Source organism: Puntigrus tetrazona, chromosome 15 (genome assembly GCF_018831695.1).
Source record: "Puntigrus tetrazona isolate hp1 chromosome 15, ASM1883169v1, whole genome shotgun sequence".
In the NCBI taxonomy this organism is placed as follows: Eukaryota; Metazoa; Chordata; class Actinopteri; order Cypriniformes; family Cyprinidae; genus Puntigrus; species Puntigrus tetrazona.
The window spans coordinates 1,123-59,133 of record NC_056713.1 but is presented as its reverse complement, the minus strand read 5'-3'; the positions used below and the strand labels follow the sequence as shown (position 1 = coordinate 59,133).

At 36.2% G+C, this 58,011-nt stretch overlaps 2 protein-coding genes across 2 annotated transcripts; one reads left to right on the top strand and one right to left on the bottom strand.

Moving 5' to 3' along the window:
• Positions 1–6,486: 6,486 nt before the first annotated feature.
• Positions 6,487–16,233, bottom strand: LOC122359281 (ankyrin repeat domain-containing protein 6-like). Its single transcript, XM_043259590.1, is given in 17 exon segments — positions 6,487–6,743; positions 6,745–7,163; positions 8,047–8,359; positions 8,454–8,567; positions 9,566–9,718; positions 9,795–9,954; positions 10,715–10,830; positions 11,031–11,135; positions 11,903–11,980; positions 12,152–12,250; positions 12,587–12,685; positions 12,805–12,903; positions 13,591–13,636; positions 13,638–13,687; positions 13,905–14,003; positions 14,294–14,303; positions 16,196–16,233. Coding segments are annotated over 17 exon segments (2,145 nt in total). The 3' UTR covers positions 6,487–6,596.
• A 7,960-nt stretch (positions 16,234–24,193) lies between these two features.
• Positions 24,194–34,260, top strand: LOC122358934 (ras-related GTP-binding protein D-like). Its single transcript, XM_043258920.1, has 7 exons — positions 24,194–24,367; positions 27,255–27,550; positions 27,621–27,820; positions 27,903–28,017; positions 29,337–29,479; positions 32,095–32,243; positions 33,851–34,260. Exons 1-7 carry the CDS (start codon positions 24,238–24,240, stop codon positions 34,000–34,002), a joined length of 1,185 nt encoding a protein of 394 aa, XP_043114855.1. The 5' UTR covers positions 24,194–24,237; the 3' UTR covers positions 34,003–34,260.
• The last annotated feature ends 23,751 nt before the right edge of the window (positions 34,261–58,011 follow it).

Here is a 58,011-nt window from a genome sequence, read left to right as displayed (position 1 = left end):
TTCGAACAAAAAAGCTAATTCCAAGTTTAGAAAGTCATGCACAATTAATTCCCAAGTAATTCTGACACAAATTGTAGGTTATAAACAAACAAAAATGCCAATAAAATCTTTATCTACAAAATCAAACTAAAATCGACTTACATTTCAGTGGGATTTGCTGTCTAGTTTCCTTGGAATATAAACAAGCATGTTTTCCCCGATGAGGAAAATCATTCCTTCATTTTACAGCCATGGAGTTCACACATTAAAGCGCAGCCAGTCTCTCTGCATAATGTTGGGCTACAGTGAATGTTCCCCACAGTTGTTGCACGCAGCGAGTTCACAGGATGTAGAAATTGATCAGAAACTGACGGGACAATGCCCCATGGCAGATCTTATCAAGCAATTGCTGAAAACAGCACCCCCACACGCATAAAAAGTTGCCCACAATGCCAACCAACCAAATGTCCTCATGCAGTCAATACAATATTCTGCCACACAAAATTTCACGATATTGCTCTCCAGTAAGCTGTTTTTTTTAAAGCAAACACAGTACTACCATGTTGATTTGAACAAGAAAATGGGTTTCAGACTTTTGCAAGCAAGCATATCCATCCTATTGAACCGTTCATCTTTTGTGTAATCTTTGATTCTGGTAAATTCAAGCCCAGTTTCATAGCGAACCACATTGTCTGTTAGATGGAGTTTTTTAAAGCATGTGCACCTGGACCTAGAACAAAACGATGCATGTGGAATTTATCAACTCTATTTCACCGTTTTCCTTTGTGCTTCTCTTTGAGTTTGTGCCAAAGCTTTCCATGTTGTTTACGCTTAAGAGCACTCAATGTCAAATGAAAGACCTTGCACTCGATTGCATCAGGCCCCCCCTCCTAAACTCAATCCATCAATACTGCAGTGATTTGTTTAGCATGTTCTTTTTTCTAGTTTAATGTGGCACAAATCTCATTAAAAGCATATTTGCACAATATTGTGCATTTACCCTATAAATCCAATAGCAATTGATTTAAAAAAAAAAGATGCTTTTATATTAAAACAATGGGGGGAACGAGGCAAGCCGTGATCCACCAATCAGCACATGCACGTGATTTCATTATCCTGATTCGTCCCTGCACGAACCTTTCAGGCACTGCACAACTGGATCATCTCGCCGATCACACTACATGCTTCATAAAATGACCAGCCTTCCCTCAGGGCCTTTAATTAGCTTTCCATCACATGCTGACAGAGTCAATGGGAGATTGATTTGATTTTCCCTTGCAGAAGCTTGAACTGCAAATGCCAGAAGTCACATCAGGGACGTCGCATTACATAATGAGTTCATACGGTACCAAACGAATGGCAGAAAACCATCTATTGGTCTTCATTCTCTGGAATTTCATTGTATATAATAGCCTTGATTAGGGCCAAAATGTGCACATTTTGTAAGGTATTGCAACAAGGGAAAATTGAAAGTGCAAAAACAGTCATAACCTATTAAGTCATAAAATATCCCAAAATAAACCATGTCAGTTTTAGACCATTCTGAAGGGGATTGTTTTGCAGTAATAAGTGGCTTTACTGTATTATCACACTTATTATGTGCCTGCTCACCAAGTAAATACATGTACATTAAATACTGATTTTAATTTAAATTAATCACTGTAGTTATACAAGAGGCAAAGCTATTACAGTGTAAAATACTGACTGGCAGGCACAATGCTCTGAAGTATGCTAAGCTATTCTGTCAGGTGTGAGTATATAAATGTCACAGGACTTTCCTGAAAATATGGCTGCGAGTTCTCAAAATCTAGCAAAAAAAATCTAGTTACAAATCTATTTGTAACTCTAAAAAAAATTGTAGAGTTACAAATAGCACGAGGGAGGTTTATCTTCAATGCTAGAGGTTATTTAAAAATTTTTTTTTTTTACATTTTTGCTGTCACACCACAATACAGACAAAATCACATTTTTACAATATGTGTGTACACAGCATGTGTACATAGCATGGAGACCTTGTTTAAATATGAGTTTGGTTCATAGGTTCATCACATGGTCATATTCCATCCATCCATCCATCATGCTTATCCGGGACCGGGTTGCAGGGGCAGCAGTCTAAGACTTCCCTCTCTCCAGACACATCCTACAGCTCTTCCAGGGAAACACAGAGACTTTCCCAGGCCAGCTGAGAGACATAGTCTCTCCAGCATGTCCTAAGTCTTCCCCAGGGCCTCCTCCAGGTGGGACATGCCCGGAACACCTCCCCGGGGAGACGACTGGAAGGCATCCGGAACAGTTGCCCGACCTCAGCTGGCCTCTCTCGATGTGGAGGAGCAACAGGTCTATTTTGAGCTGGTCCCGAGTGACCAAGCTCCTCACCCTATCTCTAAGAGAGCGCCCAGCCACCCTGCAGAGGAAACTCATTTCTGATATCATTCTTTCGGTCATGATTTAAAGCTCATGACCATAGGTAAGAGTAGGAACGCATATCGACCGGTAAATCGAGAGCTTCGCCTTGCAGCTCATCTCCTTCTCCACCACGACAGACTGGTACATCGACCGCATTACTGCAGAGGCTGCACCGATCCATCTGTCAATCTCCCGGTCCATCCTTCCCTCATTCGTGAACAAGATCCCAACATACTTAAACTCCTCCACCTGAGGCAGAGACTCTCCACCAACCTGAAGGGGACAACCCACCCTTTTCCGACTGAGAACCGTGGCCTCAGACTTGGAGGTGCTGATTCTGGAGCCACTTCACAATGTTTTTTAAATCATTTCAGAATAATTTTATAATCATTACTTACATGTATGATTTATTATTACATCATTTTAAATTATTTACTATCTCCTGCTTCTGCTCTTCTCTGTCTTTTCTTGGTCAACGTCTTGAATGACATAAGACTGTAAAACACTCATTTTGGGCACCAACAGCTCTGCTGACTATTTTGTTACTGGACTAACTTATATTTTCTTACGGGATCTGGCATCGGGGGCTGGATCCTAAATATTATCTGGCATCATGTGTATCCATCCCCCTTTTTTTCATTGTAGAAGTATGGGTGAGGCTTCCGGTTCATTAGACGCTATAGGTAAATGAGGAAAATAACAACGTGCAGTACATGGTAAAATTGTTTGCACTACAAACCAGTGTGTTCATAATTAAGATATTACATTAAAATAACATAAGACACACCCATTGTAAATATATCAAGCAGCAAAACTAACTGTTTTGTACAGCTAAAAATAGCTGGACACGGATGAGCCCGGAACCTATAGAATTTACAAATTGCTTGTAAGTCAAGAAAAAGTTGTATAGCTGAGGGAAAAGGAGAAGCAGCCAGTGGACCAAACCACTATGAGGCAAGGGAGGGGGACTCAGACTAAACTTAAAACGTTTTTTATATATAGTTTTACTACTAACACAATTATTTCCAGTGATTTGTAGTGATATTTTTAGGGAGACAACCCTCATATAAGTGGGGATCCTGAACCCCACCCCACCCCTGCATGGTTCTTTTGACCAATCAAAGGTGTTCAGAATCTAGACGTCAGTTGTGCGCGATCTCTGACTTGCATACGGTAAGATATCAATTTCGTTAAACAAACAGCTTCATTTATTATAAGCTAATATTTTTGAGAGAGTAAACTCATTATATACATAAAAGACCAACGTTCTCTTACAAAGTATTGCTGCGTCCGATATCGAAAACTTCTCGAGTAGGTTCTACGCTTGAATTTGAACGCACTGCCCGACCGCTAAAACAGTACGTTCTATATAGTATGAATGGAATTCGACGTACTGCATCCGGTATGTTGATTTTGCTAAATGTCATGCATCGTCATAACAGCGCGAAAATTAAAAAAAAACTTGATGTGCTCAGTAATGATTAAACAACCTTTTATATCTGATTCGCGAAATCGTCTAATCGATTTACAATGTTTAAACTTTTTTTTATAAATCAGTCGTTTACTTAAACACAACGAAGAACGTTACTTACACGTCTCCGATTTCCGCCGCTCGTGGTATAGTAAAGTGTTCATCGTATGAGTACGGAAGCAGTATGTCATCCGGTACTTCTCGCCTACTGTTCGAATACTACGAACTCGGACATACTACTCGCCTCGCAGACTGTTTTTCGCATACTATATCGTAGGGAAGTATGCAACTATGTTTTTGTTCGCTTTTTGTATATTAGGCCAATTTAAATCACATTAAATACAAATGATTTCCTATCAAAAATATTTAATGGCACACATTCCTGTCATAGAAGGGTTTTATATACTCAATCAATGTGCATTTATTCTATGGAGCTAATATTTTATTTGTTGTCTTTATCCAGAGTTTTATTCTTACTGCCAATTTAAACACTATTCAAAAATCACAGCAAAAATAAATATTTAAATCTGTATTAATGTACAACAAACAACACAGCCTTTTGTTTTTGTTTTAGTACAGAAACATTTTGTTGTTTGGGGCGGAGTTCGAAAATGGATGGAGGCAGTGGGATGGACATCCACCATGCTGATAGATTACTTCACACTGATCCATTTCAATCAATACAGACTCGTGCAGCCCTGATCTGACTGTTTGGAGATAATGAGATTCCAGCACGCCTGCGGATATTTACCGAGAAGAGGTTTAGGTGTGAACGGGTAAAGAACAGAGCGCGAATAGAATTCCCTTGAAAACATACTAAAAATAATGCTACACTTTGAGGATTTGCATTTTAGTTTAATTATTTTAGCCTTGTGCTTGAGTCTCAAAGTATTTGATAGTTTTCGTTTTCAAATTTGCAGTGAACATGAACATGAATCATTTAGTGGAAAAGATATGAATTGTTTATGAAAAGATGAAATCTGACACTGTATACAGAATGATGGTGCAGCCGACCTGTTAGACCCCTGCAAAAACAGAAGTGCTGTGTGATCACGGTGGGTCATGAACTGAGTGTTATACAACATTTGACTCATCAAACTTTTAATAGATTTCACATGTATGGCACGAACGCTCATGTACCATCAATCACAACAAACACACTGCATTCCTACATTAATTTTTTACACAGTTTTATACGTTACGCAACTATAATTGCAATTTAATTAAAACATTTTAATTTAATTTTGTACAGGTACACAGACAATATGCATTTTTCTAAATGGCAAGAACAGAACTATGTAACTTAAAGTAGCTCCATTTAGGATTAAATGGAATTTAGAAAGGTCTTTTCTTGACTGACTGAAAGTAATAACATAAAACAATGACACATATGTATGAAATTAAGTAATTAAAAACATTAAATGTCAATACCATGAAATATTATGATTTAGATTTTTTTAATACTATATGTATGTGTATATATATATATATATATATATATACACACACATACATATATTCACACATACATATATATATATATACACGCACACATATATGTATATGTGTGTGTGTGTGTGTGTGTGTGTGTGTGTGTATTCCTGTGATTATTCAGTATTCATTCAGTATGTCATTGTTTTTATTTTATTATTTTTATTTTAATAGACCAGTCTTCATTAACCTTCACTTTACAATAGAAAACTAAATATTATTACAAAAACTAAATATCTCACTTCAATCTCACTGGTAACAAACCTTTAACTTTTGCCTCAATAAACTCAATAAAATGTGCTGCTTATTAGTTAGTAAGATAGTTGTTTAGGTATTTTGTAGGATTAAAGATGTAGACGTATGTATGTATGGTCATGCAGAATATGTGCTTTGTAAGTACTAATAAACAGCTAATATGTTAATAATAAGCATGTTAATAAGCAACCACTTAATAGTGATAACTGGTTCCTATACCAAAGTGTTAAGAAATCTTCTAAGTATTCTTTTGATACGTTTCACAAGAATCAGGACAGATCATGGGAACCAGACAAACACACATACACAAGTCCTTTACACAATCTTGCATAGCTGCTTAGATGAGGATATATCATTTCTAGTGACTTTTGATTACACAGATCGTCTCTGCATTTAATAAAAATTAAGTGTTTAATTTTGTCATTATTCATTACTATCACTCTATTTTCCTGTTTGATACCGTTTAGTGCTTTGACACAATCTGTATTGTTAAAAGCGCTATATAAATAAAGGTGATTGATTGATTGATTGATTGATTGGCTGATTTAAGAATGTGACAACACTTCATTTTTTAGAATGCATTACCTGTTTTGGGTTTCTTTGAATTACTATTCAGCAAATTAGTCTTCCTGTCATTTCAATTTCAATTTCCTGTAGGGTGTGGCCAATTCAATCCACGTTCCAGCTCAATGATAGGAAGCCAATTTTTCAATTCTGAATATGTTAAAATCCAGATGGTGAGTAAATCATGACAGTAATAATTTCTGGGTGAACTAGTCCATGAGCAAAGAAGTGCCATTAATATAATCACAGCCTACATACAGTAATTGCTATATGAAACTTCGACTCTTTTTGAAACTTTGATTTTTCACATCTGTGTTGCACTATATTACAATACATTTGCTGTAAGTTTACTGTGTTTACAAAGCTCCAATCTCATTTATATCGTCATGACTTTCATATTAGGTGGAATCTAGGTATAGTACCGTATGTGTCAAGAGTCTGTATTAGTGTTAGTGCGAAGCTTCTGTAGCTCTTCCTCCAGGCTGTTGATCTTCTCCAGCAGACTGGCTCTGTCCTGCAGAGCTTTCTGTTCTGCCATCTTCTGTGCTTCCTGGATCTTCCTCTCGTACTCAGCTGCCCAGTTGTGTGGAGACCGTCTCAAAGAAATGCTGCGTCACCTCCATGGCATGCAAGTTTGCCCGCTCTTGGGTGAAGGTGGCCTCCACAGGCCGCTGGGAAAACACCTCCAGGGTCTTCATGGTGTTGCTCTGCTGGGTTTGAGCGTGATGTGCTTTAATCCTGTCCTTCAGGTGTCTGCTGTGTTTCCAGGCCGGCCCGGGTGCTGGTTCTGTTTCGCTGTCGTTGAAACGTTTGCTGGATGTGGACAGGCTGCTGCTGGCACTGCTGTCAAAGAGTTCATCCCCTTTGTTTGACCTGGACTTCGAGACATCGACCTCCTGTACTTCTGCTCGGTGCCACTTGGGGTCAGCGGTCGCCAGCTTCCGTGATAGAGGTTTGTGTTTGACCATTGAAGGAGCTGTCAGGTTATGATATTCATCTGTATGAGTGTAGAAAGACATTTTAGAAAAGCTACATTTTCTTAATATTATTTAATTAAAATATTTAGTTTGGTCTTCAAGTGATTCTTCATTTTGAGTATTCCTGTTGCCTCAGAAATACAGTGCGTCACATTATGGCAGTAAAAAGGGTTGGGGAGGCCAGTTGATGTTTGCTTTAATATCAGTGGAAGAAATATAATTCAAATATTATAATTGTACAGTTTCTAAAAACACGTTTTAAAAGATTAACATATTTATCATTTACTTGTTCTGGTATTTACTGAACATTTTTAGATGTTTTTACTAAAATTGACAGGAATAAATGATGATATGATAAAAAAATTTCAGTATCCAGTTTTACATTGTAGTATTAAAATGGGTTGGGGAGGTCACATTCACTTTAACATGAGTAAAAATATTTATAAAATGATAAATATAATAAAAATACACTGTAGTTAAAATAAAACTAGTAAAACTAGAATTTTATTAATAAAAATGATTTTATTAAAATAACAATGTGCTTATTAATGTTAAATGTGCATCTTATTCTAGTAAATTTAATAAATAAAAAATATATTAATTTAATAAATTAAAAAATTCTAATCTGAAGAACTGATTCAGCTTTTTACTTGTTTTTAAATATTCAGTTTCACACAGAAACATGCTAAATTATGGCAGTCAAGTAATTTGGGAGAGGTCAGTTCAGTTCAGTAATATTAAAGATAATTTTCGCTTTGAAAAATAAGACTAATATTAATATCTTTCTATAAGTTTCTGTAGTAATATCTTGTATATATAATATGCTTTTTAGCTAAATGCACATCTTGTTTTAAGGATGTTTATATATTTTAGTGAGAAAAATTGGGTGCATTTTTTTCAAACCTGAAGAACCGCTCAGCTTCATCTCAAAGTATCTCCTGCCACGTGCATCCCCAAATTCAAGACTTTTCCTGCCATTGTTAGGACCTGCTCCTGGGCTGGGTAACACATTGACGTAGGTGGCCAGTGAGCTGGAGCTTTCCTCAGAGATGAGCGCGACAGCAGCGGAGACCCTCGGGTCTGAATCCACCAAAGACTGATCCACAGACGGAGAGCGCAGAAGTTTGTAGTACTGTGTCTCTGCAGGCATTCGCACTTCAAGATCCTGAATCTTAGACATGCACCAGCTTTTCACAGCATTGGTAGCAGCTACCTGCTTGAAAGATAAAAACAGAGCAGCATGAGTTTGATCAGTGATGTCTAGGCTGATTTGATGGTGGTCGTGACTCTCTTCTCTTAAGATGCTGTACCTGTTTTCTCTCACCCTCCAGGCGCTCCAGGGTGGCTCTCTGATTGATTCGATAATGACACTCCATCCTTTCAGCCGACATACGCTCCTGTGTGAGTTTCTCAAGAACTTTAATCTGAAAAGAAAGATATGAGTATCTAACATGCACATTTTTAGTGCCAATGATTTTGGAAGTGTTTTTCCAATATATTTTATCCATAGGGCTTATAAAGAGTCATGTTTGTCTTCATGTATTAATGGTACTACTTATATTCAATACTTTTTTCAAATACAGTTTTTCATTCAAAATCCGAGAAGGGTCAGTTTTTTTTTGTTTGTTTTTTTGAAAATACTACTTTCATTCAACAAGGATGCATGAGATTGATCAAACATGACAGTAAAGTTGTAATGATTTCAATACTCTTATTATGAATTAAAAAATTAAAATAATTTCAAGTAATCCTTATATAATATATTACAAGTGACACAGCTCTTATCAATACTGATAATATTAAGAATATTTCCTGATTACCAATTGAACACATTGGAATCATTTCAGAATGATCATGTGACACTAGACTAATCAGCTTTGCCATCACAGGAATACATTTATTTAAACATTTTAAAATATATTCAGAATAGCTATTTTAAACTTTAATAATATTTTACGTTATAATTATATTTTATAATTATATTTTATATATTTTTATTTTAAAAATGCAGCTCTTCTAAGCATAAGAGAAAAAAAGGTAACACTTTACAGTAAGGTTCATTAGCTAACATTAGTTAGTAAACATTAGTAAACTTGAACTATAATGAACAATACTTTAACTGCATTTATTAACCTTAGTTATGTTAATTTCAGCATTTACTAATGCCTTATTTAAATTACAAATTTAGTGTGTTAACATTAGTTAATGCACTGTGAACTAACATGAACAAACAATGAACAGCTGTATTTTCATTAACTAACATTAACAAAGATTAATACATAGTGTAATAAATGCTCAGTGTTCATTGTTTGTTCATGTTAGTTAATACATCAACTAATAATCAACTAAGGAATGTCACCTAGAATTCTGTTATGAAGGAAAATCTAAACAAAATGTTGCAGTATCACAGCGAATGACAAACCTGGTGCTTGTTTTTTTGCTCTATTCTGCCCATCCTGCAGTTGATCTCCTCTTGGACCGTGTGAATTTCTGACCTCATCTCCATCTTTGCGGCTTTCAGCTGATTTTCCAGAGTTTTAATGAGGGGCTTACAGTGACAGTCATTCGCAGGAGCCTGTTTGCAGACACTGGTTAAGAGGTTTAAAACAAACAAATGCATTGCACTAACTTTAATGTACTGCAGAGTTTACCTGCTTTATCTGTCCATCTTTATCCCTGTATAGTGTATAAAGCTGATAGGCTTTTCCAGGAGTTTCCTCTTCCTCCTGAGAGCTGGGGCTGCTGTGTTTTACTCTCTGGGATGGAGATCCTTTCTCATGTAGCTGATACTCCTTCGAACACATGTTCCAACTTTAATAACAGCAAAAACATATTTACAATTAATGAATAGAGTGCTTTTTTTAAATGTTCGTGCAAGAGCAGGAATTATTAAAGAGCGTAGACTACATTAGGAGAGAAAATTGTCTGGTAAAACGTGTCACCTAAAAATGTGATGACATCTAAATGAAGACCTGATTATAATTCAGATGATAAAAATATATGTATTTTCTGTTTCTAATGGTTCTAGTTTAATACATATAATGATCGCTAAACTGCTTTAACAGTTATATAATGAATAGTTTAAAGATATTGTAAAGATTTTATTAATCTTAAAATAACTTCAATTAACAAGTTTTTTTTTAGTTATTAATTGTTCCAATAAGCAGAATAATGCATTTTATTGAAATATAAACCCTCTTGGATCATTTAAAAACTGAACATGAAACTTAACATTAAAATGAGAAATTAATACGACTGAGACTAACTAATTGGTTTTACAAAGTTAAGATATAAGTTAAGATATTTTTGTAACAATTGTGTAAACTGTTTTAATATCAGTGGTCTTAAAATGTATTTTATTATTTATTTAATAATATTATTTTTTATTTATTTGCTAAAAATATTAAGCCATCAAATAAACAGAATAATGTACAGTCAGCATGTCATTATTGCAAGATAAACCCTCTAAATATCAACATATTTTAATTCTGCAGGTCTAGTGTATTGGTATATTGTATCATATATATATATAGTATGAATTTTAATAATGATATAAATGTGATATCACTACCTGTCTCCTTGGGCTCCTGACCTTCCTCTTCGTGCCGGGCTCAGAGTTGCTGTTTTTCGCTTAAGTTGATGTACTTGATCACTGTTGTTTGTGTCTTCTGCCACTTCAGTACAGTCCTGCACAATGATGGGAGTGCTTAGCACTGAGAGGGATATTTGGGCTAAAACAATCAAATGACCTCTGATCTCTTTTAGGTTATGGAGGCTTAAGTAGTCATGTGACATTTTCTTCTCTCACTGGCCCCTAGACCCCAATCATATTACAAATGATGAATCCGCGACTGCACAGATGGGTGAATCTTATCTGAATTTTCCACCTTTTCTCTGGAGGAATGAGCTCTGGGGAGGGACTGAGTTCTTCTTTGGGCTCGCACGACATCTCTTCGTTTTCTCACAGTTTTTCCACGAGCAAACCGAAGCACCTGAGCAGGGACATTCACGCTGAGTTATTATACTGATAAAAATAAGCATCAGACTTTAGCACCTGCTGGTAGTAGATGTTGTAACTAAATAAATAAATAGTTACTTAAAAAAGTGAAAAAATACAATGAAATATTTGAAACATTTTACTTGCCAAAGCAACATTTTTCATCTTCAGTACAAAACCGAAGTTTTGGATGTGCGATTAATAAATAAATTTATAAAACAGAATATAATTTTATTAATAATGTTACAATAAAAACGTTAACTAAAATAACAATTAAATAAAAAACTAAATATAAACACATTTTTAAAAAAATTATTAAATATTAATATTATTTATTGTAATATTTAAAAACAGCGTGTTTTCACATTTCACTGGGGCGTTTTTCATAGGGTTTTTTCGCTAACGTCTTGCATATTTTGCAGCGTATCGACTGCATTCTAATGAAGAAGTTCACCTTTCAGAGCTTGCGTTTTGTTCATTAAACTGAGCTTAGTTTTTTTTTTTTATGCAAAAACATGTGCGAATGGCCTCATACTGAATTTTGACGGACTCTGTCACTCTGTTCACGAATGAGTCACTTTTATAGACACGTTTATAAACCAATTAATTCAAAAACACTGAATCGTTTAGACATGAATGAGGGGATTGCCTTTATGAGTGAGTCATTGAGTCATTTGTTCAGTAGAGCTTATTCAATCGAAAGAGCAGGACGACGAACTGCTTCTAAATGGAAAACTTTTTGAATGTAATAATATTACTTACCTGATTGGATTGTGCTAGCAGGATAGCCAAATCTCGGTTGTTATTGTCCCGCGCTTTATCAAGTGCGGTGTGGCCTGTCTGTTGATAGATTTAGTGTATAAATAAATTGTCATTCTTTACAGTCCTATTCGTGAAGCCCACTGTAGGTTGAACCGTAGCATCATTCAACCCCAGCCCCCATTGCAAAATGCTTTCATAACTATACAATCATAAAGAGATTGAGGCATATCATGAGATTACACGACTTACATTGTTTTTGATGTTTGCGTCGGCTCCTGCTTCCAGTAACAGATTGACTGTTTTCTTGTGATTTAGGGCAGCAGCCACATGGAGCGCAGTGTCTCCTATCTGTAAAATATGTTGATTTTCTGCAAGATTATGATCACATAAAAGCTGTAATTGTAAGCAATTACCAGGATGAGATGCTGTAATCTAAACCACAATCTAGCAGTTTAAGACCATTTTAATTTCATTGGTGCGCACCACTTTATTATGGTTTGTTGAAGTATAAAATAATACATCTAGCTATAATGAATTATGTAGTTTTGTTTCCTTTTGACAGTTTAAAGCTTAATTGCCTATTAGACAAAACAATTTAGAAACTAGGACACAGCAGTGACACACACACACACACACACACACACACTGGTACTGGATTCAAAACAATCAGAATGAGGATCTGACCTGGTTTTTCTCAGTCACAGAGCAGAAAGAACCCAAGAGGATCTTAATCGTGGCCAAGTGATTGTAGCGTGCAGCAATGTGTAAACACGTGTCACCTGCCTGAAAGGAGAGACATGATTGCACTTCTTTTTCAGGATTTAGAATTCAACTTTTTACTTTCAGTTAGCAAATTATATCATCATTTAAAATGGTAATGATTTTAAGGCGAGTGCACATGCATTGTTTTTGCTGTCAGGCATCGCTCCACCTAGTAGAAGCACTTGAGCGGTCTGGGAATGTCCATTCTGACACGCTAGATGTAGAGCTGTGTTTCCTACCTTGAAAAAAAAAAAATAATTAATTAGATTTCAGCACCAGCTTCAGCTGATTTTTTTTATTTTCTCAACGACTTCTACTAATCTACTTTTTGCAGCGTATCAGCTGACTAAAACCATGGTGTTCCTAGGCTGTAGTCAATCAAACCCTAAAAGCCGATTGGTGGAAAAAAGCTCTTTTTGTCTATTTGAATGTGTGCTGTTTTAAGTTTGTCATCAAAAGTTCATTTTGTTGTCTAAATTAAAAGCCCTTTAAAAGTAACATAATATTAAAAAAAGCTTTTGAATCTCCCGTTTCAAAATGAAATACTCAAACACAGCAAATACTTTTTTGTTGATACTTCTTCATATTTACTTTTGTAAAATAATAATAAAAAATATTGTGTATATATATATATATATATATATATATATATATATATATATATATATATATATACATATAATTTTTTTTTTTTTTGACATAAAAATCTATTATAAAACAGTGAAAATAAACCTCTATTATGCTATTTGTAACTATAGGAATGAAGATAAATGATTCTCATGTTTTTATATATATATATATATATATATATATATATATATATATATATATATATATATATATATATATATATATATATATATATTTTTTGGGGTTTTTTGTTTAAACTCAGTGAATGGAAAATAATGCACATGAAAAAGACTTACTTTGTTTCTCACTTGGACACTGGCCCCAGCTTTGACCAGGAGCTTTACATGAACTGAATCCATGCCATGATGCCTCATGCAAAGCAGTGTTTCCTTCCTGCCAAAAGAAAATCTGATTCTACACTATATTGATTTCACCACAATTACATTTTTTTATTTTTTATTTTTTTTTACAAAATCAGCTCATTCCCTGTACAGTGAGATGAACAATAGTCTGGATTTGTTATGCAGTTTTACTTGCAGATTCCTGGATTTTGATTTGTATAAATTATTAGGAAACAATACAAAAGTTTCTGTAAGGCAAACGAACAGACCTTGTCTTGTAAATCAAGTGCACAGCCTCCATGGATGAGGGAAGAGATGGCGTCACGGTTTCCCACAACAGCTGCCCGGTGCAGGGCTGTCTGATGACCCTGTAAAAAAAAACAAAAAAAAACACTTGCATTAGCGCTGGTGCTTGGTCATATATTCTATCTAAGCCCAAAGGCCACCAGAGGTCACGCGTCGGCCACATTAAGAACTTTCCTAGAAGAATGCAAATTGTGGCCTTGGCAAAAATCTTGGCTTAAGCCGTATTATCATTCACTCTAATGGTCGAAAAGAGAAGTAAAAGAGATAGACCATGAGTTTACATCTTCCAGGATGCCGCTGTAACCGCCGTCCGCCCCCTACCTCTGTGTTTTATGAGACCAGGTGAACTCACAGCTACTGTCCTGCGCAAAACAAGACACGCATGCTCACATAAAAGAAATCACACGCAGATGCGCCACAATCCCGCACACAGGGACTTACAGACCGAAAGCGTATGACCAGCTGGCTTTACTGACATTAAAAGAGTCACGTGGGTAATCCCTCGCACAGGAACAGAGAGACATTCATTGTAGTCTTTCCTTTAGGTTTAGCACAAAAGGGAGTATTTCTGGATAAAAATGATACTCATCAGATTTCTGTTTTAAGCACTTGCTTTGATTTCTGGCCTTCAATATGTTTTTTCGTTTTATAAAGCCAAGTAATGAACTGAATGGTTAAATTAGGACAAGTGCTAGAACCGTTTTCATTAACGTATGTGTTTTTACTTTCTGTCATTTAGTGTCAGCAAAGTAGTGTTAGACTGTGTATGGTCATAAATATAATTGCAATTTTTTTTATTTGCCTTTAATTTAAAAAAAAGATTGTGACTACAGGATGGTAATAAACTGATTTTTAGCTCCATTGAATCTTTGCCTAAAGACTAATGATATAATCATCAAAAGGCTGACTGATATTACTATATTTTAAATAATTTTTATTTTTTATTATTATTATATTTATAATATTTTTATAAATATCAGACCATGATAATTACTTAATATTTCTTATTGTTATTTAAAATATTTTAATCTGCATTAATTAATGGGCTGAGTTTTTTTATTTGAATATTTTAAACAAATATGAAGAATATAAAAAAGGACTATTTTTCAAATTAAATAAAACTAAAAATGAACATAATTAAAACTAAAATAATTATGTTCACTGAAAAGTTAAAATGTTATATATATATTTTTTATTATTATTTATTTATTTTATTTTTTACGCAAAAATAATTTTAACTAAGTCACTAAAAGTAAACTTAAATAATAACAAATTTAAGCTAAATATACAAAACTACATTATAAAAACAAATAACAAACTTGCTACTAAATTAACAAAACATTCAAAAATAAAAGCAAATTTAAAATGCGAATAAATGCAATAGAGCATAATAACACTGAAACTAAGAAACTACATCTCAAGAATCAGGACTGATTCTCTGAACTGAATTGGCTTGCGTGATTTCTCAGAAAAGAGCACGTGACGATCTCATTCTCTCACTAAAGAGTTATTTTGATTGCATACAGCAACATTGAGGCATTAGAGAGATTGGTGAAAACAGCTTACAAATATGCATTAAACAAAGGACACATTAATAGCCTGGACCAAATGTGCTAGAGAGCAAGATTGAAGAGTTGCAGAGTTTGATCTCATGGGTTTAACAAGATGTCCCAGATGTGAGTCCTAAAAGCTACAGCTGGGACATAGCAGCGCAGATGGAAAAGAGCTCTGGTGTCTCCTTTACAAGTCAGATACAAAAAGCCATACTACTGTTGCATGCCGCTCAACAGTTCCTGAAATGCTTGGCGCTTGTAACCTCTTTTAACCAAGCTCATGAATTATTAATGTTATGCTGCACTGCAAAACCTTAATGCTTAAATATCTAAAAATGTAATTATGGGACTGTTCAGAAATTGCAAAAATATTGAAATAGCTCACAAATTATACATGATTACCGCAGAGGAATCATTGGTGAGCAAATGATGTAATGCAGATTTCAGTTTCTCTAAATCTCTTCCTTTATTGCATTCAAAGGGGACCCATAGTTTGGGAATACAAATCTTATAGGATGAAACAAACAGATTAAGTCTGGATGTCAAGAAGACAGAGATGTCAACGTCTTCAACTTCTCTCAGATCCTAGAATAAAGCAATCAACTTTCAGCGCATCTGCGTTAACGACCTTCTACTATCAACATGTCTCCTTTGAAGTCATCATGAAGAATGTAAAAGCAAGGGGGGGCGCTAGTGAGCACCACATGGAGTAGTCGTAGTTTGTCGAGCTCTCCTCCATTTCTTTAAATTAGTCGGTTATTTCCATAATTTTCAGGTTTCTTCAGCGCTATTATTTTGGACACTTCTTGGGGCAAGGTTACAAAATGTCTAAGCCGAAAACAGTCAAGGGGAAAAAGATGGATAAAGTTCTGAACGAGGCGCTTGCTCCGTCGCCTTCGGAGTCAGCCGAGCAGGCCGCGGCAATCTCGGGAATGAGTTGCGGAGTAGACGCGGAGTCTACCAGTATTCTGTTGGCAATACAGAATATGAGCAAAACGATGACAGACCGGTTTGATCTTTTGGAGGCATCTTTGGCATCTACACAAGCAACCTTAGTGTCTCTCGGAGATAGAATCACGGAGGTGGAAAATGCTGCAGCCGATTATGATCGCCGTCTTTCACTCGTCGAGCAGAAGTGGCTCAAAATACAGTCAGAAAATACATCCCTTCGTGAGAAATTAATTGATTTGGAGGCTCGCTCCAGGCGACAAAACATTAAAATCGTCGGCTTACCTGAGAAGATAGAAAACGGGAGGCCCACGGAATTTCTGACGGAGTTTATTCCCGATCTGCTGGGCGCTAGTAACTTTTCTAAACCACTTGAGGTGGACCGGGCTCATCGGCTGGGGAGGCAGTCACCTGGAGAAAACGCGCGGCCGCGTGTGATGATAGCCAAGATTCATCACTTTAAAATGAAGGAAAAAATACTTGAGCTGGCTCGTCAACAGTTCCCTCTGTGTTATAAGGAAAGGCCGATACACATTTTTCCGGATCTTCCCGCCGAAATAATGAAACAGCGCCAGGCATTTCAGGATGTCAGGAAACAACTTCGAGATGCCGGGGTGAGGAGCGGGTTCATTTACCCTGCAAGACTGCGCGTTTCGCACGGTACCACTGATGAGGTGTTTTCCTCTCCCGAGGAAGCGGTGACCTTTATTGGAACGCTGTCTCAAAACCGCTAAAGACATGTGTTGATATCCTTTGTTTGGGTATGTAGGTGACTTTTCTCGCAGCAGCGCTATTTAGACTGGAACATTTAGATGACCGCTTGTTTTGTTCTTGAGTTCTTTACATAAGCATGGAGTGGGAGCTACACGACCGAAGTTCCACTGTTCCGATGGTCCGGCAACCCCTTAGTGATTTTTTGGGATGTGTATTCTCACTTTGTTTGGGAAAGTGGGATGGGGGCTGGGGGGTAATGTTCTTTTTTGGTTATTATTTTTCTCTTAATTCTTTTTTTTACTTCAAATGTTTTAAAAGGGCGGCAGGCATATACACTGTTCAATTTTATTTGTGGTATGACTTCTAGGTTACCTTCTAAGGGCAACAGCATTACTTTTACCAGCTGGAACGTGCGAGGTATGGGTCATGTGGTTAAGCGTGCTAAGGTATTTTCACATCTGAAATCCTTGTCTGCAGATGTTATATATTTACAGGAAACACATATTAGGCCCACAAAGGAGAAGATGCTCAAATGCAGCTGGGCAGGCCATATTTTTCAGTCCGTGTTTTCCAGTAAGGCTAGAGGAGTTGCAATTTTAATTCGCAAGACAGTTCCATTCAGACATATTTCTACCCTGGAGTGACCCAAATGGTCGATATATTTTGGTAACGGGTTATATTTATTCATTTCATGTCACACTTCTAAATGTCTATGGGCCCAATTTTGACGATCCATCTTTCTTCACCAAAATATTTAACCTATTGTCTGATTTTACTGATTCGCATGTAATTATAGGTGGGGATTTTAATTGTGTGCTTGACAACATTTTGGACAGGTCAACCCAGGTAAGCCAGTTGCCTTCTGCCTCCATGGTTTTGAATGACCCAATGTCCTCCATGAACCTGGTCGATATATGGAGGCTGCTACATCCCTCAGGTAGAGACTACTCTTTTTTTTCACAAAGACACAAGACTTTTTCCAGAATCGATTATTTTTTATTAGACTCTAAACTTATATCAAATGTGGTCACCTCAGATTATCACAACATTTTAATCTCTGATCACGCACCAACTTCAGTTATTTTTGATTTTGGCCATAAGACTAAACCATATTGCTGGCGTTTTCGTCCTGCTTTACTCTCTGATGCGACATTTACCCAGTTTATATCTAACAAGATATCAGAATTTTTAGAGATTAATGATAATGCTGAGGTCACTGATTCCATCCTTTGGGAAACCCTTAAGGTGGTGATTAGGGGCCATATTATTTCTTTTGAGTCCTCAGCCAGGCGAGACAAACGTAGGCGTCTCCTAGAAATAGAAGTAGAACTATCTAATTTAGAGCCCTCTTATAGAAACTCTTCTAACCCTTCTACACTACAAGCCATTCTAAAATTGAAATATGAATATAATACTATTTTATCTGAGCAGGTATGGGATCAGCTGTTAAAGGTGAGACAAAAATACTTTGAGCTGGGAGATAAGCCTCATAAATTGCTGTCTCGACAACTGAGAGGTTTACAAGCCAATAAATCTATACACAAAATTAAATCAAAATCAGGTGATGTAATTGTTGATCCAAAAGGCATAAATGATTGTTTTAAACAATATTATGAAGAATTGTATTCATCAAAGGCAGGGGGAAATGTTTCTGATTGGCTGAGCTCTGTAAATCTTCCTAAGCTGAGTGACGCTGCCTCTGAGGCCCTGAATTCGGATGTTACGTCCCAAGAGATTGTTGATGCTATAAAGTCCTTCCCCAATGGCAAAGCAGCGGGACCTGATGGTTTCGGTATTGAATTATATAAAAAATATTCTGAGAAGCTGGCCCCCCTTCTATTGAGGATGTTCACGCATTCCCTAGAGACTCAAAAATTTCCTGTAACATTATATAATGCTAATATCTCATTAATACTGAAAGAGGGTAGGGATGGAACTGAGCCTTCATCTTATCGACCTATTGCGTTACTTAATTCTGATATCAAAATCTTTACCAAAATATTAGCTAATAGAGTAAATAAACATATTTCATCCATTATACATGCAGATCAAACAGGTTTTGTCCCCAATAGATTTTCATTTTTTAACGTTAGAAGATTAATGCACATAATGTATAGCAAATATCCAAAAGGTTCTAAAGTGGCTGCTCTGTGTTTAGATGCAGAAAAGGCCTTTGATCAATTAGAATGGCCCTACATGCTAAACGTTTTAGAGGATTTGGGTTTGGGAGTCGTTTTGTGTCATGGATTAAAACATTATATGCCCATCCATCCTCTTCTGTTCTTACAAATCAGGAAAAATCGAAGCCATTTTTACTACATCGTGTAGACTTGCGACAGGGGTGTCCCCTCAGCCCTTTACTTTTTGCAGTAGCAATTGAACCCCTAGCGATTAATATTAGAAATCATCCATCTATCAAACCTGTAAGACTGGGGAATGTGGACCACTACATCTCATTGTATGCTGATGATATTGCCCTCTTTTTGTCTGATCCTGAACAGTCAGTCCCAATATTATTGGACCTTATAAAATCTTTTGGTACAGTCTCAGGATACACAATTAATTGGCAAAAGAGTGAATTTATGTCTTTAAATGCTAATCTTGATACAGAATTTTTAGAAAATCTCCTTTCAAAATTACAGATAAACTTAAATATCTTGGTGTTACTCTGCCCAAAAATCCCAAATTAATCTTTTAAATTGAATTTCTTACAGAAATTGGAAAACTTAAAATCGGACATTAGTAAATGGAGGACTCTTCCTCTCTCTATGGTAGGTCGTATAAATGCTGTTAAAATGTTGTCTCTACCTAGATTCTTGTATCTATTTCAGAATTTACCTATTTTTTTGACAAAAGCCTTTTTCAAATCACTAGATTCAGTAATTTTACCCTTTATTTGGAGTTTCAAAGCTCACAGAATATCAAAAAAACATTTACAGAAGCCTAGAGAGATGGGTGGGCTGGGGCTACCTTGCTTTTTACACTATTACTGGGCAGCAAATGCAAGGGCTCTTGTTTACTGGCAGGAGGATTATAGTATGGAGATCTCAGTTGATACCCCCCCCTGGATTGCAATTGAGAGAAGTGGTGTTGGGAACAGTTCCTCCCAGCGCTTCTTTTCTCAGCCCCTGGACTTCCACCTGTAAAGGTGGATAATCTTATTGTCTCGAACTGCCTGAAAATATGGCACCAAATAAAGAAGAATTGTAAATTGCCTGATACTGCAGTCTTTTCCCCGGTGCATCGCAACCATGCATTTCCCCCCTCCTTATTGGATTCAACATTCGGCATATGGAGGCAGAATGGCATTGTTACTTTGGAGGACCTGTATATAAATAAACATTTTGCATCTTTTTCCCAATTAGCAGACAAATTTTCTCTCCCTAAAACACACTTCTTTCGGTACTTGCAGATTAGGAACTATGTACGCCATGCAGTGCCTAATTTTGAAACTCTCCCAGAGGAAAGAAGAATTTATAGGCTGATGTTAGTCCCGCCTGATTCCAAACATTTGGTTTCTGACTTTGTGAATGCACTTTCTAATGAAAGTAGTTGCTCCACACTCTCCCTTAAAAATGCTTGGGAGGAGGAATTGGGTATAGAAATAGGACCTGAGATCTGGGAGGAGAGCCTTAGCAGGATTCGCTCTTGTTCCATTAACTCTAGGCATCAGTTAATTCAATTTAAAGTGATGCACAGATTGCATTATTCAAAGTCTAAACTGCACAGAATTTTCCCCACTATTTCTTCTACATGTGATCGGTGTAAGTCTGCAGAAGGCTCTCTTACCCATCTTTTCTGGACTTGTCCTAAGCTCTATAATTTTTGGTGTGACATTTTCAAATGGTTTTCTGAAATGTATGGTTTTGTGTTGGAGCCTGACCCAGAGATTGCACTATTCGGACATTCTCTTTCTTTAATGGACCATAATGACTCTGTACAAAACACTGTTATTTATGGAATGATTATTGCTAAGAGTATAATTCTACGACTTTGGAAGTCCGAGGATATCCCTCAGTTCAAGACTTGGTTAAGCTCTCTTACAGGAATACTGCACATGGAGAGAGTTCGGTTTGGAATTGCAGGCAACATAGATAAATTTTATAACATATGGCAGCCATTTTTGGATCATCTTGCTCAATTTAATAGTGAAAATGACCAGTGATATTGAATTGCAGCATGCTGTTAGCTCTTGTGAAGTGTTTTGTGTTGGAATGTGTATAATACTACATCTGTCCCAATGCCCTAATTGTTATTGTAATTTTTTTTTTTTTTTTTTTTTTTTTTTTTTTAGGAGGGGGAGGGGGTTTCTTGTCTTTTTGTTTTTTTGTTTTTTTGTTTTTGTTTTTGTTGTAAAATTAAAAATTCGAATAAAAATACTATTTAAAAAAAAAAAGAATGTAAAAGCAACATCTGGGAGTTTAAAGTGGGTCGGAAATGCTGCACGCGGTCGCAAGAACACAGCGCTTTTCTGGATCTGCGCTGCTCTGCTCATGCAGTTTGTTATCAAGGCCATATTCATCATGTGGTTTCATGAATATTGCATTACTCATCCAGCGGGAAATTAAGACATGTACTAAGATAACACAAAAATGAAAAGTGTTAGAAGGCCAGATGTGGATCCATGTTCGGTATCGTGAAATAATGAATACGAAGATACAGTCTGTGCTCATCTAAGGAAAAACGCGAAATTGCTTTCTAGGCACGCCAATAAAAACAATAATAATCATTAATATCTAACTGAATGTTTTGTCATTTTTATATATTATGTTATTATTGTAATTCATGAAATCCATGCAAACCCTGTGCTGTTTCAGAATATAGTTTTTTAACAGTGTATATGGAAATTAGAATCAGTACAGATGTAAAGCTCCTGTTATTGCAGTCTTTCTGCTTATAACTCGACCCTCGTGGATCATTTCTAAGCTGATCTTTATTAAAATGATCAACTGACCTCAAAGCTTAAACTGAACCGCAATCTGCTAAGAACAAAACAAAACATAGCACATTCAAATCGCGCCGTTGAAATCCTTCAATATATAGATGTCACTTACGCAACAACTGCATATGGTCTACATAAAATATCTGTGTTGTAAATTATTTCTACATGTCCCATAATATACTGTACCAGTGCACCAGTGCAGTATGTTATTATATAGTTTCCTTTGTGTGGGCATTATGAAAATGTTTTAAATAATTAAAAAAAAAAAAAAAAAAAAAAATATATATATATATATATATATATATATATATATATATATATATATATATATATATATATATATATGTATTATGTACGTTTCAAATTTTGACATTTCAAATAATAAGGTGATTTAATTATAATAATAATGAGTTACCTTTTTTCTGTTACCGTTGTGTCGGAGCAGGGCTGATTTTCAGAGCATCATTGGCTGGAATGAGAGAGTAAGGGCAGAGTTCACACACGCTTACAGCAGTGCACACACTAAACATCTGTGCTACACCAGTTCACCACACTCACCGCCTGCTGTCCCAGAGGAAATATCAACATCAGCAGGCGGTCTGCTGGCTTTGTGGCTGCACAGAAGCAGAGGCATTGCAGTAGGTCAAATCCCATGAGACCACAATAAGATGGCTATCAAGAGAAGATGAGCTGGAGCCACTGCACAGTATGTTACAGCATTATGTACCTTTGCCTGTTCTTTCTCAAATTTCTCAAAATTCAAATCCTGCATACAAACTTTTTTGATGAGAAGATCTTACAACTTTTTTTCAGTATGTTAGCTGTAAAAAAAAGAGCCAGTTAATCCTTTGAAGTAAACAGACTGGTTATGACCCTGAGGAGTCAGTGAGAGCATGCAGCTCTCTGAAGCAATTGTCTTTATTTCCGTATTAGGCAATGCATTGAATGTTCCCTTATTTGGTTTTAAGGCCTATTGGAACATCAGGACAAAGTATGTGCAATAATAAAGGTTGAGACAGCAGGTTTGGTACCAACAGATTGAGAACTAATCTAGATAATCTTATTATATGTGTATATATATATATATATATATATATATATATATATATATATATATATATATATATATATATATATATATATATATATATATAATTTTTATTTTTTTGCACCGGTGAACATGAAGAGAAAATGAGACTCCTCTCTCATAAACGTGTTTTAATCTTCTCAATGAGTAGTTATGAGTGCTACATCACAGCACTTACAGCGCCATCCAGCGGCGAGGACAGATGTAGGTCTTCTTTGGGAGCAAAAAAATAAATATATGAAATAAAATATATATTTCAAAGTCATGGAAGGTCATAGAACATTTTTGATAATAATTATGTATAAGAATTTGAATATTACAATTTTTATGAATGAATACAAACATTGAAATAATGTCTTTATAAAATGTGTTTTATTTACTATTTATTAAAGTAAAAATATTGTGCATTACTATTATATATATATATATATATATATATATATATATATATATATATATATATATATATATATATATATATATATATATATAAGATTATAGTGGATTATATATCAGATTATAGAGATTGAGAGATTGGTTACTTAAGTATATGATCAAAGAAAAATAATGACATAAAAAAAAAAAAATATATATATATATATATATATATATATATATATATATATATATATATATATATATATATATATTTATTTTTTTTTTTTTTTTTATGTCATTATTTTTCTTTGATTTATACTTAAGTAACCAATCTCTCAATGTGGTCTCATGTAAACAAAAGACTACATCTCCCGAGATCCACTGCCATCGTCGGCGTCCATGCATAGCCTGTTTGTTTGGGAAAGGGAGGCGTCTTCTCCCCTCAGTTTTCTCTCGCAAAGTTCTTGTGCAGCGCAGCTCCTCGCTCTGTGATGATGGTGATGAATAGTCACAGTGTGCTGTGATTCCTCACGCAGGCGGCCTGCTATGCGTGTGTCACAGAGCTAGAGAGCTGAGAGCGAGGGGAGGTGAAAGTTCGCCATGGCTTGGCCATATCAGGTGACAATGTGGAAAGTTTGGCTGCCGCCTCAGATTAAATTTCTCAAACTCGGAGAATGACAAGCGAACGGAAATACAATGAAGCGGACGGAGAAGACGAAGCGCTGTCGTTCGATTATTATGACGATGAGGATGATTTCGACACGTTCACGGACGGAGACGGAGACTGCGGCTGTGATGAAGGAGGTTAGGGGGTCGTTTTAATTAATCGACCATAAATAAGGGCTTGTGTGTATTTTACGTGTTTCCGAAACAGAGCGAATCCGTAAATTAATTGCAAAAACAATTACCACGGTAACATTAGTTTCCTCTAAAATACAAGTTCATTTGTTACTACAAAAAAAAAAAAAAAAAAAAAACTTATGGTAACTTGATAGCCAAAAATCTCATAAATAAATAAATGTTCGGTAACACTTCATTTTAAAGAGTCCTTGTTACACATATACTTACTATTATAATAACTGAGCTATGCATAATTACATTATAATGTCCCTGAGACAATTCCTAATCATAAGTACATTTAGTTATACAAAATATTCAGTTAAATTATACACTGTTTGAGATATACATTTGTTTATGGTTTTGAAAGTAACCCCAATATTTTAACTTTTCGGGTGGTAACTCTAGCTGGTAAATATTTATGAGGGATTTATTAATAAACGGTTGTAACTACATACCCGCAGGTGTCATTAATAAGTAAATAAAAGTAAATCTTCAAAGCAATATTCTGAGAACCCATAAAACGTTTTGTAAGTAAGGCTGATAAATTTGGTAACTAAGGTGTTGTGGTGGAAACTGTGGTAAGTATTCATTTATTGATAGTGTTAGCGTAAAACTTTGCTACTTTAGCATTAGCCACCAATAGCATAAACATACAGCTAACTGAAAACAATTATGTTTTTTAAAGTGCCAAAGGAAAAAAAAAAGTGAGGTTTTTTTGGGGGGTAATACTGTAAATAAATAATTGCAAATGATTTATTAATAAGGGTTTCTCACTTTAACAATTATTATTTAAAAATGGCTAAAATAAATATTATGTAAGGATGTATGGATTTGTGGCTTTTACAGTGGATTGTAGTTTGGGTATTTTGACTTTCATAGCACCTTAAAGTAGATTTCTTAGAAAGCAGGTAGTCTTCACACCTTTAGATGCAATCTATGCTTGTCAACTCAGTCCAGTGAAGTTGTCCTTGACTCGTTTTTTTCTATTGTTTACCATTTCAACAAAAACACTAGTATCCCTTCACTCTTTGGTGCCGCGGCTGGACACTTCGATAAACACCGCAGGACTCGTAAGGCTGTATTTTGAGACTGGAAGTGTCCCTCGGTCTCACCAAATGCAGCTGACATTCCTCAGTTGAGAGCTAGCAAGGTCACAGTCATCAAATCAGCTGCAGCATGTGATACGAAGGAGTGGAATGCCAGTGTAGGCTTTGCCCACAACTTCACACTCACGCTCTCCAGCAGTCATTCTGGTAATATGATTCAAACTGATGAGATTAGTGTGCCATTTCTCTTTTCACTTAGCTATGCGTCTAATTGGAATTATATGAACTTGTCACATGGAAGTTTGTGGCCATGTTCTTACCTCCTTTTAGATGTTAAATGATGCAGAATACCACTGCTTTGGAATGAAATAAAAATGATTTATTCTAAAGCCTTCCTCGTGACGTTTCACGCCAAAATGTTCCGTCTCATATAAAAGAAGAAAGTTGTTTTTTTATTAAAATACGTTTTCAGGTTTGTGTAAACATTAGAGCCGGCTGCAATTATTTTCAGTAAACATTAGAGCTGTTCTCTTTAGAAGAGCCCTCATGCGTCTCATATTAAAAATGACGTGGACTAGTTATTATTCAGTTGAATACATGATTTTTCTTTTCAGTTTCGCATCTTACTGTTTTGTTCAGATTTGCAGCGCACTGACTAAAGTGGTTAACAGTTTTAGTTGGCTGATGACGGCATGTTAATCAGGTGTTATTGTGTACTTCTGTAGTCAGTACCTACAGGACATGCCGCTCTCAAGGACGTAATGTGTTGGTTACCAGTGGTTACTAACCACTTGACAAATATGACGTTCAAGATAACCAGAGAGACTGAAATGAAAGTCAAACAGCATAAATATAGGGGCCTAATCAAAATGTGAATTTTAGAAGAACATTTCAGAAGGCATATTTATTTATTTATTTATTTATATTAGTAAAGAAGTTTCTGTCTATAGTATATTACAGTAAACCTAAGTCATTCATTCAGAATGGCTACGTTCACAATAAGTAGCATATTTACTAACCAGTGTGAGTTTCTCATCATCCTATATATAGCAGACGGACGCAAATATTGTCTGTATGCACAAATGACCAAACTAATTTTTGGTAATTCAGCTGCTCTAGTATTTGTCATATTTGTGTCTGGTTCTGTAAGCACAAATTGTTCTTATATTAGTGATTGACGGCACAATCTAATGCTGCAGGTTACTTCAGCGATGTGACTAGACAATTAGTTGAGTGAGTCGGGTTATACCATAAACATAAACTCTCACGTTTCGTTTCTGACTTTTGTAAACGTAAGATTGTCATTCGGTCACTTTATTTTACAGGTCGATGCTTGCCTTTGCCTCAATAAACTGCTTATTACTAATCAGTGAGATGTTTGTTAAAATTTTAGGTATTGGGGAGAATTAGGGATGTAGAATACGGTCATGCGGAATATGTGATTTATAACTAACTAATAAACAAGCCAATATGTTAATAATGGGCATGCTCATAAATGACTACTTATTAGTCCCTATACTAAAATGTCACTTTTATTCATAACTGAAATGTGTATAAAAAGAAACTTTTATTTGGTAATAATAAATCGTCTTTACCGTTACTTTTCCTCAATTTACAGTATTTTTTTTTCTTATAAATAATAAATCGTATCGTCGCTCAACTTTTGAACAATGGCGTAAGTTCTTATTATAGCTGTCAATAGCAGTTTGTTTGAAAGCTCAGGTTGGTTTACCATTAACCAGAAATGGCTAATGCACTGTGATTTATGTTGCTCAAGCAGTGTCCTGTGTTTCTCTGTTGTACAGTGCTGGGCTTCAGTGATCCGTTCAGCGGTGAGGTGAAACCTCGGATCCTGCTCATGGGCCTGAGGCGAAGCGGAAAGTCTTCCATTCAGAAAGTTGTATTCCACAAGATGTCACCCAACGAGACACTCTTTCTGGAGAGCACTAATAAGATTTGTCGAGAGGACGTTTCAAACAGTTCCTTCGTCAGCTTCCAAATCTGGGACTTTCCTGGTCAGATTGATTTCTTCGACCCCACATTCGACTACGAGATGATATTTCGCGGCACAGGGGCTCTCATCTTCGTCATAGACTCTCAGGTGAAATATCGATCTTATCTGTCTGTCTATTTGTTTTCTAAAAACACACTGTAAATATGTTACTGTGTAGGATGATTATGTGGAAGCCTTGAGTAGACTTCACCTGACCGTGACGAGAGCCTACAAGGTCAATCCAGACATCAACTTCGAAGTGTTCATCCACAAGGTCGATGGGCTTTCAGATGACCACAAAATAGAGAAACAGAGGGACATACATAAACGCGCCAACGATGATCTAGCCGATGCTGGTTTAGAACGAATACACTTAAGGTAGGTGTCAAAGCAGATGTTGTGCGGTATTTTTGTAAACATCGGACGTTGGATTTGTTGTGAAATGTTTTATTTCTTTCAGCTTCTACTTGACAAGCATCTATGATCATTCAATATTTGAGGCCTTCAGTAAAGTTGTGCAGAAACTCATCCCTCAACTTCCCACCCTTGAGAATCTGCTCAACATTTTCATATCTGTGAGTAAATGTAATAGTAATAGTTCACTGAGGTACCTCTTTATATCTCAGTTTATCTTATTTTAAGTACGGATAAGCAAAGTAAATCTCTAATCGGTATTGTTGAATTAGTTATGTTCTTGCACAATGACTGGTCATTTAGAAAGTAGCAATTTCTTGCAATTTCTGAGACTATGATTAATTACGATGTCATGGGTCGCAGTCAATAGGTACCTTTAAAATTAAAGGCAGTTTAATAATGAATAACTTGTAAAGAGTTTTCGCTATCACGCAGAAACATGTTAAAAGAATGTTATATTTGATGTGTCATGTAAACGTTCAAAACCAGAAAACATAATTTTCAGCCCGCTAAGATTCATATCTGGTCACATTTAGCCATTAGCATGGGTACATTAGCACCGGCCTGTGGTTTGTGCTCGCAGTGTAATGGAAATAATATTCTTACAAAACATGATGATCGCAAAAATAGCCATTATTTATTATGATCTCTCTCAGACGTCATGCGCTTGTGTTTTATGTTGATCAAGGAAGTAATTACATTTAGCAAAACCATAAATACTTTAGAATGTTTTAACTGTAGCCAGCGGGTGGCAGCAGAGGGTAAATTGACATGGTAAAAAAAGATTGCTACAGACTACAATAACTGAGCAATTTATAGATTTGATATTATGAAGATTGAAATCTCTTAACCATCTGCCATTCGATGCATTGTGATTTTAATCAGTTTTTATGCATGTTGTGATTTCATAGATTGATTCAGATTTACTCTTGAAATGTGTCCTATAATTATATTCTCCTGTTAATGTATTTGCGTTAAACACAAGTAATTTCAATCTGTAATAATATATCACAATATCATTGTATTTTTCATCAAATGAAAGCAGCCTTGGTGAGCGTAAGAGAATTGTTTTCTACAACCATTAAAAACATTGGAACAGTACAGTAGTGTATAGTATAAATTCACAAATATTGTATTTTTTTATCGTTTAGCTTTTGCTAAATGAATAAATTTAATTGTAAAATAGTTTTTATGTAGTAAAAATATGATATAATATAAATGCAATTTAAGGTTTTAAAAATAGCAGTTAAAAATCCACATGGGAAGAGTCACATAACTTGGGAAGAGGCTTTCTAGTCTTTCAACAGCTTTTATAGAATTAGATGTATTTTCTAACAACAGTACTTGCAATGCAGTTGATTACTTGGTTGCGCAATTCATTTCCACTTCAAAGTGTTCTTAGATATGATGTCCCGTTCTGCTGCATTTCTTCTTAAGAATAACAGCTGACCCCTAACCCCGTCCTGTGCTCTCATTGCAGAATTCAGGGATTGAAAAGGCTTTTCTCTTTGATGTGGTCAGTAAGATTTACATAGCAACCGACAGCAGCCCAGTGGATATGCAGACCTATGAATTGTGTTGTGACATGATAGATGTGGTTATCGACATCTCGTGTATCTATGGGTGAGTGATACCGGGTATCCATCCATCCATCCATCCATCCATCCAGTCACATTACGCTACAGAACATGTTCTTATCCCGTAAACAAGAAGCAGCATGGCAAGTCTTGCATCTTATCCCAATAAAAATTCTTTTGTGCCATACATCCAAAAAAAATGTAACACTCCTCATTCAATCAACTTGTTTCCCTATAGCCGTTGTTGGCTGGGATTTAATCTTTTGTGGATTAGTAGCATATAACTTGGGGATATGTAAACTCTGGCTGTAAACATTGGAAGGGCAGAGAGTGGCACCTCCAGCGCCATTGACCCAGATTGTCCTGTAATTTGACGGGACACAGCAGTCTGGGTAAGGTACAGGAACACAGGCCTGACCTGGGGCCCTACATATGTCGGTTCGCGGTGGGCTGCAAGAGCAGATGTCTTTCTGATGAATAGGAGAGCAGGCAGGACAGTTAACCCTGCGAAAATGTAGCCTTAGTCTATAAGTGAATGGACTGTAATAGTTCACCCATAAATGAATATTTCCTGATTATTTACTCCCCTCCCAATCCATCCAAAATTCAAATTTTCTGCCAAAGAGAAGTGAAGGTTTTTGAGAGAAGCATCTTTCTACATCTAATACAAGTGAACGGGCTCAAAGGAGACCATTTTTGATGGTTAAAAATCCATATTTAGGCAGCTTCAAAGTTATCCACAAGACACACAAGGCTCTTCTGTAGTGAAGCGATCAGTCATTTTCAGATAAAATAAAAATGACATACTTTTTAACTATAAATGCTCGCCTTTGTCCAGCTCGGTTTAAGAGAAATGTGCAAAGACTACATGTCGATCGCCCTCCACACTGTAAAAAATAGGCCAAAACAACTATTTCAAATGATTTTGAAGCTCAGCCCTACCTCTTTGATCCTGAGCACATGGATGATGGAGGAGGATGACATAGCAGCACAAGCCTCATAAGCTAGAATACGCACATGCATGGATAATTTTGAACAACAGACTGACTCCATTATCCAGCGGCGACCATTCAACTTTTGAGAAGGCCATTATTTGTCAGCTGGGGTTGTGTGGATTACTTTAGCTGCCTGAATAGGGATTTTGGACCATCAAAATGGTCTGCAACTCCATCTCTACTTCTCCAACTTCAAAATTGTCCAACATAGTTGTTTTTTGACTGCTTTAGAGTGTGAAGGGTGCTTGACATGTAGCCTTTGCGTATTGCTCTTAAAGGATTACCCCACACCAAAATAAACATTTTGTCATTAATGACTTACCCCCATGTTATTCCAAACCTGTAAAAGCTTTGTTCGTTTTCCGAACACAATTTGAGATATTTTGGATGAAAACCAGTCGGTTTGTGACTGTCCCATTGACTGCCAAGTAATGAACACTGACAAGGCCCAGAAAATGATGAAAGACCTCAGAATAGTCCATCTGCCATATTCTCATTGCTTCACAAGATTCTGATTGAACCGTTGATGGCAGAGCATTCCGATGTTGTCTTTCATATTTTTCTGGACCTTGTCTGTGTTCATTACTTGACAGTGGGACAGTTCAGAAGACGAACAGAACTTTTACAGGTGTCGTATCACATAGGGGTAAGTGATTAAAGACAAAATGTTCATTTTTGAGTGGTGTATCCCTTTAAACAGAACAATTATAGCTATAAAGTATATCTTTCTTTCATTCATTTGCTCGTTCATTCATTTTATGGAAACAACTGAATGTTTTGCTAAAGAAGACCCTTATTTTTCTTGTAGATTACTTTCTGTCTAAATTTTGGACCGTTCAAAAATGGTCTACAATGAGTCATATTCACTAGCATTAGATGGAGCAAAATCCTAGAACGTTTTCCTCCAAAACTTTAATTCCTATTTAATTGAAGAAAGAGAGTCCTACACATCTTGAATGGACCCGATGTGAACTATGTATTCCTGTAAGCCACAAGATGGTCATGTCAGTTCAGCCCGTATCTGCTTGACAGCTTGTGCATTAATTTGTAGTATATGGCTTTTATTTAGATTTGGCGAGCTGCTGTGGAATAAATTTCCGCAATCCTTGTATGTAACTCATTGAAATTAATAAGTCTCTTATTTGTTCCCTATTCATCATATTGACATTGATTCGTGTTCTCCGTTTCAGGAAGCTCCAAATTACATGCTTTATTATGTCGCCTCAATTTGTTCATCATCTTTTCCGTACTTTCTTTTTTGTGTGAAAATATTTATATATTTGTAACATCCATGCATAATAGCATAAATTTGTTTGGTTATAAAAGCGGAGGATTATGACAGGGCATCTGTTCATTTTGATAATTATGATATGAATCAACATCTGTTCCATGCTGCACAATTTTTCAGCTGTATGCAGTCTGTTCTTAAGCTGAATTGGAAAGTGTCTTCCTGATGGAGCAGTACTTAACACCGCCCGTGCCCCTCAGAAGAAGCCGCCCGTCAGGGACATGTTCATTATGTGCATTCATCACACAAATTGAAGGACAAGTGCAAAATAAAAAAAATAAAAAAATTGCATGAGATGTCTCTGGAACTGCAGAGACCTGGGAAGGCACGATGAGAGATGGTTGTGCTTTGTTTTTATTGTTGTCATTTTTCATGCAGGTTGACTGGAGATGAGGCAGGAACTCCGTATGATAAAGAATCCATGGCCATAATCCACTTGAACAACACTACGGTCATGTACCTAAAAGAGGTTACCAAATTTCTTGCCCTGGTGTGTTTCCTCAGGGAAGAGAGTTTTGAGAGGAAAGGTGAGCTTTCTGCACATCATGCTACGTGTTTGGTGCGATGTTCGTTCTATCTGCCTTTTTCCATGGCTGGTTTTCACATGCAGAAGTAATCTCAAGAGCTATAGAGTCTTCATAACGCGAGTCAATTATTAAAGTCCAATTATAAAGTAGCTGTTTTCTCTAGCAGGGGTTTGTGTATGTTGGTTTCATCATCTAGTTTTAAAGGGAGTTTGTTTAATATTTCATATACCACTATTCAAAAGTTTGGGGTTGGAAAGTTTTTTTTTTATATTATTATTAATACCTTTACTCGGTAAGGATGCATTAAATTGTTTAAAACTGGCAGTTAAGACATTGTTAAAGAAAAAAAAAACTATTTCAAATAAATGCTGTTCTTTTGAACTTTGTATTCATCAAAGAATTCCAAAAAAAATCACTGTTGGTGTTTTCAACGCTAAATAATAAATAAGCAATATTTCTTCAGCAGCATATTGGTAGGATTTCTGAAGGTTAAGTGTGACATTGAAGACTGGAGTAATGATGCTTTTGTTACCAGAAATGAAACGCATTTTAAAAAAGTTTTCTGTATTTTTGATCAAATAAATTCAGTTTAGGTGAACCTAAGAGACTCGAAAAATCTGGAGAGGCATATCAACCCTAAAATTTTAAACAGTAGTGTAAAAGCACACACATGTAAGTTTTTTTGCGTTTAACACTTTAAGGTTTGTTCCGATACAGAAAACAAACTGAAAAAGGTAAAAACCTGTGACAGCTATAAGATTAATTATAATCTTTACAGCCAATATTCTGTGATAAATTGCACTGGTGACAGTTTCAAAAAAAAAAAAAAAAAAAGCTAAAAGAAAAACAGCGTGTCTCAAAATGTTTATTAACCATTAACATTTCCTTCTAGTAATCATCATGCAGCACATGTGGATTCTATAGGGATTGCAGTAAAGTCCTAAAGATCAGCTTTGGCCTACAGCTGTTTTAACAATTACTGCTACGCTGCATTTGTCTTAAATCAGTCAGAAAGAACCTGCTGATGTAAAGCGGCATTCGCATGAGAGAATGGGATAATTAGTGGAATCCTTGGGAGGCTAATGAAAATTGAAATATTCATGCTAGGAATTACTAAGGGAGTTAGAGAGAGTATCATGAGCTATCTTGTTAGTCAACGGGGAAAACAAGCCGTACTGTAGATTTGCACTGGCTTCTTGGATGACACAAATGTTCTGCTTTCTTAATATATAAAAAAAATTTTCACACTATATTTAACTGAAATGATCAATACTTTAACACAACTCTAAAAAAAAAAAGGTAAATCGATAGGAAAGCTGTTCAAACTGAATATTTAATCATTTGTGGTTTTATAAAGCCTCTCAGTTGGCACCTGTCGAGCGGTACTGTATGTTTTACGTCTAGCTTTCAAAGTATATCCGTATGTAGGTGTTAGTAAATGTTTTATGTCGATTTTTTTTCTTTCTCTGGATCAAAGCTAAATGACATATCTTGTTACGCGTGTCATAATCTTAACTCAAAGTGCATTTATGCAGTGATCCAATTTGGGGCACGGGTCGAACGACTTTCCTGCCGCAGGCTAATTACACTCATCTTTGCTCTCGCAGGACTTATCGACTACAATTTCCACTGTTTCAAGAAAGCCATAGAGGAGGTGTTTGACGTGCGCTTGAAAGTGCAGAGAAATCGGAAGCTTCTGAGCCAGAGGAGGTGGAGCAGGCAGACCGTGCCAAATGGGACTCAGGTGCATCCTCATTGAAGAGCATTGAAAGCTCTCTGGTCTGTTACAGTGACTCCAGAGAGAAGGCTTCACACAGACTTCGCTTGTGCTTTGAATCATCTTCAGGGCCACTTGCTGCTCTTCAGCAATCCAAAATACCTATATAGATCCTGTTGTGCTTTAAATATCTTGCACAGCTGACTTAGCTGTTCATGCTAAGTTTTTTTTGTTGTTTTCAGTAATATTTTTTACTCAAAATCAATCAACTGTGCTTGAGTTTCTCACAAAATACACGGTAAAAGCTTATTTCCAAAATCACGAGCGCAAGATCATACAGTACTTTTGCTGCAATTTTACAGTAAGGCATTAACATCAAACTTAATTTCAAACCTCATTTAACTTCAAACTTTAAATTCATTTTAATTGCTTAAAATGTCAAATAATGCCCCTCTTTAGTTCATAATTATTTGTTTTATTGCACCTGCTGATTTTTACTTTGTCATTTATGGTTAAATAGATATTCAAAATTCATATATTTGTCATTTAAGTTTGTCAGCTACATTTTCAGGGCTAATTACTGTTCTTCAGAAATCTAAATAGTGCATTAAATATATTGCACAACTAACGTAGCTGTCTGTATTTTAACCGCTTACAAAGAATGCAACTTTTTTATTTTCATTTATATTTTTTACTTAAGAAATATCAGTGCTAAAAAGTGTACTTTTTTGTTAAAATAAAAAAAGAAGGAAAAAAGTAACTCATTTAATTTTGTTAATTTTAATTCATAATTATTCACTCTTTTATTTCATTTGTGGTCTTATTTAACATGATTTTTTTGTCTGTTTATTTCCTTAAAATTGTGATTTATGTGTCAGCGACTTTTAACTTTTTGTCAGCGAAGTTAACAAGCAAGCATATGATTGGTTGTTTTGCATATACCAGTGGTTCTCAATCAAGAAGCAGTGACCCAGGCTTTCAGTAAACTTCTTAACAACTTGAAACAGTGATTTATTATATATATATATATATATATATATATATATATATATATATATATATATATATATATATATATATTATTAAATAATATTTAATGATTTCCTCTCTTGATAACTACTTTCCGCTTTGCAAAAATGCAAAAACAAAACTGCTTATAAAATAAAATGTTGGCCTCCAAAAGGTTGAGAACTACTTGCACATGCAGTTGCCATATTGTATACATTTTAGGCATACAAATATATGCTAATTTGCAGCATATTTATTTATTTATATTGTAAAAAAAAAAAATGAAAGTGCTTTTGTTTAAAAAAAAAAAGTCTCTTTCTTTATCTCACAACTGCAAAATATACTTTTTTTTTAAATTTCACAACAGCGTATCTTAATTAATCCAGAATTCAAAACGACCAAATTTAACCAATGCAAGAAGTGTTGATTGACTCACAGACACACTTCCTTTCCAGGCCATCTGCACTTAGCTTTTGCTCAGCAAGGAACAATTAACTTCTTTGGCGTCACAGGAGAGTACAAGGTCCCGCCCGCCTGGCTCTAATATCATGTAACTGATTTCATCGGTTGGTGTGTGTTGCCAGGATTTTAATGCGTGTGCAGTGGAAGCGCTCTCGCTGTGGGGTTAGAGCACCAGCGCTAATCCCAGGGGATACCTTTGCCCCTCGCAATGAAGGCTGATGGGTAAATCTCATGAGGTCAGAGCCGCTTTACGCAAGAGCTGCTCCTCTCTGGATGGACACTAAATCATCTGTAGTGAAACTACAATGTGTTATGTAAGACAATTTCATGTTTAGTATTATAATCTCTATCAGCTGGCCAAACGCTATTTACTCAGCGAGAGCAGGGACGCATCTGTGACTGGGAGGGCTTTTCCTTTGTGCTTGTGTGTTGTTCAGGCACATGGGCGAAGTGAAGAACTTGAAGCTCTCTCTCTCTTAGTGCAAATATTTTAAAATCTAAGAAGCATGCTTTACTTCTTAGGGAAGCATTTTAATAGCGCCCGCAAGCTGCCACGTCAAACCCAGTGTAATTTAAATCTATCAGCCGTAGTTCTCAGTCAGAACTAGTCAGCTGCTATAGTGAACGTACCAATCAGAGGCTGTCATACAGGATTAGATTGTTTCAAGACTTAAGCTGTCGCTCCACATCAAGAAAAGGCTTTAGGGGCTCTTCACAAGGCCTTCATTGATTGGGTGAAAGAGAGCAGTCTTCATGTAATTGTGCTGTCAGACATGAAGTACACATCAGACACATGTCAAGTTATCCAGATACTTCCGCTCTCACTTATCCTAGTACATACACAATTGACGGATTTTCAATGTATATTTAAGCTTCTTAGTTGTGTGTTGCTTGTTATCGTGCAACATGATTTAAACAAAAAAAAAAAAAATTGGTTTGTAGAAGTTTATAATAATGGTTCATTTGTTGGGAAATGTCGTCCCAAACTCCTTAAGACCTTTGTTCATCTTCGAACGCAGATTTTGGGAAGAAATCAGGAACTATCTGACCCTCCAGGCAGGTAGCAACACAACTGAAGTGATCCAGGTCCAGAAACGTAGCAAATACATCGAAACAGTCCATGTGACATCAGTGACTCACATCTAGTTTTTGCACAGTGCCTACGGGAAAGTGTGCGCATGCATTGTGATCCTGTCTAAAATGTCAGAATTAGAGTCTAAAACGAAAAATATATATATTACAGTAATCCACAAGCAAATCCACACAACTCTAGTCTGTCAATTGATTTCTTGTGAAGTGAAAAGTTGTAATGTTTAAGACATTTTCAACTTCAAACTTCTGCTTTCGGATAAAATGTAAGTCCTTGTTTTCTCCAGTGGGGAAAAAAGTATTGTTGTTCTGATCGGGAATAAAATACGTACAGATCAAACACTGTTTATTAGTCAAAACAATTCTAAACAAATTGGGAGAGGACAATTGGGAATGGACTTTTTAGAGTAAGCGGTATTATGAATTATAAACTGAATCATTTTAACCAGCTGTGACGGGTTAAAAATAATAATGGATTATTGTATACGGCACCCATTCAATGGACGTAATGCTAAATGTGTCAATTTTTGAAAAAGGGACTCATAAGGCTTTATTGTAATGAATAATGCTATGTCATTAAAATATAAATAAAAGTTTACTGACATTCCTAACACTTTGAATGTCACCTACTATATCTAGAAACATCTTTTCTTTTTGTAAAAACACTTGTGCATTTTTAACTAACTAGCTCTTTTCGCTCATTTGAGTTTCACATTTCCAGATGAAAGTCTGAGAGAGCGGATGATCTGAAGTCCAGAAGAAGTCTCTTCAGTTTCAACCTCTCTTAAAAAGTAATCTTTGTTGTTGCATAACTATTGGCCCTGATCAACAGCCCCAGATTCAGTGACGAGTGAGGACAGCCCAGCATCCAGCCTGCGTGATTATTGACCTCGCTATTTCCCCAACGGAATGGAAAAGTTGAAGGAAAAACAGCAGATCTGACTTGTGGATTTACTCCCGCTGACACATGAATATGCAGCCTGAATATTATTATTAATAATTCAGAAGTGCCTCATTAAAGATAACTGGTAATTTAGGCTCACAGCATCCAGCAAATCTAAGAACCATTTAAATTTTTCAGGAACCGAGGCAAACATTCAATTTAATGATAAATTAACAATTTAACAATTGAATCTTATTTTTTTGTGACCTATTTTCAAATTTCCACGATGCCACGATTTGTTTGCAACCCCACCCACTCCCATGAAGGAAAATGAAGGTCGCACTAAAAAGCATTTCAATATGCTTAAATAAATGAACAAAGAACTTTAAATGTGATGAAAACATGAAAAGAAATTATGGACGTTTAAATCACTTTTTTTATATTCCCTTGTATTGTAATGGTAACAATATGCAGGCATCGGTTTCACTTCAAATCTCATACGTCTGTGCCGGAAGGTTATAGGTTGATGGTTGATTTTTTTTTTTTTTTTTTCACCTAGGCTGCATGTCATATGTTTCTGGAGTGCAGAATAAATTTGAGATCAGTAATCGCTCATGGCACAAAACGCCATGGCTCAGGTATGTCACGGGCTTTTCTTCAGTGACTCGCTACAAACCGCATTATCCTTTCAAAGATTGCTTATCTATATTTAACCTTCAGTACTGAACAATGTTTTGATGTTTATCACCTTGAAACAGTTTTTTTTTTTTAAAATAAAGTCCTCTGCAAAATTGCATGTTTTTCTTTCATTTCGTAGTGTACACAGCGATTCAAGAGGAACGTCACGTTGAGGTAATTTATACTGCGTGTCACATTTCTTCACCAAAAAAAAAACATTTGTTTATATTTTACAAACCATTAGCGTGTTAAAGGCTCATAAAAACTTCTGGCCAGCTTTCTGCACATAAAGGTTCTCTAAACCTCTAAGCCTGTGTCCTTGGCTATGAATTGTAGTGGTGGTTTCATCAAAACGAGTTTTGAACGAGAGTTTCATTTGTTTTTTCTTTTTGGGGATTTTTTATTAATACTGTGAATTTCAAACTTGAATTTGAGTACAAATTTGAATACACCCTGACTAAAAAAATATCTAAATTATGTTTATTCATGCAACTGAGCAGTAAGTCCAAAATGGCTTATAATTAATGGTTTGATTTGCTTGAGTAGGAAATAATCATAAAGCGATAATTAACCCCATAGTATTCACAAATAGTTTTATAACTGGTTTACCTTTCATCTTCGTTGAATTATGTTGAACTTGCAGTCATTTCCATATTTAATGCTGATTATCGCTCCAATGTCTGATTTATAATTAAAATATTCTTTGAGGTTACATGACCTTTTATGTTACGGTAGTCCCAGTTCATCGGTTTTCTACAGAGTTGGTTTCATATCTCTCTCACATCTTGTGTTTTCTCCCCACATAATACAATAATTTAAACTCAAATCAATATTTCACGTGGCTTATTTATTTACTGTGTTTCAAAAATGAGAAATGATAGCAAAATGAATATTACAATAATTTTTCACAGCGCTCTGCAATTGATTAGCCAAAGGGGCTAACATTTATTTTTACATAATTTACTGTTAACTGTGGCAGCTGTTTGTCTGTATAGCAGATTTCATTATCTCTCGTCACCCTATGGCCTTTTTTCTTACATAATAAAACAATTTCAGCTCAAAATCATTTTTTCCATGTAATTCATTTATATATATACTTTATTTCAAGTCTGTGAAAACAAAGCAAAATGTATATTATAACAACTTACATGGCTCTGGAATATAGTGCATTTAATTAATTTTGGAACCCCTTGGTAAATATGCGTCTGAAAATAAAACTGCACCGCTGATCTTTTTTGATCTTTCATTAAATACAAATCACAAAAATTCTAATCTTTCATTGAAGTAGAACAATTAAAAAGGGGGAGAAAATCTCATGATGAAATAAATGTTTTTCTCCAATGCATGTTGGTCTTAAATTATTGGCACCCCTAGAAATTCTAACTTGAGTAAAATATGTCTGAAGTATATTAAATATACATTGATATTTAAATTTTTAGCACACCATCGTGATTAAATTGTCCAGGTGGTATACTTCGTCTTTCACGCAATTATTAATATGAGACCAAATTCCTTAATCACCAATTACAAAGGACTAAAACTAAAGAATATAGTTCTGATGTGCAGAACAAGATTGTTGACTTTCACAAAGTACGCAGTGTAAGAAAAGAGCTAAAGTGCATTGAAAATCCTCATTTCCATCATCAGGCAAGTAATTAAGAGGTTGCAATCAACTCCAAGATGCTGCAAATCTGTCTGGAAGGAGACTTGTGTCTATATCATTCTAATATCACCGTGAGGAGGAGAGTTTGAGTGGCTAAAAGATCACAGCTGGAGATCTGCAGAGATTAGTTGAGTCTAGGGGCTGAAAGCCTAAAAAAAAAAATATCACACAGCTCCAATCATCACATGTTGTTCTGAGAAAACTTCTCCTCGCTCAACTGAAAAACAAACTCCAGCATTCAGACAACACTGACTGGAACTTCAAATGACACTGTCTTCTATGGTCAGGAAGAAGCTAAAAAGAGCTTTTTTTTCTCCCAGCAAACCCACTCAGATGGGTTTGGTACAAACAGGAATAAAATGCACCCCCATGCCCAGGTTAAATATACTGCTGGATCTGTTGTTGGCCTGTTTTTCTGCCGGAGGTCTCGGGACATCTTTTCAGAAGCGTGGCATCATTGATCCATCAACTGATAAAAAAAAAAACCTGACTGCCTCCGATAGAGATTTTATAATGGGATGTGGTTGGATCTTCCCAGTCCTCTGACTTGAACCATGAAGAAAATAAGGTGAGGTGAACTAAAGAGAAGTTAAGAAGCACCAACACGTAGCTGTAAATCTGAAGGATCTGCAGAGATTTTGTGTAAAGGAATGGTCTCTGATCTCAGATTGTGTATTTTTCAAACTATTCAGAAGTTACAGGTGAAAAGTCAGAGCTGCAATAATTGGGTGCCAATAAATGTGGCCATCACGAGTCAGAGAAAGCATTTTCACAATGATTTCACAAATGATTTCACTTTCACCTCGTGTATTTTAATGATAGGTTAGAATTTTGTGAATTGTTTGAACGGAAAATTAAAAAGGAAAACAATGCGGATTGATTTTCACAGCCTTTGCCTTTGCTCATATTTCAATGCAATAGAGTTCCAATATTAGTGAAGCACTTTGCATAAAATCCGCTTGACCAATGCGTGACAGTTTTGCATAACTTGACAGTTGTCTAAAGCAACTGATTTCCTACACAGCAAATGTAAAAACTCTTGTCAGCTTGCAACTCAAATACATATTTAATTTCAATTATTTCTACGTACCCTATTTCAACTTTGAGAAATCCTAACAAAATTAATATTGTAGTAATTTACATGGCTCTCTGGAATGCTCTTGTCTGACGCTAAAGCGAAACAGTGCCATTCGAATGTTTTTTGCATAATTTATCGCTTTCCCATGCAGGCAACCGATTTTCGCGTAGCTCTTTTTATTATCATATGGCCGTTTTTCACATAATAAAATAATTGAAACTCAACTACTCATGTTCTTTTTTTAGATTTATATGCTAAGGTAGCCATTTAATATAAAATGGCATAACACCCGTACATCGATTTAAAGATTAATACTGTAATTTCATTATGCTGCACATGTGATTCTTCTTTAACAGATTCCTGGCTAAAACGTATATATCTCGTATGGTATTGTTTACATGAGTCTTGCAGTAGCAGTTGATCAGTGCTGAACAAAAATACGGTGAAAAGATACGACACGCTTGTCACTCTCCTTTATTATCTAAATCTGCAAGAGCCATGCATGCAACATTAGTCCGCAATTTGAGGTTTCCAGCAGTTTGAATGGCGAGAATGATTCCAGCACCTATCATCTAGGGAGGAGATGAGCAAATTTAACGCAAAAAGAGCCTACAGTGCTTTGTTCGCACTTCAAAAGATCTCGCCTGTCTGCGTGAGCGCTAACCTCCAATCAGAGTCACTCAGATTGCCAATCTTTTTGTCACTTGGCTGGCGCTAGCGCAGAACCAATGTGGCAGCGCTCATTTGGACACAGTTAGGGCTGGATATCATGAGGTTGACACGGCACATTTGGAAAGCCTCCTCCATGCCATCAGTCATTGTCTTTACAAAAAGTCTAAGGATAGCTTTGTTTATATTTCCAATTGAATTTCTCCATTTTGATTTGGTAAACATCTGTAACATATTAAAAGCCCTCGCTGCGCAGGGGACAGATTTATCCACTTTAATAAGGAGAGGCCTGACAAACTTTTACGAACGGATCCTTTAGTGACACACTGGCGATGCTCCAGCTCAGTGGCAGGCATCAAAGTGGATACGGAGCTGGGCGTGGCAGCACAGGAAAATGCTGCAAATCCCAGATAAGCTGAGTTTCAGTGGCAGTAGAGCCGAGGAGCTGAGTGAGTGGGAGGACAAATGCATGGAAAAAAAAGAGCCTCACTATCTGCTGCTGCGACAGTGGCACGAGAGGCAGACCTTCAAGGCAAGCCTCCCTGATGGATCACCACCACCCCCACCCTCCAAAAAAAAAAAAAAAAAAAAGCCAGGGGTTTGTGAAATCTGAAGATTGAGAAGATTTCCTGGTTATGTTAGATAACAAAATAGACTTTTTTTCTCCAGAAGCAAATCTCTAATTTTACGCGTCTCTTTGCTTGACCTTTGAGCAACTGGTGGCAAGTCATTTTTACAGGAAACGTGAACGATGTCGGTTTCCATCACAAGGACTTCTTTGAAATGTGCCATATATCAGTGCCATTTGTTTTGATATGTAGATTTAAAAAAAAAAGCATTTATTAAAGGAACTGTTCGCCCAAACAAAAAAAAAAATATATATGAAAATGTATTCACCTTCAGGCACATTCAAGATGTACAGTAGATGAGTTATTTAGCAGTACATCGCCTATAAGGAGACCAAAACAGCTGATAAACCCAACAATCAACAAATAATCTGTTCAGTGTGTCTTCCTTACAAAAAAGACGCATCTTTAGTAATGAAAGTACTTAATTTAGTAACGGAGTAAGCGTATGAACAAGACTTCTGGTTCATTAGCCGCTGCAATGGAATAGCGTTATACAACTAAAAACAGCTCGAACCAAAATGAGGCTGGAAGACCCATATGATTTATAAAGCCACGTCCATTTTTATGTGAGAATATGGTGATATAGCAGATGTAATGATCATTGCATCGATGATTTAATTACTTCATTAAGTAATAAGATCTCACTGGAAGTGGATATCTCTAATTGCACCAAATACTGACTGGATTGCACTGACATTATGTACGTTTCCCAGCATTATTTATATATCGTTGTACCAAATTTGATCATCCCTAAACAGCATCATTACCATTCAAAGAGAAACATTTGGAATTGCAGCCATTACTCAGAGGATGCAGTTTGTCTTGTTGTGTAGATGCAAAAGCATGCAAATTAACAAAAGAAAATCCAGCAGTATTACTGTAGGGTGCCAGTCATGGCAAACTGCCTTCTGTCTGATGTTTTTCTCAAGCAGGAAAAGAATTACAAATGGAAAGAAACAGTAGGAAAAGACGCTTTGACTACACATTGTTTGATTGCTTTTTCTTCTCTGGGTTGTTCTGTCAGAGCTTATTATATCATTAAATAAATAGTTCATTATGATGTGCTTGTAAGACTGGAAGAACAATTCATGAGAGGTTTATATAACAAGTGTTTGTGATATTCTACAGACATATTTAAGCAATCAAAACTAAGGGACTGAATATCATAGTGGATTTTGAGTTGTGCAGTCATTTTATGCGCTAGGTAAAAATCTATTCAACTTGGCACAACAATTTCTACCCAATAGAGCAGTTATGTTGCAGTCCTAAAATCCGGAACAGACTAAGCTTTTTGAGCCATGGGTTCCTTTGGGATTGTTTTAGGTGTATTTTTAGAATGGTGGTTTTGGATTTGTGACTAAAAAGGTCTGGGCGTTAACATTACTTGATAAAACTTTTTATGTAAGTTAGCTAACAAGTTGTTGAATAAGGACTAAAGCTACCAAAGGGAATTATAAATCCTTATCCACCTTATTTGTTACAAGTAGGTTAGAGGAGTGCAGCAAACCGTAAAAACTATTTGCGCCACAGACCTTGTGTTTAGAAATAATACATTTAAATAGGCTAATAACATAAAGTGGCTGTGGATGAGGCTTCCTGGTTCATTAAACGCTTATAGCTAAAGGAACGAGGAGAATAACAAAGTGCAGTTCAGGTAAAAATGCTCAGACTACAAAAACCAGCGTGTTCATACTTAAGATAACGTGATAAAAATAACACGAGCTAAGACACACCAGTTAAACACCAAGCAGTAAAAACGAACAGCTAGGGATAACAGGACCGGAAACTAGACTTAGAATTTAAAAATGGCTGCCGCGCGATTTTTACGCCAAGAAAACGATGCATAAATCTCCACGCCCATAGTTAAATAAACCGTGGTTTTAAAATTCACAGTTGAGGTAAACCTGTGTAATTTGTGAGTAACCATGTATTTTACTTTAATCGTACATAAAAGAAAGCTATCGTCTCACAGACGGCGTTATGCTCGTTCATGTACTTTGATGTCGTGATAACGCACCTTTTATCCAGTTATGCAGAAAGTTGCTTTACTGTATCGTGCAGATTACAACTTAACTTATTGGTTTCAGTTGGTTTTATTGTTTTACAGTGCAATAAAAAATAGGCTAGTAAATGCCCCGTTACGTAATGCATCGTGGAAGCTACTGTAAGCAAAACTATTAACCGCAAAATCGTAGGTGATTCAAACTGCAGCATTGATCCCTCGAGAATTACATGGAATTGCGTCGAGGATGTTTTGGCATTTAGCGGATACATTTCACTCGTGCATTAGATTTGAAAGCATGCATAGTTTCGGATGCGGAGCTTTTTCAGGTCATATGTGTCTTTCTAATCCGTCTTTTCCTCCAACCGTACAGACAGCTGTGGGAAGCGCGCGTATGCTCCACCGCTGATGCCATGTGGTCAAAGCAGCTGTGCGGCTGATAACCAATGAGCAGGCAGAAGACGCCGCGCGAGGTTGCAGCGCGCGTCACGCGTCGCGCCGCGCTGATATTTAAACCATCCATTGCATCGCGCATGCCAGAGATGCGAGCTGCAGCGATTTCTGCGCTGAGAACGGAAAGATGCTGCCTTTCCCGAGCCGCCGCGTTCACGGATTAAGCTGGATTTCAGGACACACCTGTAGATTTTTCACCTGCTCTGCATAATGCCTTATCTGAGACAGTTCCCGTGATTTTAGTGCTCTTACTGGTGGAGCTCGCGTTTGGGGATGCCGGAGTAAACACAGCACGAGAGAGAGGAGGTGGACAGGAGCTGTGGAAACTCAGAAGCATGGGACGTGGCGGCATTTTAGGTCTTTGACAGCTGAACTTGGATTGACATGTCATGCACTGCCTGATGATGTGCATTCACCAAAGATTATGAAAAAGATGCTGATGTCGGTGACCATTGCCATGGCGAATAGCACTTATCTCATTGAAAATGACTGTCAACAAGTAGGCTGCACACAACATCTAATTAACTAGTCACATAGAATTACTCTGACTTACCGGTTTTCGACTGATTTTCTTTTCGTCAATGAACTTATTACAGCAAGGCAGCAATTCAGCTTTAAGCTTTAGTGGGTTTAACAGTCTGCGAAACTATTGATATTTACTGAGCAGAGTGGGGAGATATTATACAAAAATGGTAAAAATGAACCCTAAAATGCATGTCTGCATGTGTTTTCTTATCAAAAGCAAGTAGCGTTATGTAGTTTATCCATCTAATTCTGTATTTTTACTACATATATGAATTTTAGGGAAAGGTATATTTGAATTTTATGGTTTAACACCAACCATAAACTTAAGCAGCAAGAAGTTAATTGAAAATGTATGACTTCTGTTAGTCTATCGAGTGGCCAGTTATCATAAAAAGAAGATTTTTCCAAAGTTGTAAATAAAACAAGGGTTATTGGAGCATAATGCTATTTAATTATTTTTTTTTACTTAAAAACGTATGTGTTTAATTCAATTGCGGTAAATTATTTTATGAAACCACGTCCGTGTCTTTTAAGATAATTTGATGAGAATGCATCTAATATGCTCATAGATGACAGTGCTGCGCATAAGAGCTGAGGTGATGGTGTGAGCTCATTCATTGATGTTTTTCTCAGACTCATTTTTCGACCACCTTTATTAGCCTGATTTCTATATGACAGCAGTGGTGCTATAAATGAGGCCAGGGGCCAGGGCGCAATTAACGCGGACCCAGACAGATGATACCGCCACTGAACCTAACACGGTTACCACTGGCGTGCTCGAACTGGTGCTTCTTTACTCAGACAAACAGCCACGTGTCACAGGCACGTTCGCCGCCCATCTGCCAAGGACAGTAGCGCTGGCACAAGCTGTCCCGACAAGCCAGCTGGCAAGGTACAGCTCCATGGGTCTATAAAATTAAAAACAAACAAACAATCTGCCCAGAATTAACATGGTGTTGGAGTACAAGTGTGCATGAAAAATCCAGCAGCATATCTGCAGACTGAGTGTCAGTCACGGCGAGCTGCCTTCTGTCTCGTACTGCATAACAGGAAATAAAAACGGCGAGGAGCTGAGACGAACGAGGCAGTCGATACTCTTACCGGATACTTTTTGAGTCCCCGTCGGTGATCATGTTGTCACGTAAAGAGTTAATTTTGTGCATCGCTCGACCAGAGCAGCCACAGTTCACGCTAATCCTGTGCTCGAGACTCATCTGAGCGCCTGTCGATAAGATCTCCGTAATTTGAAACAGATCCGGCTGCCGCAGCTAGTTCACCACTGCCTTAACAATTTGTTGATACAAGCGCCTGTGCGTGCTCTTAATCCGTCATTACACTTTTTGTGGCTGCATTTTCACAGAAATTATGTATAGCGCCGTTGACTTTCAGGGTTCTGGTTGAATTTGTCATGTAACCTCTGGTAGGTTCCACATAAAAACAGCGTATGCTACCCCCTAAATTTGTGGCGTAAGAGGTTGATGAGAGTTTTTTTTTTTGTGACTTTGAAACCCCGCAGCTCCCTGGCAAAGAAGCCACCGGATGTGACAAAAATCACGTCCGACTGAAAACAGAGCAGTTACTTGCTGAAAGTGGACGACCATGATTTCAATCATGAGGCCGCATTTGGAGGTTAGTTCATCGCGTATTTCTGTGTTGCAAAGTGTACATTGCATTTCTTTGACTTCATTTATTAGACACAATCTTACTCGGGGCCTGTTTTTTTTAAGACATGTGCAGCACGTGTAAATGTTAAAGGTCTGATGTCAACATCCTCTGGAAGATTAGTCAAAAATAGGAATGGGTATGAGTCTAAAAAAGAGCGTAAGTGCTGGGTGGGACGGGCGTATGGAAGTGCTATCATGATGTCTTCTACTTCATTAGTTACTTAAAAGCCACAATTTTAGTTGCATTGTTTGATCTCATGTACAGATTGCACATATTTAGTATGCACAGTTTGAGAACATCCAGGTCAGTTATTTGACCAGAAGGCATTAAATCTACATTGGCTCCCTCTAGAGGGGTAAACAGCCTCTGCTATTAAGCACTGCTGTGGCCTGTAATTAAGACTGGGATTTCAGTTTTACTCAAATTCATATGGTTTTGACAATTGAGTTTGTAATGGAATTAGTATGTAATGTGCATTTTAATTGAACTGGGCTTTTGATTTTATATTGAGCTAAAGCCTGTATTGTGTAGCATATTTCCTCAAAACAATTTATTTTTACATAGAAAAATCAATCTATCAAAAAAATGAAAATCGCTAGAAAGTAATTCTTTTTATTAGAATGGGACAATTTGGCACCTATTCAAGATCTGGAATCTCAATGTGCAAAAAAAATCAAAATAGTGAGAAAATCTTAGCAATGCATATTAGTAATCAAAAATTCAGGTTTTGAAATAATGCAAATATCATCTATACTTATAAGGTAAGTATATTCATACTAAAGGTAAGAGTATAGATAATAATTAATAAGTATTATCTATACTTATGAATATGCTAAGGATTTTGGCATAAAAGAAAATCTATAACTTTTGATTCATATGATGTTTTTTTTGCCTGTGCTAAGTTTATGACTGCTTTTGTAGTCTAGGGTCACATTTTGTAGTCATTGAGCATGTGATTTTCTATACAGATAATCATAGGTTTATGCTCTCCATTGAAGCACAAGATTGTCTCATAGTGGAGAACACATAATCATCAGCTTTTACACAAACTTCATGGAGTTCAGTGCAGTTCAAGAGCGGCTGTCATCGAAGAAAGGGGCAGAAACCAATTACTTTCTGAAATTCATGCTTATTTTTCACGTAAATATTCCACTTGAATCGCTACAGCGATAATATAATTGCTCTGTTATTTCATGTTAAGTATAATAACGGATATTTTTTTCTAGAAATAAGTCGGGCGTGCTTTGGTTTAATTTATGCGTGCACATGGTTTTTCTCTGACCTTTGATTTCACATATTTCTTTACAAAGCAATACCTTATTAAACTCGTTCATATCAATTGCAGTGAAACATTTTTTAAGCTTTTTAGCTTGGCAGATGGCGCCTTGTACACTTAACTCGAGCTTTTTACTGAAGTTATAATGACATTGTCAAGCAGCAGTGAGAGTTAACAATCATCCAGAACACCTAGAAACAGCCGGATGTGTGTGCGATCTGATCCTCTGGGAAGATGTGGTTATAAAATAGAAACAATTTATCCAAAAAGGCTAATTTACATTATTTAGGCCCTGTAGGCTTTCACTTCATTTATAATATATACCGCTAAGTATTTTGATGTGTATTTCAGCGACAGTCATAATCATTTTGTCCTTAGTAATACCATACAAACACGTCTAAAAGCCAAATAATGGCATGTATGTACAGCATAACCTGCCATTTTTGATATGCAAGAATGTAAAAATATTAAGGAATGGCTTAACTCTTATGGCTTTAAAGATTTTTTGTTTTTTTTTTTGGAGTTTTACAGTCATGGTCACTATGAACTACTGCACTGCAGTGGTGTAAAGATCCAAAACTCTTCCTTTGTGATCCACGGACAGAATTAACAGCATAAGTGTTTGGAATGACAGGAAGGTGAGTAAGCCATGTCAGAATTTTCTGTATTTGATCTATTCCTTTAATGCAGACTTATCTACCATGGCTAGAATGGTATTAAAGGATGATATAAGGGGAAGCTCAAGGCTTCTTTTTAAGTAGCCTGGCAACGCTTAAAAGTTTGCAGCAGTAAAAGGCTAAGAACTAATGAAAGTTCTCATACTAGTCCATACAGTCCCCTATTCTTTTTTTAATGATGTGTTCTATATAGGGCAAAGAAAAAGAAACACTCGCGCTTTGATGCTGTTCCGCCATGAATAGAGTATCTAAAAAGTCACTCATTTGGATGCTCTGACTCGTGCGTTTGGGAATTGCTCTTTGTTCAGCAGGGGTCACAGCAAAGGAATGAAAATAGCCCAAACATATTCACACCCCCTCAGACGCATACACAGATCTGTCGGCTCTGACAGTGATGCATTGTTGCATCTGCTTGACGGTGAAAACCTCACTGCTAGTTCAAAACGTGATGTAATGAGGTTCACAACTGTCATCCAATGCCATTGATTCGTTAGCATCAGGATTTTCACTTCAAGGTTAAAGGCCATTTTCATTCGCTTTTCTTCAAAACACAAAATAGCAATCGATCAGTTAAAAATACAAGTCATTTTAAAATGTCATTTTGACAAAAGTATGTTTATTATATATATGTATATAATATTTTATGAGACTTCTGTGTAGATAGAACTCTTAAAAAAGGCCAAATGTAAACCAAATGTCAAATAAGTGAAATGATATTTTGAGGTGTAAAAAGCTTCCTAAAGTAAGATTTTTAAAAGCTTCCCATGACAAGACCAAAGACTCAAAAATGACACTAAAACACAGAGGAAGATCTAAATATATATATATATATATATAGCTGTTCTCAATTCCAGTTCTGAGGTACCATTGCTCTGCACATTTTGCATGTCTTCCTTTTAACGCACCTGATTCAGATCATCAGCTCATTAGAGGAGATCTGTGAACTGAAACCAAGGGCGCTGTGAGATAAGAGAGACATACAAAATGAGCAGAGCAGAAGACTGCTGATCTGTACCGTATGTGCCAGACTGCACTAAAACCAAAGAGAAACTCTTCTTGAAATAATGAAAGGTTAAGGAAATACCAGTGATTAAATAAAGAGGTTGGGATTCAGAAAAAGAGGTTATTTTGTATGTAGTTCTCAAAAATATCTGCATGATCTTTTTCCCCCAGAAATTGATTGCTCTGCCACTATATATATATATTTTTTTATAATTTTAAAATGTAGAACTGTGCAATTAGCTATTATAACATATTTATATAAGGATTCTGGGCTTAAATTCTGTTCTTAAATTCTAGTTAGTTTCAAACACATGTTTCCATATAGAGATCAATGCCACATTCAAGGAGCAGTAGAAGTAAGGTGGTAAAACAAAATTGTTGAATAAAGTCATTATTATTTTCTAGCAATATTCTTTTTAGGTTCATAACATTTACAGTTGAGCCACTGATGTCACATGGACTATTTTTTACTGTGTCCTTACTACCTTTCTGGGCCTGGAACGTTGCTGTTTATGGACAGAAAGCCTCTCAGATTTCATGAAAAATATCTTGACTTGTATTCTGAAGATGTTATTGATGGCAGCATTGTAATCTTTGGGCAAACTATCTTTTGAAAGCACATTTCTGAATATATTGACATTGTAACTTAAAAAGTACTCATATAACACCTCATGGACCAGACTGTATTTAAACCAAAATAATTGAGAAGCACTTTTCAAAATAGATGAAAGGTTGTGAATTACCCAGAGACTAAACAGGCTGGTTCAGAAAAAAGGATTGATTTGCTTGTAGATGTCACTCAAAAAATATAATTCTGTTTCCATGGCTTTGTTGAACTGCTTTCTTTTCACGGCTCAGAGCGATACGCGATAATCATTATACATAAAAGCGTACACTTTTCACCAGGAAAAAAATGACATTAGCCTCTATCCTTGTATCCTGTCATATTAAACAATCCTTTTTAGCACGCTTTTCATCGACCAATTGCAGCATCCTATGCAATGATTAGTAAAAGGTAGCGCATGGTGTAATGTGCCGTGTACTGTATAAATGAGATTTACTTCAGAAGCAAAAGAGAATTGCTAATGCATGACTGCAGTCTGGTTTAAATCCAGAGACGGCTAACTGATGGTGCATAAAGTTTATGCCTAATCCTCCACAAGAGGAGTATCGTTGATGCACGGAGAACATATAGCGCTACTTCCCCGTGTTTATGGGTCATTACAGGGCAGTATAGTGATTCTTTGACGTGAAGGATTACGATATTAAAGACTGGTATCATGTTGTGGTGACGGTACACCAATGACTCCTGTTTAGATCTGTCTGCAGATTTGCATATGAGCAACGCCAGCTTTCTAATACTAATGTTTGGGCCAGCTGGGCCGCGGCAGCAGTGCCTGAAAATCAGATACGAAACCAAATGAAAGATCAAAAGATATCCAAGCAGCATCTCCATGCCAGGATGCCACACGCCTCGCCGCCAGCGCGCTTTCTGCGCTTGTTCATGAGGCCTACAGCCAAAATTGGCTGAATTCTGACACCCGCCCGAAAGGATCAGTTACGAGCTGCATGGAGAAACCGAGGACTGTTGTAATCCCATTACGCTTCTTTGCCGCCTCTCTCTCTCTCTCTTCTCTCTCTCTCTTTTCTTGCTTTTTTTTTTTATTCGTCCGTTAAACACTTAAAGCGGTCCTCGCTGATGGGTCGGGTCCATCTGGAGGATCGCCTGATCTGCTACGGTGCTGGTGACGAGATTAATCTGGCAGCGGTTTGTTCTGATCGGCCGGTCAGCTCCTCGTGGATTAGCACATGCCACAATCCCAGCCTGCTTTTCCTGCTCCTGTAGACAGCTGCTTTAAAGACCGCCCACTGGCCTAACATCAACCAGCAATCACCAGCTCAATGTCACAGCCTCGAACTTTGAAAGAAAAGCGCTATTAATAAAATCAACTCTGGAATGGGATGATTTGGATCTTTTTTTTTTTTTTTTTTTATCCTCACCTTAAAATAAACCATTATGTCATTTTGAACTCATATATGACTGACTGACTTTTTGTGAAAAGGAAGATTATTTTATGAATTATCAGAGGATTTGAAAGTCTTATGCTTTCGAAATATGCATATTTATTTATTTCATTGATGAACTATTCCTTTCAGTAACTTTATTTATCATTATTTAGCTGTTTTAGATCTCTGTGATTTTCTTTCGCAAAAATATGTATTTTTTTTTCTTGAATTTTAACAACTTTAGAAATGGAAAAGAAAATTCTTTTTAAAATATTTTTTTAATGAACATTTGTTGCAACTCTTATGTTATTCTAAACCTGTATGTCTTACTTTCACTGTGAAACACAAAGGAGATATTTTTAATGAACTGTAAGAAGATAAAATGTGCATAAGAGTATATTAAATAATAGTTCTATATTTGTTTCTTTTTATTTATTTTTTTCACTGTCACTGCGCATCTATCCCTTTATAACTTGATTGATAACTTTATTAAAATGAACATTTTATTGTAATCTTTGTTGTTCCAAAACCCATTTATCCTTTTTCTTCTTTCCTTATTTATAATTAACTATGCCTTTCATTAACTTTTTTTGTCATTATTTTGCTGACTTTTTTCCATGCATTTTAAGTAGCTAATATGTAATTTACTAACTGTCATTATCTATTCCTTTATAACTTTATCAAACATTTGTTGTTCCAAATTATGTTGTTCTAAACCCATTTTCCTTTTTTCTTTTCTTTACTTTTAAGTGAATTTACAAGGAGTAAGGAATAAACTGTAATACGAAGTTTGGAACATCGCGCGAACGTGTAAATAATGAGGGTTTATTTATTTATTTATGATGTACTACCTCTCTTTGAGGAACACTTGCTATAATTCATTATGTTGTCTTCCAAACTTATTTGCTTTCTCATTTGTGGAACGTAAGGAGATATATTGATGAATTTTAAGAAAGATAAACATTCATTTGGATTTGAAACAATTTGCTTTTTGTATTTTAGGGTGAACTTTTTAGTTTAATATCCTTTTAGAGGCTTTTAAATATTTTTTTTTAATGATGAGAAAGTGTACACACGCTACCTTCAAGTGGTAACTTCACAAATTGAGAATAGGACAGTTGAACTCAAGGTCGTTCTAATGGTTTTAGACTCAAACTGACAGCAGGGGAGTTGATTGTTTGGACAACCGATTTTACCTAGAGCTGTGTCCTTATTTAGGCTTATTTCAGTGATATGAAAAGCCTTGATGGTAGGCATGACAGGGAAATTGACAGGATGGTCCAGCTGGTGCTGCATGGCAATAGTTTACTTATGAGAATCTGATTACATAAGCAAATTTGCAAAGTCATCTCCACAGTTGGCGGTTATTTATCTACAGGCCTCAAAAGCGTTTTCCGCATATGAAGTAATGCTTGTGCTTATGAAGGGTTTTCATGAGCTTATACATTAAGGGACTGCGTAATGGTAAGTTTCAGTCAGTGTCAGTATCATTTTGAGCATCAAAGTTTAATCCACCATTTCCAATAATCTCTCGATTACTAATACTAGCAGCGCCGATGGGACACACTGAAATCTCGCTTGAATCTGTCTGGCGCATTTACATCATCCCCGCCCATATGTACAGGCTGCCCCCTGCCCATTTACCTAAATGTTCTACCTTCTGAGTGACAGATAGCCCTATTACACCAATCCTGGTAAAGAGCAAGGCTTTTAGATTTGCTACAAAAAAGACCTTATAAGTGCAGCCCGTAGATATCAAAGCTGTGGTTCAGTTGAAGGCCCGTCCTTGAGAGCTGAGCGCCTCTTACAATCCGTCAGATGTCAAAGCAGCTGCTAAGCCTTTTGTGAACAGTAGATCTGTAGGAAAGCAAACAGATCCAGATCTGGCCGTGAAGACGATTTAATGATGCTCACAGAAGTCTTAGCGAACACTCTATTAATTACAACTGGTTGTTGCCGGAATCCAGCAAACAATGATTTTTTATGAAAACGTACGCATGGTATATGCAAAAGAGCTTCAGATAGCAGTCTCGTTTCTGATGGTGTAATTCGATTGACAAATACAGTTGCTGATGTTGTATAAATGGATTAAATGCTTTTTTTTTTTTTTTTTTTCTTTTTTCGCAGGTCCTGCTATCCAGTGGGAGTTGATGTACATGAGAGCTGGACAGTATTTCAGAAGTAGATATGGTAGGTAATCCCAAACAGTTGCTTTTCACATGTGTTGTTTTACATAACAGCCTTAACTGTTTGACTCTGAAACATATGAGCGCACATTTAATTGACAAAAAAACGAAGCCAGTTTTTAGATTTTTTGGCATTGTGACATTATTTTCACCATGGCAGCATGGAAATTCTGGCTTTACTTTTGATAATGGCTAGATGTCTTTAAAATAAAATATTTAAAAATATGTTATTTAAAAAACACAGCTTGTAAATAGCATATCAACATGCATGCTAAATATTTAGAAGTAATTTAAAATCAATTGTAATTTATTTATTGAAGCAGTCATTCATTAATAGTCACTGGGATTGATTGTTACGAAATTGTCATTTACTATGCAAAGAATAGTTTATGTAATACAAATAATTCTTCAGTATATGTAATTTTTCTGTTTGATAAAAGACTGTCATGTTCTCACACAAGTTTGGTAAGAATCACCTCCATAATTCCTGAGCTTTTTACCCATTTATTACTGGCTGTTTTGCAGTTACAGAGTCCCACAGGGCATTCCTAAAGAGATTGTTGCATCTCTGATGGCAGAAACTGATTGACATGGATCTTCTTTTACTGCTTTTAACAGAATGTGATACACCCATTCTGCCGTTTCTTTTCTCATGTTTTGGCTCTCCCTCTTGGTAGAAGCTTTGTGAGACGTGACAAAGAAACTGCGTGGTGTTTTTATTGACCATATATAATTGCAAGGCTATCTGAAATGCTTATTGTTATATAACCAAAAGAAAGAATAGAGAAACGTATGATCTGTTTGAGCCGGCTTAGAGAGGGCATCATAATGGAGGACTGAGAGTTACATCGACTTCTATTTACTAGCAAAACCGCAAAGAAAAGACTTGTGAGAACTGATGGAAGATGTTAAATTTGGCCTTGTAATTGCTGCAGTAATAAAAACAGTCGCTTCCTTCCCAAAACTTTAAAATGTGTGCATTGCAAGTGTTGCTTATACAACTCTTGAAGAATATGTCTAGGATCATATTTCAATTCCTGAAATCAAAAAGAAAGAAACTACATTTTGCTTGGGGAATGAAGTTCTATGCAATTTTATCGTTAGGCATTATTTTCATGACGCATTGACTCACATCCTCCCTCTCACCTTCCTCACACATAATGCACAGAAAATCTCATTCGAATCTACTTTCTATGAAAAAGCAACATTATGTATTATTTATGTGATCATTGAGTGCTAATGCAGTGGCTTCTTTGGATCACAGCAAAAGGTGAATTTCGAAGAATGTGGCCATTCTTTTGATTAAATGACGAGGAATATAGCTTAAGCTTCAAAAGGGACATTAAGTCCCATAAAAAGTGGTTCCTATGACTATTTTCTTTCTTCTAGAGGCCTCTAGATTTGGGATATTTCCTCACACAAGTCATATGGAACCACTTTTATGATACTTCAAAAAGTGGCACAAAGTCCTAGTTCTGTTCTTCTTGTGACATCCACAGTCTCCAAATGTCTCCTTTTGTGTTCTAAGGAAAATTATAGTCTTACTGGGTTTGGAACAACAGCTTACTAAAATAAGTATGAACAAAGCATGAGTAAAAAAATTAATAAATGGTAATAGAATTTACATTTTGAAAACTGTTCTTCACAGTGCATGCACAAGAATCAAACATTGAGGAGATATGTTTATTTTGTATCAAAATAATGTAAATAATCGCAATATTTCCTTTTTTTTTTTTACCCGCATTTGATTCTTAGTCCAACTATACAATTACAGATATGGAATGATTTAAAGAATGAATGAACTAATAAACAGTTATATAGGAATAAATGGGATGCCTTAAAATAATTCCATGGCCACAATCTTAATGGTCCCAAAAAAATAGATACTAGTATGTCAAATATAATTGATTGCTTTAAGATCAAATGTGACAAGTTCTCATGATGATCTTTTTATCACTAAATGTTTTTATTTGATAAAACAGTAAAAAAAACTCTGTTATGCAGGGAATATTTAAATAATCTTTTTCTATTTCATTTAACATTTTAAATTAAATCAGCAGCCATTAATCAGCCCTAGTATCACATTTTCTAAAAAAATCATTTTAATACGTCTGAGGAAGCTGTCAAAACGCCATTTTGTGTTTTTTCAGGATCCTTGTGACTAGAAAGACAGCATTGATTGAAATGTCGGTAATATCAAACGCTTTTACTGTCAATGTGTTGGTCAATTTAATGCATTATTACAAATAGCAGTATTAATTCTTCAAAAGTAACATAAAACAAGAATAGCAGAGCCTATGTTAAAAATAAAAGCACAATTGTAAAATGTGTTTTTCTTCATCTGTGTAGGACTTTACTATGACATTATACCTATGAGAGATCACTGGAAGGATGAGCGCTTGTCTTTCACCAGCTCCACAAATAAAAGTATGGATTCGATTGGACGCTTGGTAAGATCTGGGTTCCTGATGTCTTCTTCATTCACTCTAAAAGATCTTTATTCATGACACCAATTACAGAAAAATATCATGCTGAGAGTCTTCCTGATGGTCACGTTCTCTTGGCAGCCTGGAGGTAAAAAAAGCAGATTATCTACACTGGCATTTCTGACTTTAAGTGAGCCATTATAATTCCAATTATATGTGTTATGTATATATGTATAGAGTTTAAATGATTATGCAAAATGTACTTATACATATTTATTATAATTCCTGCTTATTTTGTACAACAAGAAAAGCACATTTTTCGGTTGTTCATAGTTACTACATTTCACCTTCAAGCAAATTGAATCCAGCGTATGTGGTTTCATTAAATGTGGTTCAAACAAAAGCACGTCGCCAGCTTTAAGCATCGTATTGCTGTTGGTGTTAAAATTAGAACGACGCTCTGGCCTGGTGGATGTTTTTGCTGTGTCTCTTTGTGCCATGAAAGTTAAAAATAGTACGGGTTACCCGCGGCAGGCTATAAATCGATGGCCAGCGCTGAGTTCAAAGTCAAATTTCAGACACCGCCTGGCTCCGGGAAAGCGCCATTATTGATGGACTGGCCTAGATTATTTCATGGTCTCGGCTAAAATGATGGATCACCGTGAGGAAGCACAGAAGAGAGAAATACGGAGAGAATAAATGAGACGGCCTTAGTCGCGCCAGTAAATGGCGCGTAGTGTGCGCCCCTGACTAGCATTACTACACATTTACATCAGATGAGCATTTTTATTCTTAGCAGGAGCTTTCTTACCAAAGTTTGTGGTCCTGCTTCCATACGACTTTCTCTTTCCTGTGGAACATAAAAGGAGATGTTCCAAAGTAGAATGTCACTCTGCTGAGAACTATTAGTGGTTTCAAGTGACGCATTTCAGTACAGGTTGCAATGAAGATAAGCTCTGGTCATTTCAAGATCGTGACAAATCTTAACAGCCGCTAACAGTGTTTTCATTTTATGTGGGACAGTCTATATGAAAATTACACCTGTGACCTCTTCTGAAAGTCACTCAGAAGCTTTTCTCTGCTCTATTTGGAGAAAACTATCATCAAAACATCAAACTCACAACCGCTAAAAATAAAAGTTTGGCAGTTTGAATTTTAATATTTGACTCCCAAAGCACAGAACAAGTCTCAAGTCATTTATTCTAAAAAGATCATGTTCATTTGATCAATTTTCTACTGTAAATATATCAAACTAATTTCTTTGAGTAGTAATTAAGGCATTGCAAGGACTTCATCTGAATAAATTTAATGATGATTTTCTCAGCAATCAGTTTTTTTTTTATCTCCATATTTTCAAATAGTTGTATCTCAGCCAAATATTGTCATATTCTAACAAACTATACCTCAGTGGAAAGCTTTCTTACTTACTAATTTAACCAGTTATGACTAGTTTTTTGGTCCAGGGTCACACATATTATTATTGGAGTGTTAAAATGCACTCCTCATTGATTGTACATTTTAAAACTGTAATCAAATGAAAATGAAATGGCGTTAACGCTTTAATTGTATTTCACTGTTCTGTTTTAGAATTTAGTTGAACAGTTCTAATTAGTCACCATTTTTATTGAAAATTTGTCTCAAATCAGAAAATGGCTGGTACTGGAAGAATAGCA

Bases quoted from the DNA above. Each gene is read 5' to 3' on its own strand.
- LOC122358934 (XM_043258920.1), top strand. From the start codon at position 24,238: ATGACAAGCGAACGGAAATACAATGAAGCGGACGGAGAAGACGAAGCG. The intron at 27,821-27,902 runs GTAGGTGTCAAA...TATTTCTTTCAG, and splicing joins TTAGAACGAATACACTTAAG to CTTCTACTTGACAAGCATCT. The intron at 29,480-32,094 runs GTGAGTGATACC...TTTTTCATGCAG, and splicing joins GACATCTCGTGTATCTATGG to GTTGACTGGAGATGAGGCAG.